This window comes from Colossoma macropomum, unplaced genomic scaffold (genome assembly GCF_904425465.1).
Source record: "Colossoma macropomum unplaced genomic scaffold, Colossoma_macropomum, whole genome shotgun sequence".
NCBI lineage: Eukaryota > Metazoa > Chordata > Actinopteri > Characiformes > Serrasalmidae > Colossoma > Colossoma macropomum.
In genome coordinates, this window is record NW_023496030.1 from 805738 (window position 1) to 859189 (window position 53452).

General features: G+C 37.4%; 4 protein-coding genes across 8 annotated transcripts; 2 read left to right on the forward strand and 2 right to left on the reverse strand.

Moving 5' to 3' along the window:
• Positions 1–224: 224 nt before the first annotated feature.
• Positions 225–14485, reverse strand: tm9sf1 (transmembrane 9 superfamily member 1). Of its 2 annotated transcripts, none has more exons than XM_036564713.1 (9): positions 14393–14485; positions 13241–13443; positions 12638–12769; positions 11732–11854; positions 8945–9303; positions 6810–6964; positions 6113–6298; positions 5143–5416; positions 225–3274 (listed from the first exon to the last, which is right to left on the reverse strand). In XM_036564713.1, the coding sequence occupies exons 2-9, from the start codon at positions 13433–13435 to the stop codon at positions 2881–2883; spliced, it is 1818 nt and encodes a 605-aa protein (XP_036420606.1). In that variant the 5' UTR covers positions 13436–13443; positions 14393–14485; the 3' UTR covers positions 225–2880. The 2 variants fall into 2 exon arrangements, with proteins under 2 accessions (XP_036420606.1, XP_036420605.1); XM_036564712.1 differs by lacking the exon at positions 14393–14485 and adding an exon at positions 14118–14329.
• Positions 14486–14720: 235 nt separating this feature from the next.
• On the forward strand, positions 14721–24655 carry fen1 (flap structure-specific endonuclease 1). The gene is made up of 12 exons (XM_036564714.1): positions 14721–14870; positions 15481–15586; positions 15808–15910; positions 16012–16114; positions 17439–17502; positions 17617–17726; positions 17860–17996; positions 18431–18497; positions 18589–18720; positions 19284–19435; positions 20045–20159; positions 24372–24655. The coding sequence occupies exons 2-12, from the start codon at positions 15505–15507 to the stop codon at positions 24447–24449; spliced, it is 1143 nt and encodes a 380-aa protein (XP_036420607.1). The 5' UTR covers positions 14721–14870; positions 15481–15504; the 3' UTR covers positions 24450–24655.
• Positions 24656–25339: 684 nt separating this feature from the next.
• esco1 (establishment of sister chromatid cohesion N-acetyltransferase 1) lies at positions 25340–35689 on the reverse strand. Of its 4 annotated transcripts, XM_036564708.1 has the most exons (11): positions 35593–35655; positions 35313–35372; positions 32906–34829; positions 32261–32342; positions 32008–32083; positions 31759–31852; positions 31501–31629; positions 30241–30330; positions 29388–29531; positions 28953–29137; positions 25340–27925 (listed from the first exon to the last, which is right to left on the reverse strand). In XM_036564708.1, exons 3-11 carry the CDS (start codon positions 34826–34828, stop codon positions 27778–27780), a joined length of 2871 nt encoding a protein of 956 aa, XP_036420601.1. In that variant the 5' UTR covers position 34829; positions 35313–35372; positions 35593–35655; the 3' UTR covers positions 25340–27777. The 4 variants fall into 4 exon arrangements, with proteins under 4 accessions (XP_036420601.1, XP_036420600.1, XP_036420602.1 ...); XM_036564707.1 differs by lacking the exon at positions 35313–35372 and having other exon boundaries at positions 35644–35689; XM_036564709.1 differs by lacking the exon at positions 35313–35372 and having other exon boundaries at positions 31759–31849; positions 35593–35685.
• Positions 35690–35725: 36 nt separating this feature from the next.
• On the forward strand, positions 35726–49289 carry rbbp8 (retinoblastoma binding protein 8). Its single transcript, XM_036564710.1, has 19 exons — positions 35726–36006; positions 36299–36456; positions 37900–37942; positions 38326–38421; positions 38705–38811; positions 40036–40108; positions 40197–40351; positions 40805–40897; positions 41245–41312; positions 43450–43529; positions 43654–43951; positions 44301–44409; positions 46007–46077; positions 46399–46507; positions 46773–46970; positions 47174–47234; positions 47333–47414; positions 48016–48157; positions 48960–49289. Exons 2-19 carry the CDS (start codon positions 36351–36353, stop codon positions 49055–49057), a joined length of 1989 nt encoding a protein of 662 aa, XP_036420603.1. The 5' UTR covers positions 35726–36006; positions 36299–36350; the 3' UTR covers positions 49058–49289.
• The last annotated feature ends 4163 nt before the right edge of the window (positions 49290–53452 follow it).

Here is a 53452-nt window from a genome sequence, read left to right on the forward strand (position 1 = left end):
ATCAGGCAGAAGCTTGTGAAAATCACCCACATTACTATGCTCGTAATGTAGGGGTAAACAACCATGTGAAAAAGATGCTGCAGCATTCCTTTTAACTTGCTCAGCTTTATGAAGGCTTTTAACTAACCCTCACTTCCACTGTAAAATTGCTTATTAATCTTTTAATTTGTTCTATTATATTCAAGGAAACCCGCCCTGTGTTAGCAATGCCATTAAACGTGATCTTTTTTGTAAGAAAAAGGGTGGCTTTATTGAAAAGATTGTATATGTACAGCAGAAGTAAGATCACAGTAACTGGTGACTATTGTACATATTGCTCCCATGTCCCACATCATATGAGCATGATAAAATCCATCCTGAATCTCACAAGCTTTTATACTGTTCCACTCCACACATTCATAGCAGTGATTTGTACATATATTTGTTATTACCAATAAAAGCCCATGGTACATGAAGGATCGTTCAAAGCTCAGCCTTTTCTATCCATGTGCTCTTTTGTGGCAACTGTTGCTGAGTTAAACAAGCTTTACAGAACTCTAGCAAAAATCCCATTCAACCTAATAAGAAACTAGTGCACAACTCAAAATATGTCAATGAAGAGTGCAGTATTGTAAATGACATTAAATTTGTATGCGTGTGAAAGGTTACACTGGTAGGATTTATTAGGTATTATTTTTGTCACATAATAATGTTAATGTTAGCGCAGTGGCAAATTTCTCATTTCCAATCTGCTTACTTTGGATTAGCTAAACCAGTCCAGCTCAGTAATTACACATTTTAAACTGAAAACCTCACATTATGTAGAGAATTTTAAGTTAGTTAAATTCAATGTTTTGTTGATTTTCTAAATATAAATAAGTTATCACATCCTCTACAGGGAACAAATTTAAACATGACATTTTTCTGCTACTTTCAATACACAATTACTATTTATTTGCTGAACTTAACATACTTCTATACATTTTAATGCACAACTGGTGTTTATTTTTATGTCTTTGTAATGTAGTGGTTCCTAACCTGGTTTTCAGGGCCACCCAGATAGTCCATATTTTTCCTTCATCCCTACGTACAGAGAGTTGTGTTGCAGCAAAAAATGTGGACCATCTGGGGGCCTTGAGGACCATGTTGGGAACCACTCCTGTAGAAGATGTGTAATTGTTTTCACTCATGTAATATGACTAGGGGTGACTGTAGTTTTTCTCATTAGGTTGAATAAGATTTTTGCCAATATTCTGAAAAAAACTTGTCTAACCTGCAAGGGAGTTGCTATGAAAAAATGCATTTTGGGCAGAGCACGAATCAGTTAATTCTGCTTTAACATATACATTATGTATCCAAAAGTTTGTCAGTACCTGCTCATCCAATCTGAAAATGAAGCATATTAAAAGGGACTTTGTTTTCCCCTTTGTTTTATAATAACAGCTTTCACTCGTCTTTATACTAGATGTTGGAACACTGCTGTAAGGATTAGATTGCATGCAACCACAAGTGAGGTCAGATACTGATGTTGGATGAATAGTTCTAGATAACAAACGAAAGTCATCTGGATGTGTCCTCTAACTGACTGGCATGGGATATAGTGACCTTAGGTTCACGTGCGGCTGCGCCAAAGTGTCCCATTCTAAAGCTCAATGCTGTTCTATGAAGATTGTATAAGATGTATGCGCAAACTTAAACATCTGCGTAAGTAATAAATGCAACTTAGAGCAACTAGAAGTGGCCTCTGGATACTTTTGAACATAGGGCTGGTATTGTGGACATAGCAGTTGGTCTATATGTCTCACAACAAAACAGATGATTCAGTATTGGAGGAATGCCAGACTGAATTTGTAGAGTGGAACAGAAGTAGCTTTCCTCAAGTAAACATTATGCCTCTCTTCCCTGCTCATTTGTCATAAATACCCTTTTCCAAATTAAAACTATGTTCCCTCACATATATTCAATGCACCACTTGCTCAACTGACATGTTACACAGTGTCCAAAGCAACCCTTTTTGAAAAATCCCATGTCCCTTTTGTAAATTTATATAGACTCAGGTCCTTCATATGCCATGAGTTATATGGATGAAAGTATTTTCTGCTTCTTGTATGCCATCGGAAATACCAGTCCACGTAGAGACATTTTCTTGGTTTAATTTTAAACAGCAAGTCAATGCTTTTGAATGAACTATGCAATCAACAGTCCGAATGCCACTAACGACAAGTCGGATCTGATTTTAGTAAACTGTTGTGGCAACAGTGCAATGACTGAACATGCAACTGTTTAACTCAACTGTCTTGACTTAACCAGATGTGAACCAGATACATGTCTAGTATTTGCTGAGCATATATTCTAACAGCTATGTACCTTAAAAGGAATACTCCTGCATTTTTACAACCTAATTTCCATTTGCTCCATCTGTAACATATGATCGATTAACATGGACACATGTCAAGTTTTCTTGTACTTAGTAAAAAACAGAAAATCTTGATGACTTAAAACATGCTTAAAACATACAGAGAAATTACTGTCAGTGGCAACAGATCATAAGCTACAGATGCAGCTGATAAGAGATGAAAAGAGGTTGAAAAAGGTATTCCTTTAAGAATGTAAAGTACCCTGGTCTCATTGAGAAAATCTCAAAGGTGTAAAACAGACGGTTTGGATTCCATTTCTCGAATAGCCACTTGTTTCATTCTTTTTCATGACTCATTGATTTTGACGTTGCAAGTAGTTTGGCGATGGAATTTAACATTCCAGCAAATCAAAACTTGTGTAGGCTCCTTGGGCACTGGTGCATGAGGCCAATGTTCTTGTCCAAAAAGGCAGAGAAATAGAGAGACAGAGAGAGAAGGAGAGAAAGAGACAGAGAGAGAAAGAAAGTGTCTTTTATGCTCTCAATCAGTCCATCTTTAAGCTGCGGTAGATGTAACGGATGAAAGCCAGCGAGGCCCAGAATGAAACGGTCCCCAGCATGAGAGAGAAGACGAAGGCTGTGAGTAAGGAATAGCCAAAGAACTCCACACTCTGCACCAGACCGCTCATGCTGGAACGATTGTGGTAGTAGAAGAGAGAGTAGACAAATATAAAGAGGCCAGTGGAGCCTGTGCTCAGGATGCTGCGCCACCACCAGCGGTAATCTTCGCCTGAGAGCAAGAAGTACGTGAGCGCTACGGAGATGCAGGCCCCCACGGAGAGCAGAATGGCAAAGACGCAGAGCAAGATGCCATAAAGAGTGTAGTGCTCTCTTCCCCACACGGTGGCAAAGATGTAGTACAGCTCCACTGAGATGGCACTGTGAAAAAATGAGAGAGAGAGAGAGAGAGAGAGAGAGAGAGAGAGAGAGAGAGAGAGAGAGAGAGAGAGAGATCAATATGAGATAAAAGTGATCCATACAGCTGTGATTTTTAACTCCAATGCTGCACTCATTCAGAGCAGACAGACCTCCTGCTGGAGATCTACTTTGCTGCAGAGTTCAGTTCCAAATTGCATCTAAAATGCTGCCCCCTCCTACTGACACTAATGCATCTGATCCAGCCAATCAAGGACATTAAGTGAATTATCTGTAGTATGTGCAGATTGTGGTTTGAACTACACTCCACCAGAAGGTGGGTCTCCACGATTAAGATGGGTGACAACTGTTTATCACCAAGAAGTAACTACGCTAGCCTAATGTCTCTCTTTTGCATCTGTAGTGTACAGTTTACCACAACAATTTTGAAACATATACCTGTATTAAGAACAGAAAACCTGCTGACTAGAAACTAGAAACTCACTTGCAATAGAAGCCACTGCACAGTTGCTGAATTAAATGTTCATATACAACATAGATTTTTTTTTGAACTCTTCAATAAAATTTGTAATCTGAGTTTTTGCAGGCTCTTGCATGATTGCCACAAAACCTTAGTGAAAGTGAAGGTAACAAGAAACTGCTTTTTTACCGTGTTGCTTCTGTCAAATTCTCTCATGCCTGTTCCAAGGCCTGCATTATTAGAGTAAAACAGTTGTAGTAGCTTCTAATGTGAAATTTGGCTAGATTAAGGAATATTCACTACCAGACAAAAACTTTGGGACAAATTCTGCCTTTGTCATTTTGCAATAATTAACATATGAAAGACTAACCAAATTTATTTTAAGTAGCATTACATCAAATCAACAACAAATTGCGAAAATACTACTTTGGCTATGATGCTGTACTCCACACCTTTTATCCCCTTGTTGTGATATCAGCACTCAAACTTTTCAGCAGCGTAAGTCTTGTAAACGGATTAGATTTATGGAGGAGGAAGAGTTTCTTAAATTTTGTCAACAATAAAAACAGAAATTCCAATTCATGATGATAATAATATTTTAATCTCAACATAATGATGATGGAAAAATATTACATTATATAATGTAAATGATATAACTATTTAATATTTCTGTTTTATTCAAACAATCTAATCACAGACATGTCTAAAGTAGTACCTGTCACTGCCAGAAAGTTTAATGGGGGGAAAGTCTCAATAATTTTGTATTCGCAATTTTCAAGTTTAGGACCAAGCTAGCAGTGCTGTGGTGCTAAGTGGTGCTATGAACATTTTCCCACACTGGATTTAATGCTACTTCTAGCATAGCACTTCTTCTAGCACTTCTGGAAATGTAAAGGTTGTAACAGCTATTCAAAACATCCTTCGCTTTGTTATGGTAGCCTGTTAGCTGACTAGCTCAAACAATAACTTGTCCAAAGACAAATACTAGACACCCAGTTTAATGTAGATGTAGCTACTACCTTAATGTAACTGTTAACTAACTACTGATTTCTAATGTATGGTTAGGCAGAGTAACCAGAGCTGTCTAGCAAGACAAGTACAAGTATCAATACATGCCTTAAAAACGTTTAGTAAAAGTACTTCATTCACACAACAGCACATGAAAAACAAATTAAATTAACTTCACTGACTATGACTTAATAATCCGAATTGCAGAAAATCAGATTTTGTCAGAAACGTGTTTACATGTACTTGAGTAATCAGATAATGGGAAAACTCCACAGGTCTACATGAGTCAGGCAGTAATCGGATTTCTGCTTTGTAACTGGCCAATAAACCCACAGAATAAGATGTGAAGAACAGCAATTTATGAAACTGGATTACTCATTCTCTTACTAGCTTCACTACTCACCTGAAAGGCAGGAATCCTCCGATGGCCATGTGCACAGCTGTGTGTTTGTACCAGGGCTGCTGGGGGATCTGTCGGGGGATGTTGCGTGTGCGGCATGGAGCCTGGAAGCTGCCGGCCCGATTCTTACCCACAATTCCCCCAATGACTGTGAGGGGAAAGCCTACTAACACCCAAGCACATAGCAACAGGAGCACAGTGGAGGCAGGGAGGGCTTGCGTGGAACCACTCCACCAGTGAACAGAGTTTACTACACTCCAGGTCAGAAAGAGAGGAGCTGTGCGTGAGAGGAACACAGAAAGAGAGAGAGAGAGAGAGAGAGAGACAGAGAGAGATGAGATTTTTGCCTTTGAATAACACAAAATTGTAACACCAACGTGTACAGTGCAGATGTCTCAGGCTTTCCTTTTGTATATTGAGGTAGGAGTGCAAAATACTGCTTTTTCTATTGCACCACTGAAAATTCACAAAAACCAACACAGCTACATGTATATTCATGTATTCAGCCTACAGTAGGTCAGCCTACAGCAGTTTAGCCACAGCCATTTACACTGAAGAAGGTCAGCCTGGATTGCTTTTTGAACAAGGCAAAATACAAAGCAGCCACTCAGAATACTGGTCAGATACAAAAATAGCTTTTTTAATTCAAAGGGACAAAGAGAGGTTGAAAATTTGTTTTTGGTTAACAAAATCAAACAAATGTCATAAGTGGACCTCGGCGAAAAAATAAAACAAGAAAAATGTAGGATACGGGCCCTGTTAAGGGGAATAGTCACGCAGATCATTGATCAGATGTGCAAAATTCTGAGACACAGTTTTGGAGATGCTAAAGTGTGTATGTAATTTCCTACGTCTCCCAAAGTTCCTTTACATGTTTCTCTTTTGTTGCCCACTCAACATCACACAGAAAACAAGTCCTGCATGCACAGTCTTTCCCAACCATGTTGATCTAAAGTAAAGCACCACATCTCACCAGAGAAGAGGGAGGACGTGAGGATGATGTTCCAGACCCAGCGTTGCCCATGGATCTGGGTGTAGAAGTTGCAGGAGCAGTATCCTGACACACAACTTGTCAGTGCATAAAGCACAATTGCTGCAGAGTTTATGGCACCATGGCGATGCACGTTAAACATCCCCAGCAATGCCATGACAATGATTCCTGGCAACAAAGAAGGAAGGCCAGGATAACAGGTTAAGAGTGATCAGAGAGAACATTCATGTCAACAGTAAAGATGTAATCTGCAGCTAATCTGTCATCCCCTCTTATTCACTTACATTTGATGAATAATCATGTAAATAGTTTTAAAAAAGTTCAAACTGTAAAAATGGACTTAACATATACAGAGGAACAATGCACTGACTTTCAAAATACCCAAAATACTTGTTTGAAAAAAGATAAACTAGGAAACCCATTAAAAAGACTCCTTATTTATTTTTACATAAATTAAAAAAATCCATTCACTGTGCCTTATGTCCTACTCCAAAAGAGCCCAGTAGAAATATTTTAAAATATGCATTATCATCATGAGATTTGTTTAATTAAGAAGGAACATTTTGATCAATGATTTTTTTAGTCTAGTAATCAAGGTTAACTGAGTAGTCATCACAGCCTTAACATTTGCAAGTGTTCACAATGCAGTTGATGGTTTCTGTAGCACACTGATTCTTACCTGTGGCCAGAGTGAGAAACTGTGCTCCCACTCCCAGAACAGAACATAGCAAGCTCTTGTATGGTGGAAAGCGAAAGACATCAGTATGAATGATCTTCCAGCCATTATCTCCCTGATCCAGATCATCACAGCTGCCATCTTCCTCTACATTATACCTGGAAGAACAGTAAGAATGAGAAACAGAGCTGCAGCCAAGACCACTGAATTACATTCTGCCCTAAAAAAAGAACCAAATCAAGGGTGCCCCAATGGGGTTGTAGGGATATAGATTAACTCTCGTAATTAAGTTGGAACATTTTTTAAAAAGAGAATATTTTGCTTGAGTATATATTTCTTACACCTAGAAATAATAGCTCTTTGGCTTTTATGTCTCTGTGAGGCCTGTGAAATGTTCCTTGAAAAGGACACTGTGACATGAGATAAGGACTTTTTATTTTGAGGTTTATGCTCATCTCCAATCTATCCTACCAGACAATGGTCCAGGAGTTGGAACTGGGTATTTCCATTATTGTATTACTGGGTGAAAGGTGACCATTTAGGAACCTTCAAGGCCTTTGTCCTGACCAAGACCGACTCTTGCTGCTTAGGATGCACATGAAGGACACAACTTTTGTGAATTGAATCTCACCCAATGACACAGTGTTCAGTTTTGTTTCTAAGCCAATCCAAGTCTGCATTATAACAGCTTTGGTTTGTAATGATGAATTAGTAATTGTATTTAGACTGTCTGATTTACATATAATTGCATAATGGTATAACTGCTTTGACCTAGTCTGTGTTAGACGGGGAAGATACCTGCAGGTGCCCTTTACCCCCACCACTTTCTCTTTTTTTTCCTCTCACACTCTCTCTTTTTCCTCTTAAGAGTTTTAGCCTGCTGATTTTCTTTAAGCTTTTGCCTTAGTTAATCCTTTGCGTGTGAGTTTGTGTTTTCGTGTGAACATGCTGAACTGTTGAGATTATTTTTCTGTATTTTTATCCATTCTTTTGATTATGTTTCGTTGTTTATGTTCCTGTAATCCTGAAAAAATATTTTTTCTTTTATAACCTATTTTACTTTTGAAGTTCAATTTGTGGTCTTCTTTTTTTTAGACACACAACACATCATAGATATTATGAATGCGTGTTTATTGAACATTTCTAAATTTTTATTTCAATCATGCTGTGGTAAACTTCTCAATAGCTGCTTTCGTCCATACATATTGACAACAGTATATTATTCCATATCAAAAACCATACCAGCATAAATTGTGTGGTTTGCATGTGTCTGACTTGTAGTTAGCTACATTAGCCTCATAGCTCCAGCACAAAACTAAAGATGCTCTAAACACCAAACATATATTGGCTTATCAACTACATGAAGGGATTTTTCGCTGACCTATAGCTTTAAGGTCAGACGACTTCTGTGTAAACTGATTTTGGTTGATCACTGTAGTTTGAAAAACCGCTCTAGAAACAGCACTTTCGTTCTTGTGACTTTATAAAGATGGCTTTGCTATGCCTCAGGCCATTCTTATATTTCAAAAGAAATATTGTACTTTAGTGTCCCTCCTACACAAAGGAACAGAATTCTAGTTAGATGACTTTAGGCAGTTTAATTCTCCACTGCATGCAGGTTAAAAGGAATAAATTTGTTCTTCAGAGGGCGAGTTTTTCAGAGGGAAATATTTGCAGTAATTTGTTACCAGTGTCTTCTGCCAGCTTGCCATGGATACCAGAAAACCTTAGGGAAAACTAACCAGAACCGTTTTACTGTGCTGCTCCAGTAATTAAAAGCTGGATAAAACTTCATAATAACTTCTGTAAGATATTTTCCTATATCTGTTTGACTCCAAGACCTGTAACTGCTATAGTTTCAAAATCATTCTATGCAGTCTCACATTTCAAACTTTTATTCACAGAGTACCGATGCTTCTCACTGGCTTCTACTATAAGTGTACTTCAAGTCAGCAGGTTTACTGTTTTTTAAATGCAAAAAACAAAACAATGAGATCACTGTCTGCAGTAATCAGTAGACAGAGATCAGGTTGAAGGATACTGGAATATTCCTGTGATCATCTACTGCATCCCTCTCCCCTACTCTATCTTTATCAATTCTTCTCTCCTCTAGTTCTCCATCATTTATGCATCCTTACCTAGCAAAATCGTTCTTTAGCACCCTCATGAGGATGATGATGACAAAGCCCAGCAGCAGTACCACTAGCACCAACGAGTTGATAATTGACAGCCAGTGGATCTCCAGAGTCTTTGGGAAGAAGGAGTAATCTCGGAGGCGCTCAGCCCTGCGTGCATGAGGCAAAGGGCTTTCAAACCAGTGCACACTGTAAGTGTGAGTCACTGAGAGTCCTTCACTGCTGCCCCCGGTCCCCTGGCCTGCCCCACCACCTCCTTCCTCCAGGGGCACCGGCTTCACATCCTTAACTGACACATTGGCGAAGATGACAGAGTCACCATTATACTCGATGTTGAAGTCCAAGTGAGTCCATAACCCCACCTGAAGAAAAAAAAAGTATTAACAGTAAAATATAATGTTAATGATTTTTTTTACCTTGCTGCATAGTAAGACCAAACAGTCAGCACCTAATGCAGATAATATCGTTTAATATTAAACATATATGGAGTTGAAGATACTATAAGTGTAAGAGAAAACACCAGCAATAAAACACTGACATTTCTAAATGGCTTGAGGATTTTTAAGACCATAGATTGCTATGGATAGCACAAACCTTAGGAAAAATTAAACTATAAACTATAATTGTGTTTAACAAGGTTTAAAAGTGTTTGACCTGTACCTTTACTGTTAAGAGTGTAATGGCTCTACTTTCAAAATTGTATTTCAAATGTTTATTCACAGAATTTAGCAGCTTCATTATTTTCCGAGTAATCAGGGTTTTCTATCCTTCAAGTGCAGGAAAATTGGTTGAAATCACTTTTTGTGGCAACAGGCAGTACAATACATGTGTGGCAGATGGGGATTAGGCTGAAAAATGCTGGGTGAAAAACTCCTTTAAATCATGTAAAAACTCCATTCCTCTACTCAATCTATATGTATTTTATCTACATTACATCTGCCTGAATAATTTTTGCCATTTCTCAGGATTCTATTGGTTTTAATATGCTAATCTCTTCAAACACTTCTAAACTGACAGGAACTACCTGCTCACTTTTATAAAATCAACTGAATACAAAACATCAAGGCTAAAATAATAAAAGTGCTGCAAAATCATCAAACCTGACTTAAGCATGAGGATCACATTTTAAAAATAGTATTATTGTAAAGTGAACCGCGCAAACTAAATAAGTAGGAGCAAATACACAGCCATACAGAACCAACAGCACAACGACTGGCAGTGCAATCAGGGCTATCACACTGGGGCTTGGGCAACACTTTATAATAACTAAGCTTAAAAAAACATTAACTGACTATAAATAGCTATAAAGAAATCGATAGTTCATCAGAATTCAAAAATGTATTAATGTTTATAGAAATGCTGTGCATGCTGTTCATTTACAAAAAAAACCCTTTATTCTGAAAATGAGTATGACAAATAATGAGTTATAAAACATCAGCTTGTGTATACAAATCATTGCAGCAAAATACTAAAATGTCTAACATTCTAATAGGGACATCAAGCTTTATATTTTGTTGTGTAGCACTGTAATGCTCCACGCTACACAATTCATGGAAGGATCTAAATTGTTCCAGATTCCCAAATCACACTGTCCTGCAAAATACACGTGAGAAGTGACTGTCATGTAAAAACAAGCATGTAAAAATGTGCTGTTGTAGTTTCTGCGCTTGTTTGGCAGTGTTAATCCACATCTTTTCTTTGAGCATCAAGCTGTGATACCCTGTGCAATTTCAGCCCTGATGTGTCTGTCTCACCCAAAGCTTTTAAATATGCAATAAATTCCAAAGATCAGATATCACCAAATAAGTTCAGAAACTACAACACATTGCTCAGACTTAATTCTGGCAAAATCATATGACCGGCACTTCTTGCTTTTATTTTAGAAACAAAGTAATTATGAGTGGTTTCCAAAATTGTCTTTAACTAAAGAACAGACGTTTTACACACACCCGTTAACACAATAATTACCTAATTACTTAGCCATAATATATATTTATTATCATATACACATACTGGACATTACATACATACATTGTCATTATTAGAAAGATATACATTTCAGTAATTTGCTGCAGTGATTTGTATACATGAACTGATGTTGTTTAACTAATGAAAAGGTTTGTTGTAAATGAACCGAAAAACAGCTTGTATATCATTTTTAAATTTTGATGAACTAATGATTTGTTCACAGCTATTAATGGTCAGTTAATGGTTTACTGAACTTATTTATACATTTTTACTGGGGCTTGTCACACAGCACGCCGACTATTAATGTCATTATTGGACCCGTTATATCACTACTTACACAATTTCACACTCATGATTCAAGTGAGAATACTTCAGTTGAGACAGTGTCAGCAACAGCAAGTAAACAAATTAAAATGTATGAAAAATATGAAAAAAAAAGTCTTTTTTCCTCTTTGAAGGTATTACTTTTTTGCACTAAAGCCCATAAGATTCTTGTTATACCTCTGACTAGGTTCTACCCAGCATTATAATATTCATATTATTTAAGACTTTGCAAATTTTTCATGTATTTTAACTTGAGAATTTGATGACTGAGAACTGACAATCATATTCAGGGTTAACTGACAGTCAGTAAAGCACAGTTCAACTGTCTAGTTAAATTGTACAATGACTTTTATGATTTCACACATTTTCCAGGTATACAAAGTAAAATTTTATCGTCTGATATGATCCGTTATTAGATCGTTATCATAGATCATTTTTATATGTCAGTCAGGTCCAAAATGAGAACAAGAGCAAAACGAGGGGAGGGGATAGGCAGACCTTGTGACTGTGAGGCAGGAAACCACTCTCCTCCATGTATCCCACAAATCCCCAGATAGGAATATCATCCAGGACAAATTCAAAGTAATACAGCTCCTCAATAGCTTCTCTCAGCTGATCAACCTAATAAAACAGTAACATTAGACATCAATGCATTTAATATTTAATAACAACACATTATGGTTGGAAAACTCAGTTCAGCAAGTTAGTCTAATTACATGTAAAAGTTTCTATTGTTAAATAACATCTTAAATTAATGCAAATGGTCGCTGTGAGAACAAAATCTAAGGATTAAAAAGTCCATAACTTAGATTTATGTTAAGATTTCACTGTAAGTAGTTTTGGATCATTTCTATTGGACCATTATTCATGAAATGTTTACAACAATAAAAAGGGGAACAGGCATTTCCAAATGGTACACACACACACAAACACACACACACACACAGTTTTTAAACCGCTTATCCTTCTGGGTCACGGGGGGAGTGCTGGAGCCTATCCCAGCAGTCATCGGACAGAAGGCATGATACACCCTGGACAGGTCGCCAGTCCATCGCAGGGCAGACAGACAGACATATACATTCACACACAAGTCTCCAGATACGGTGAGTTAGGCTTTCAACATGTAGTGTGTCCAGTTGGCCTGACTGCATGTCTTTGGACTGTGAGAATAAATTCAGACAGACATGGGGAGAATATGCAAACTCCACAAAGAAAGGACCCTGGCTGCTCAAACCCAGGCACTTCCTGCTGCAAGGCAACAGCGCTACCCACTGCGCCACTGATAAAAATGAATAAAACAAAAATGAAAAAAAAATAACAAATAGATAAATAATAAAGGGGATTTGTGAGGTTTTGATAGGACAATAATAAAATGCAAACAGGAATGTTGGAGTTGAACATTACCTCTTTCTCAGAGAGGGTGAGATGGCACAATATCTGTCTTTCTGTGTTCTCCCTGAAGTGGATCTTGTACAAAGACTCTGCCATCCTGTCCCCATCTAAAACCTCTCCAAGACTTAAGGCTTTATGACGCACCTGTAATAACATCGACTTACGTTAAGATCACAGAACATCTGACTATTTTGACTGCAAGCAACTTAAAAAAATAATTTATCATAATTTACCCTCTCTATAATGCTGTTGTAACTAATTGGTAATCTGTATGATTTTAACGCATAATTTAAATTATCCTGCCGCTCTCTCTTATACAGTAGGAAAAAAAACCAGATTGACAAAATCTTTGATATGCAGGTTTTGACCCATTGGGATCTTATATTTTTTAAGAAGCCTTTTTAAAGTTTTTCGTGTTTATCATTGTTGAATACAATATTTGACAATCTCTGAAAGGCTATGGGTGGTTTGCTACTGTTCTTTTAATTATTCGGTCTTTTAAAAAAATTCTGATCTCTCAATTAATCATTAACTTAATGGGTAGAGGACTAATGTAATCAACTGTGACAGCCCAAAAGTGAAACAACCAAATTTAGAAGCAAGAGGCTAACTCACCTCTTTAGGTCTGCAGACAGGCAGCGTATAATAGTGATATGTTTCCTGGGGGTTGTGATAAGGACCCACTTTGTTAACGTAAAGAATGACAGGATCGCCCTGCTTGTAACTGATGGCCCATCCAATCTGTGGCAAAAGGCACAGAAGCAACACACAAGACCCCATGGCCCACCCACGGGCCAGTCTTAGTGTCATGACAATCCCTGTCAAAGACAATATCAGATAGAGAGAACGACGCTTTATTATCATATATTGGTGGTTACTGCTTACGTTGTTGCACCCTAAATAGAACTCTCCCTTTAACATTTTACAGCCCTCCATACTCATAACCATACCGAAAGTTTCAATACAGTAGGACACAAAGCACATACATGATGAATGATACAAGTTAACAAATCTAAAAATTCCCAAATAAATTCCCATGAGCAGGCTATAAGATCCATAGATTAGCACTAATGTAAGCACTGACAGAATGACATCAAAGCAAAATCAGAATCAGTCATAACTCAGAAGTTGGCAGCGGTTTTACAGCAGTGAAGGCAAGCGGGTAAACGTGCTGAAGCTTTAACTAGTCAGCGATTATTAGATGACCATGTGTAATTATGATCGAATAAGTTACTTAGAATGAATGCTGAAATGATAACAGCAGCTTTGCTGTACCCGGTGTCCTTATCGGCGATGAACATATAAGCTAGCTTCTACCTTAGCACTTCGGGCCACAGTTTCATGTAGCCACCAGGCTAAAACTATGGATTACTGAATTTACGAACAAACCACAGCTACATCTCGGTATCATATAGTGTATATCCGTAATATGGGAACATCCAACCTAGCTACATAGCTTCAAATGCTTCCGCATGATCAAAACGCAGCAAACCTGTTTCGGATGCTATCTTAAATTGCTTCGACTCCTTCCTCGGGCTCAGCTTTCTCCCTTTATCAGCTGGTCAAGACCGAGTGCATATGTGCAATATCATTATCTGCTCGTGTTTCCAAACAGCGGACCATAAACTGTCCTCCAAAATACAGATTTTATTCAGTGTTGTAAAACATACAATCCAGCTACCGAATCCACGTCACCTTAAAATAAAAAATATCGCCGTTTCGGCTTTTCCGGGATGGGCGGGGCGAAGAAACACACAGAACACCTACACCTGTTAAGACCCTTTCCCTCTTCCCTGAGGACATCCGCAGCTTTGCATTAAATGCACAGGTTAAAAAATACACTGGCCACTCTCAGCTAAAATGTATGAAATGTAGCTGTCCTTTTTAATCTCTTTCCAGCCCGACGAATTGCATCACAGGGGGAGCGTTTTCTGATTTGTGGGTCTGCGACAAGCTCTGATCTACAAATCATAGTGTTCCGGAAATTTTGCGTCATTGTTATGTATAGATCGTATATTGTGCACAGCGGCCGTTCGCGCTCACGTTTTCTGTTTTCATTCCTGTTAGAGAGCGAAGTAATCGATTTCGAGCAGTCGATCCGTAGTTTCCAAAGAAGTTTGGCGTTAGGCTCGATTCGTAAGGTCTCTAAAGTTAGTTTTCGCAGCGCGCGAAAGGCGCTCGTTTTCCCCGCCAACTTGAGTGAGGAAAGTGCGGTTCGTAGTGTGTGTAACGGATAATAATTTTGGTAGGTGATATCTTTTATAAGCGTTCAGCTAAATATAAACCACGTGTGCTCACTTTTAATGAACTTAGACTAAGTAGTATAAATTTGCTTGCTATGCTATAGACGGCTATTTAAGCAAATTTAAGCGTTAGGTTAACTATGGCCTATAGTGTAGTTACGTAACTAGCTGGTGTTTCAAACATATTATTAGCCATGTTTTTAATGTCAATTTAGTACAGAATCAGCTTAATATCACTCTTACCTCCTGATGAGGTGATTGATTTAGGATATCAAAACATTCTAATTGTTTTTTAAATGCTGGTAACGTTTTCTGATAGAGATTTCAATGCTGGGGACGTTAGCATTTTCTGACACGGTGATTTAGGCTATCAAAATATCCTAACTGCAGTTTTATTCAGAATACTAACGTTATCTGTAAATATGCGCTAGAGTAGGACATTTCAGCAAGGTAGCACAAGTCGTTAGCACACAGGCCTAGGCTAACTAGCTTGAATGAATGTAAACAATAAAGATACGTGAACGGTCTTTCTTAGTCTTTTGGTTATGTAGGTTAGCTATGCAAGTGAATGTATTCTGTCGCTTTAGTAATATCTGGTCTTTTCTACGTCAGCTCTCTATCTTACAACGCATCGCTATGGGAATTCACGGGCTTGCTAAGTTAATAGCTGATCAGGCGCCGTCTGCAATCAAGGAGCAAGACATTAAGAATTATTTCGGTGAGCTTTCATACCACATTCTGTTCTTTCGGTATTGTAAATTCTTGTACACAAGCTAATCATCATGTATTGCATCATTTTTAGCTGTGAGATTTGTTTCTACGCTTAAGCTAACTTGGTTTATACGTTTAAGATACCTTGTGTGATATTGCCCTTATGTTACTAGTAATCAGTGCTGTTTTTGTTCATGTCTGTCTCCGGCCTGTTGCCATCACATTTAGGACGCAAGATTGCCGTTGACGCATCTATGTGTATTTACCAGTTCCTGATTGCTGTCAGACAAGACGGCAATGTTTTACAGAATGAAGATGGAGAGACAACAAGGTATTGTTTTTTCAGCTTTAGGCTACAGTTGAGCTTTTTGGTAGGTATTGCGATATTTAAAAGAATTTTTAATACGAATGCATGTGTTTCTGCCTCCTCAGCCACCTCATGGGCATGTTCTATAGGACCATACGAATGTTGGACAGTGGCATAAAACCTGTATATGTGTTTGATGGGAAGCCCCCTCAGCTGAAGTCTGGAGAGGTAAGAAAAAGGATCTAGTTAAGGCAAATTAGTTATATTCCTTACTTGAGGTCCATGAACTAACCACATTTATCACATTTCCTTTTGTTTTTGAAAGGTCTTACCTAGGCCTTGTCTCTTGTATTTTAAAGTAGTTTGATTGTTAAAGAGCTTATAAATGAAAACGACTGATTATCACAGGTTCTAACAGGAACACAGAAGAAAATTATGCACCCAGAGTGGTTTCTTCCCAACATAGTTTAATCTTTTCTCTACTTCAGCACATTTTGATTAGCTTAGGTAATTAGCTTATGAGTAAGACCAGGGACAACACAAAACTGCAGTGGATAGCCAGGACTGAAATTGAACATACTGTTGTAGAATGATGTGCACTATATGACCGAAAGTATGTGGACACCTGGACATCACCTCTGCGTGTACTTGTTGAACATCTCATTACAAAACCATAGACATTAATATGGAGTTGCCCCAACCCCCTTTGCTGCTCTAACAATTTTCACTATTCTGGGAAGGCTTTCCAAAATCATGTGAGCATCCATGTCTGGCGCGATTCACTTCTATTCAGCCATGCAGAGCATTAGTGAGGTTGGCCACTGGTGTAGGGCATGGCAGTCAAGTTCTTTCACACTAAATTAAAAAAGTAAAACTATTTCTTTATATACTTTGCACAGGGAGTCTTCCATGCTGAAATAGGAATTGCTTTCTCCAAACTATTGCAGACTACTGAAGTTGGAAGCACACATTTCTCTTGAATGTCACTGTATACTGTAGAATCAAGATTTTCCTCCATTGGAACTAAGGTGCCCAAACAATGCCCAAACCATTTTTCCTGCTACACTAAACTTTTCAGTTGGCACTATGCATCCAGGCAGGTAGCCTTGGCATCTGGGAAATCACTCCTGAGAATGTGTTTCCACTGCTCCGGGGTCCAGTAGCGGTGTATGTTACACCACTCCACTGTTTACGGAGATGCATGGCTGTATTACTTGATGTTATGCACCTGCTAGCAGGAGGTGTGGCTGAAATTGACATACACACAAATATGGGATAGGAGGGTATCCACATTCATTTGGCTGTGTACTGTGTTTCTGATGTTTTCCTATGTGGGAGTTTTATGTCACATGATAGCATCCTAAAGCCCTTAGGTAAATCCTGAGGTATAATTGAAAGAACGGTTTTGTTTATATAGAATAGAGGCTAATGTGTAGTCAGTTGCTGGTGCAGGTAGTATGAAATGAGGCATGGTACTTTTTCTAATCTGCATACTACCTTGGCAGCTGTTTGAGCCAATGCTTTTTCGATTGTTTGATTTTTCTCTTTACAGTTAGAGAAGAGAGGTGAGAGGAGAGCGGAAGCCGAAAAGCTGCTTGCTCAGGCACAGGAAACAGGTATAACAATAGAAACTTTTAACAGAAGGAAACACATCCCTGCTTTTTGAAAATTTAATTCTAAGCAAAGTCTAATATTTAATGGTAACGACACTTTATGCTGTTGTCCTTCAGGTGAACAGGAGAACATTGATAAGTTTAGCAAACGTCTTGTGAAAGTCACCAGGCAACACAACGATGAGTGCAAAAAGCTTCTCAAATTAATGGGAGTGCCCTATATTGAGGTATTATTTTATACGTTACACACGTGTGTGTGTGTGTGTGTGTGTGTATAACAATTGCTGACTTAACTGAAAAAAAAGGTTTTTGACTTCAAAAGGCTGGAAAAAATGCTAACCAAATAAAAATCTTTTCAAGGCTCCATGTGAGGCAGAGGCCAGCTGTGCCGCCCTGGTAAAGGCAGGAAAAGTGTTTGCTACAGCAACTGAAGATATGGATGGCTTAACTTTTGGAACAAGTGTCCTATTGAGACACTTAACGGCTAGCGAGGCAAAGTATGTTGCTTTTTAGAGGCTCTTGATCAATGCAAATAAAAATTTAATGGCCAAAATCAGCCATTTTGTGCATGTTGCTTTAATGTTCACGTAATCTTGATTTAGGTTGGGACCAACCTTATGGTCGTTTGGTTAAAAAGGTATTATAGTCTCATAAAAATGTTGTTATATACATTACATTGTATTAACCTACAGTTAACATTTAACTGTCTAGTACATTTTGAATTAACTTTTATTCAGTCTTGACTAATTGTTCACATTAAATTGAGTTCTGAATATGGTACCTATACAGCTGAATATCATTTTTTGGGGTGGGTTTGTTTCTGTTTTCATACTGTGCTGGTTCTATAACCAGTAATGATGTTAAATATGTTTATAGACTGTATTAATCTATGGACTCAACTTTTGCGCTTCCCCCCCCCCTCTACTTTTAGAAAACTTCCCATCCAGGAGTTTCATTTTAGCCGCATTCTGCAGGAGATGAACCTGACACATCAACAAGTAAGAAATGAGTCCTTTTCAACAACTGCTTAGAATTATGTGATATGCCTCTTTTACACTTCAATTAATACATATATCTTCTCTTCTTCAGTTCATAGACTTGTGTATCCTACTGGGATGTGACTACTGTGGCACCATCAAAGGAATTGGACCCAAGAGAGCTATCGATCTCATCAGACAACATGGCTCTATCGAAGAGATCCTGGAGAACATTGACCAATCTGTGAGTTCTCTCCCTCACTGTACGATATTGTGTATCTGTTGATTTACCAACAAATATGGCTGCACAGTTTCCATGTCTCCTCAAGCACAGTAGCATACATGCAATACATTTTAAACACCATTATAATAATGCTAGTCTCCACATGCACCAATATGGGATTTACAATGGCTTGTTAATAAAAGCGAACTGTTACGTACTTTGTCTTTACTTTTCCACAATGGATTTAATATCACTTTTGGTGATATTCTAGTTCAAATATAGACATGTGAAGCTTGTAAAAGACATTCAAGAAACATTTTTGTCTTTCTATGTTGCAGTAATTTTGTTTATACTTTCATTTGTAATTTCACTTAATTTACTATTTAAAAAGCAATGTATTTATTATTTATACTGTTGTAATGTCAGAACTACTGCCATGCACACGTTGCAAGCCATAAAATGTAAAAATGTATTTTAACCCTAATTTTAATCTTGATTGAAAGCTCCTCCCTGTCACCATCACTGTCAGACATTAGGCTTATTTTATTCAGTCATACAGTGTATATGTGGGTAATTATATACAGAAACACCCTGCCCCAGAGGACTGGCTGTATAAGGAGGCACGAGGGCTGTTCTTGGAGCCTGAAGTGGTGGACTGCTCCATTGTGGAACTCAAGTGGTCTGAGCCTGATGAGGAGGGATTGATCCAGTTTATGTGTGCTGAGAAACAGTTCAAGTAAGCTTGGTTCAAGTTAGGGGTGGGTGATATGGGGGAAAAATTGTATTTCACAATGCAGGATACATATCACAGTATTGTGACGTACAGACAAAATGTCATGTCAAAATTCATGCTATGAATACAATGATTTTATTCAACATTTAACATACTCTGCTGCACTAAATCCAATCAAAGTGGACTAATTATGCTCTGTTCGTAATGAAGCAAGCAGTTGGTCAGTGTTTTAGTACAAACGACAATATCCTCAAATGCGTATTTTGTATCGTGATAACAAAAATGATCACGATAAAATAGTTCAAGTAAGCATGGGCACTTGCTCAGAAATGAGTGACAAACCCAGGCACTCATTTCATTCATATTACTTTGTTTCCTTAAAAAAATACTGTCAGAAAATTTATTGGTAGCATTATGGACTTGGCAGAGTCATGATAACAAAAGAAATTCCTAATAACAGTTGTAGCCATCAGTTCTGTATCCCAGTGTACATTATTGAATTGACATCTTAAGAAAAGACAATAACATCTCTGTATTTTATGTGCTGCTTTGTTGATGCTACACATTCAACGTTGTGTTTTTTTGTTTTGTTTTTTTCCTCCCCACTGTCAGTGAGGAGCGCATCCGTAATGGCTGTAAGAAGATCATGAAAAGTAGACAGGGAAGCACTCAGGGGAGACTGGATACATTCTTTACTGTGACGGGATCTCTCTCTTCGAAACGAAAGGTATGTGGGGAACTTATGAAGCTTACTGGGGGTATTGCACAAAGTAGGACTTCTAGATAACTAAAAGTGAAGATTGTCCAGTAGGAGCATAATTGGAGGTCTGTGTAAATTAAGTGGCAAAGGTAATGTGTTGATATTTGGACACGTTGAAATTTATGGCATTGCAAGACGAACTCTTGAACACTCTCATTTCAGTGCCAAGTTTAAACTCTGTACCGCCTGATAATTTTGTGACTACTAGCATAGAGGGCCAACAAAATGATTATTAGAAATGTGCTGCAATAGCCATAGTTATGATTAGTGATGAAACGGTTATTGGTTTCACTGTAAACCACAGTAAAATTCCAGATGTTTAGTACTACCATTTCAAATTTTTATTATCATTAAAACTGTAGCTCATTATCACACTTCGTGTGGTAGCTGAAGTCAGCTTCTTATTTGACAGCTTCAAAATGTGCATAGTGCTGCTAATTTTATTTGTGGGTTTCAGTATAAAAATTGATGAAATAATTTCAGTTTTTGTATCAGCAGTTTTTGAACATTTTAGCACATTTTAACAATACCACGATAATACTGATAACTGATAAATTTGGTCTCTATAATTGTGATATAAAATTTTCATACCATTTCATCTCTAGTTAACTGAATGAATGAGTGAATGAATGAATGAATGAATGAAACTGTATGTCAGCATGATCTACAAATCTAATTCCAAAAAAATTGGGAAAGTGTGAAATGCTAATAAAAAATTCAAGGCAGTGATAAGTAAATTCTGTTTGAACTGTATTAAATAAACCTGTACAAAATATTTTTTTTTTTACCTTTTGAACTTTTTTAAAAAATATATTCTCATTTCAAATTTGTTGCCTGCAAAACGTTCCAAAAAACTTCTGTTACTTCACCTTTCATTTTAACAACATTTAATAAACGTTTTAGAACTGAAGACACAGACTGGTCCAGTTTTAAAAGCAAGTCTTCAGCCATGCAATTGAACAGGGCCTTTGTTTTAGTATTTTCAGCTAAATAAGACACATTTTCAATGGGAGACAGTAGTTGGACTACAGGCTGGCAAGTCTAGCACCCATACTCTTGGTTACGCAGCCATGCTGTTGTAACACATGCAGAATGTGGCTTGGTTTTGTCATGTTGAGAAAAGCATGGGCTTCCCTGAAAAAGACAGCATCTAGAAGGCAGCATATGTTGCTCCAAAATGTGTTCATTAGTGGTGCTTCCCCAGACCATGACAGACTGGCTTTTGAACTTTACACTAGTTACAATTTGGATGGTCCTTTTTTTGGCCCAGAAAACATGGTAACTGTTATTTCCATAAACAGTCTAAAAGGAGCTCTTCAGACCACACTACATATTTCCACTTTGCATCCATTTCAGACAAGCTCGAGCCCAGTGAACTTCTGTGCATAGTACAGTCTTAACTTGCATTTGTAGGTGAAGCAATGGATGGTGTTGATTGACAACAGTTTGTTTTTCTCTCCAAGCCTGTGTGGTGATATCCATCACAGAAGTGTGGCCTTTTAGTTCAGTGCCATCTGAGGGGTTGAAGGTTACAGGCATTCATTTGTGGATTTGACCTTTTCCTTCACTGAGTTTTCTCTGGATTCTCAGAATTTTGTTTTTCGAATGATATTATGCACTGTAGAGGGTGAAATACCTAAAATCTCTGATATGTCTGACTGATGAATGTTATTTTAATCTGTTGGATTTTTTAGATGATGTGTTTTTTGCAAAGTGGCAAGCCCCAACCAATCCTTGCACAAAAAGGACGACCTTTCCTGGATGCTCCTTATTGTATCCCAGCATAATTGCATCACCAGTTTAAGATTTTTTTAATATGTTGCAGGCACCAATCTCAGAATGAGCATATATTTACAAAAAAAACAAAACAATGAAGTTTATAAGGTAGAACATTACTGTTTTTGTTACAATACAGGTCAAAGTCAATTTATAAATCACTGCTTTCTGTTTTTATTTGCATTTTTTATACGGTCTCAAATTTTTTGGAATTGAATTTGTAGCTGCAGAATCTAATGATTTGTGTGGAAGCCTAGCTGCTTGAGGATCTCTGTTCAGTCGCACTGATGTCTTGGCAGAGTTGAGGCAAGTTTTTGCTTTCCTCGATACCAGATTAGCTTTTGTACTGTGCAGTGGTTCCCATGTTACCAGTCAAAATTACATCTTTCGGCCAGTGAGATTAACCTATATTAAGATTCTGTGAACACCATTAGTGAAAATCCCACCCAAAAAGCACTAGTATTTATAAGCAGCTCATTTTACATTACAATGAACAGATGCCTCTATAATGAGGTAAATCACCTTATTTTTGTTTCATTGGTTTCATGCATCTATAATGTCACCAGTACATATTAGAATTCCAAATAACCAGAAATGCATCTAAGCTCAAAAATTGGCAGGCGCAGGTGTGTGTGTGTGTGTGTGTGTGTGTGTAATAGATAGATAGATACTGTAATGTAAGTCAAGTCAAGTCAGCTTTATTGTTAATACTACAATGTGTACAGGACATACAGAGTATTGAAATTGTGTTACTCTCAGACCCCATGGTGTAGCAATAACATTAAATAGACAGTAAACAGGAAAAGTGTGAATTTAAATAGACACTAAAAAACACCTAAACACTAATCGTAAAAATAAACACTAATTGTAGAAAAGTATAATAATAAAAAATAATACAGATATAGAAGGTCCTGAAATTAACACTAAAGTGACATAAGGCACATACAGATTGAGGTCTGTGGGTATAAATAGTGCAAATATAAACAGTAGTGCAATTAGAATGAGCTTATGGAGCTGTTAAAGTGATGAGTGCATAACAGAAAGTGATGGGTGCGTAACAGTCCCTGAGAATGTCAGAGGTCAGTAAATAATGTTGGCTACAATATAATAATACAACACACCATACAATGCAATGTTTTTTTTTGTAGTTGGGCAGATGATGACATAACTTGATAGTATATCTGGTTTACCAGCAGTAAAGCGGCAGGTCAGGTCATGCCTGTTTGACCGAGCAATCACAGTTAATTTAGTTTTGTGTTAAACCCATGAAGTGACAGATTTAGCCAAACCTGTGTTAAACTGTTACTTAATGTGTGATTTTATAGTCCTCATGAGTTTCTGCTGTTTCAGTTTAAGAAATATAAAAATGAGAAATGACAATTAAAATCTGGCAGTTTACAACTGACAGTCGGTCAGTAAAGCACTGTATAACTAAAACTATTCTGGCCTGTTTAATTTTTTTTTCCCAGAAAGCTCCTTGTCAAATGCTCTCCTCACTTCATTAACCCTTGTGTTATTTTCAAATTTACTCACAGATTTTATCTTTGGGGTCAGTTTTCCCCCTAGAAATATTGAAGTTCTTGTGGGAATTATCTTTCCCCCTCCCTGTGTCATGTAAACTATTATTGGTTCTTGCACTACTACACAGATGGTTGTATTAGGTTCAGTCAGGATGTTTTTTGAAGATTATAAAATTGCATATTATAGTGACCTTAATATCAGATTTCTTACGTATTATACAGCTAAAACAATCTGGAGTCCTGGAGACTCCAAAGAACACTGATGCATGCAAAATGTGTATAGGACATTGACAACATAGTAATTAGTTTATCCTGTTTTTCCAGTTGTCCCACTGAAATTAGGGAAAGGTATTAAATATAATGCAAACTAAATTTTAGTTAAAGTCATTTAGTTAAAGATGTTAAACATTAAATGGCCTCAAACTGACCCCAAAGATAACAGGAGGGTTAAGGAGATGTGGGCCTGTTGACAGCTCCAAATCAACTACTCTTGGTATTGCTTCAAGAAATTCATTTCATGTTTGGGTGTTGCGCTTACCAGTTTCTTAAACATGTGAGTAGTTTGACTGGCTGAGATCAACATTTATAACCAAACCCTCTAATTTATATTCCATTACCCCCAGTCTGATGAATGCATCTGCACAAAATTACAAAATTGCACGTGTCTGAGACACATGGTGTACATTGCCTATTCGAAAAAAGGTGTTATTGTAGCCCCTGCATATTAAGGCTGTATTGGATAGGGACTGTTTGCCACAGTTCCTCCAGAAGTCAAAACATTGTTTCTTTATGATTCTACTACCACATTTCTACAGATTAAAATGGAAAAAAATCATTAAAACACTTTTTTTAATTTTTTTTATTCTTTCTCATGTAAATTTAGGAGCCAGAAGTGAAGGGATCAGCCAAGAAGAAACAGAAGACAAGTTCAACACCAGGCAAATTCAAGAAGGGCAAATGAAAAAAATAGAATGTAAAAGGTTGTTGGGACATAAACAGTAGCTGTAGGACTTGCTCTCATAAATACTCCTTGTGATGCTCCTTGCAGCTTTTTCATATTGAAAAAGTGAGGCTGGGAACAACACAATGCTCCAAACGTATTTTAATAAACTTGAATGTCTTTTTTTTGTTCGTCTCAAATAAAATAAAGAAAAAAAAACAATTTAATCATTTCAGTATTTTATATGCATATTAGAAATAAAAAATATAGAGTATTTGAAACATTAAGAAAGTGTTCCCTTCTTGAAATAGTGACGGGAAAATAAGTGAGGAAAGCTTTGACCTCAACAGCCACTCAGAATAGAAACACACTACCAGTAAACTGAAAATCACTTTGGGAAGTGTTCGTCAGTAATGATCACTCAGTAGAGGGAAGGGGACACATCACATAATATGTACACTTAGTACAGTGTTCCTGAGCTGGAGGGAGAGACAGGTAAGTGAAAATCGTAGTATTACATAAAAATTAATTCATAATGCTATTCCTAACAAATGTCTGGTGGAATGAATCTAACGGTTCCCATTGTTAGCTGGGCTAACTGGTCACTTTAGGAACGCAAGAACAAAGCCTACAACTATAAGATACTACAGTTTAAAGGAAAAATTAGTTTAAATGTGACAGTACCATTACCATCCAAGATTTTAGTCAGATCAGAAATTGTAATGTGAGATCTTGCCTCTTTTGGAAAAACAATCACACCCCTCGTGCCACCTGCTCCACTAAGACTGCCAATAAGAGCAGTGGTCAGTAGCATACAAAACCAACACCCCAAGACCTTTTCACAAAAAAGTAAATGGAGTGACTTTTTATATACTCTGCTGTTGTCTCTCAAAGAGCACAGGAAACTGTGACATTGGAAAAGCCCCCTTTAATGCAATATCATGATTTCCCTGATTTTGGACATTGTGCACTCATCACTGAGTCTTCTGTAGTATTTGATGAGAGAACATACAGCAAAAGCTTTGCAGTAAAACACCTTTATACAATATATAGCCTTAGGGCCCATTATAACATACAAGGTTCCCAGAGCTTTTGGAAGCAAGACAGCTGCTACACTTCTCTACCTTCTCTCTTTATACACCAAACCTACCTTATCTTAGTAGCCATGGAGCTCAGTTTTGGTCTCAGCTGATCCAGACTGATTTATGAATTATGAGTTATATTTATGGTTTGAATGGAGACTTTTTTCTGGCAAGTAATGCAAAATCAGGGATGACCACCCAAGAATTCATTAGGACTCATGAGTTAATAAATTGCACTATGAATGGTTAGTTACTTAAATTAAATGCTGTTCACAAATTGCGTGTAGGAAAAATATTTATTTCTTGACTTTTTAAAAACAAATTTAGCTTGAAGGGAAAAGATCAAACTAACAAACAACAGTGACATTTTTCATACACCCTTCCACTCTTCCCAACGTTTAAACACCTTTGCCAATAATTCTAGAGGGCGCTGTGCGTTTCATTTCTTTGTAAACAAGTGCATGGTAATGTAGTCCCAGTATTGTTTCGTTAGCTTGCAGTATCTCTCATGAGCTCTATTTTTCATCTTCTTTATTTGTGGCCAATATATTTTGTTTCAAGTGTGCTACATCTTTAATTGATCCTAGACATGCAGCTTTTTATTTACTGTTTTGTTCGTGGTAAAAGTGTCGTAGACGCTGATCCCCCACTGGAAAAGCTAACTTGATCTGCTAAGGCACTATTTTTGTAAGTGAAAATTGCGTTCTGTTCTCAGCAATTCTTCTGCATTGTATGGCTGAGTATCCGCAAGACTCAGCCATGCTCTCACTGACTAGAAAATGATGGCATGATTTCTCTCTTATTGTTAACACAGAAATGCTCATTAAATTAATCCACTGGTTCACAAAGCAGTTCTCTCTTCAATCATGCTGAGCCTTCCTATGTTGTTTTCGTGTCAAAAAAGACAACGGAGATGGTCCTGTGATGCTGAAAATATGGCACTGAGCTGCTGAAAGTCCTTTCAAATATTCTTTTCCATCAGCATCTTTGAGAAAGCTTTTCAATAATAAACATGATCAAAATACTTCGGCAAAGACACAGCTTGTTCAGGAGAAAATTAATATAATTAAAATACACTGACATATAAAACCAATCATAATCTACAAATATTAAAAATGAAACGGGGGTGCTGAGACGATGTGACTGGCTTGACTGCTGACAACCAAAAAAGAGCTGTATTTAAGTGTCAGCTTGCACTCTACTTCAATACAAGAGACAACTGTGAAATAGTCAGCATAAAATGATTTCTATTGCTGTCAATGCCATGCATATAAATCTCAGTAAAGTCCAAAGTGAATACACTGCATAAGGAAAACAGGCTCTGAAAACCACTGAAATAATGTTGAAATGATATTAAAGGGAGAACCAAACTTAAGGACCAAATGTACTAAAGCATTTAGCATGTGTAAAAAATGTTATGCTGGTGCAACATACCTAAGCATGTCAATAATTGCTTCAAGGCATTTGTCATTTTTCCAAATAGTCATGTAACATAATACTTAAGTTTCATTTGCAAACACTTTTAACAGATGCTTAAATGCTTGGATAAATCTAGCCCCAAAAGACAAATTATATTTTTCAACCTGAGATTAAAAAGAAGTTTTCTGTTGTAAGGGTGCCTCGAGAGGGAGACATTGCTTGCAGTAGTAAAGTTCATGTATTTTTCCCCCTGTGTTCAAAGAGGACAAGCAAACACTGATTTCATAACTGTGCTCTAGACATGATGGCTTCTGCTAGACATGGAAAGTCCTAAGATAGGCTTCAAACTAAACCTGAGAGAACAGCATACATGTCTTTCACCAAACAAAGCAATAGCTATATGCTACTGTGAAGTGTTATTCAATGCAAATTTCCAAGTCAATTGGTCTTGCTGGGGTTGATGTGATAATTGCATAAATGCATTTTCTGCCTTCTGAAGAGAGGATACAATTCTCAATTATTTAAAACAATAAAATGAACTTACATAGCACATCATACTACTGATCTAGGATTAGTTCCTCCTCTCTCTGTACGACTATATCCATTTGGATATGAAAAGAAAGAACTGATCTTAGATCAACAGTCTTATTTATAAGAAGTTAAAGAGGGGTCCATTTCTCTTAACAGTAAAAGCCTGTAAAATCATCCTAGGGTGCAGCTCTTTTTTCACCTTTTTGGCTCCATTTGACGTTTGGATTTAATACTGGCATGATTGAAACCATTCTTCTTAAACTTGATATATTTCGAGGGGACTCTTAAGGGAGTGTTTTGTCTGTCTGTGGCGGTTGTCAGGTCGAGCGTGTCCCACTGACGAAGTTATATACCAGAAACTGTGAGGTGCCACAGTAATGAGTGGCAAAAAGTTTGCCATCTGGCGTGGGGTCGGAGAAAGCAATCTCATCTTTGCTCAAATGCGACCCATAGATGAAATTATTCCTGAAATGGTAAGGGGGAAAAGGAGTTAGTTGAAGGCCATGCAATACAAAAGAAAGAATGTTCTATTATTTCTCTACTAGCAGCTATTATACTAGGAGTTAAATGACCTCAAAAAAGTCAGTAGGTTCAGGCTAATGACGTGCATTATCCAGTGGCTTATTATCTAGTACATAACAAATTCCATTAAAGAGACACAGCATTGCAGTCATAAATCTACACGAGATTTGTTCATGCAAAATCTGTCAGATTTTACAGATTAAAGTGTCAAAGTTCAGTTCTGTATCCCTCTTTGAAAGTGTGTAATATCCTTCCTGTCAGGAGGCTGGTTGAGCAAGATAGTTAACACTTTTGTGCTATCCAGAGGCCAATTTTGACATTTCACTCTATCTGGACTACTCTGCGTAATGGTACTTAATCTGTGACCTTAATTTATTTTCACAACTAGGATAAAGGGAAAAAAATATTCAGTGCAGTACTAGAATAAAAGAACAAAAATACAATACTTCAGCTTATTTTACGTTAAATTACATTAAATTACATATTCATCAATAATCAAACGATTATGCATGGTGTACTCTGCTGTTAACAACTCAATTATTAATAATTTCTCTATGTATAAACAAATTAAAACAAGAGCTACAACATTAATAGAATCTTTTAATCTCAAACTACAGGCTAATTCCAAGGGTATTTATTATTAGTCCAGACAAATCTGCAGTCAAATGAGTGCAATGCAGCACAAAAAAGACAGTTACTGCTTACTAAACAGTCTATGCAAGTATGTAGCCATTAGCCAGTCCAGCCAAAGAAGGATTGCACCAGTCTCTTATGTCACAAGAGCCTTCCTTGGAAAGTATCTATGTACTGAATTTTGGCACATGACATTAAGTGCCTTTGCAAACACACTTGCAGGGATTAACCAAGTAAGCCCAAACCATGCTAACTCTGAGAGGACAATCCACTAAAACTCCTGCTGTTATGTCATGATTACTTCTATCTGACAAAAGTTGTAATACTTTGAGTTTACCTGAGGCACTCAATCATTCGTGAGGCAATGCCTCTCCGCCTCATCATGCTGAAGACCCAAATGCGACTGATCCCGCAGACAGCTGGCTCTGGAATGGTAGAGCAACACCAGGCCCTCTGCCGCTCAAACATAACCTTCTCACCTTCAGAGCCCTCCGGCACTGGCTCTTCTATCACCCTGTAGCCCTACGCATGTAAATCAATAATAAAGAATTACATTATATTATAAAAGACTAAAATTAACATAAGAAAAAAAAAATCTTCATTTTATGTGTGCTGCTGAAAATGAACGTTATAGCCAACAAAATAAATCAGTAGCTCTTATAGTACTACATAAAATCATTCAAGTATAAAAAGATATTTTTAACCTTTCAAGCAATGCCTCAGAATAAACTAACTAACTAATTAATTAATTAATTTAAAAAATCCAGCTGACCTCCTGAATGTGCTCAGCAATGAGGCACCCAGCCACCTTCTTGTCATTTGAAATGAAGAGGAAGGTCTTGGTCTGCGATGGTACCTTTGTCTGCACATGCTGAAAGCCCAAGTCATTGTCCACTATTTCTCTAATCTCCTCCACCTCAAAGCAAATAGAAACAAAAATTAAACAGGTACAAGGGAAAGAACAACAGAGGACAACAGAACCTAATTTATTGAAGCTGTTACTTAGCACCAGATATTTTACTAGTAACACAATTAGCAAATGAACAAGGACTTTTTAGCGATACACAATAATATTGAAATCATATTGGTATTATCGGCATCAGAATGATGTTTAGATTTGACTGGTATTTAGATTTTAAACCAATATCTGATGATGCATTTATTGCACTCTTGAAGAGCACAAAGGTTAAATAACTAGACCAAAAAATGTAAAATTCATTAATTTTACTGCATTTGTAAATCTATAGAAAGTGTTATTTATCCATAATTCTAATCCAAGTAGTTTTAGTCTCCATTTCTACATTTTAAATATGCATCAGCACTGGCAGATATGTAATTTTTTTTTTTAAAATCCCAAAATTCCATATTGGTGCATCCCTGGACTTTTTCTCCATGAGCCTGCACCGGTGATGTTCATTTTAACATGCAGTATATCACTGCTGTTGTAAACAAAACAAACAAACAAAAAAATAAATAAATAAAAATAATAATAATAATCTATTTCCGAAATGGCAACTTCACTGGAAAAAAAATTCTTAACTTTTAACGTAAAGTTACAGTAATGAGATTTTACTCCAAGTCACTTTTAAGCATCAATTTATTCATCATTTTTGGGTGAGTAGTACCTTTTTCAGTGCGTACTTGGGGTCATCTGGCAGGACAAGTATAATCTTGCCATCTGGGTACTCCCCTAAAATCCTCTCTTTCTTCCATCCCTGTAACAGATTTGAAGTAGGAATGGGTGTTATGGCAAAAATACAATATCATAATAACACATTTTCATGATACAAAATATGCACCACAATATTTAGTGTTCTTTAAGTACTCACAATAAAACAGTCATATTGCCCATAGCAAATTGTGTGCAAAAACAATGGGGAGCTAATATGGCTAATATGGAAGGTAACTCCAACATACAAACACAACCTAAATTAAGGATTAGCTTTCCCAAACTATCAGTGAACAAATAAAATTCTTAACATAATTCTTAACATGTATGTATATAACTTCATGCACAAATGTTACTTTATGTCCAGAAAATGTGTCCTGTTCAAATACTACTTTAAGTAATATTACCATGAACATCATAAACAGTTCACATGGGATGAGAGATGTTTAAATTACAAAGATGAAAGTGTGCATCAAATAAAGTTCCATGCATGATAGGACATGTCCTCAGCAGAATCTAACAATTATTGTAATCAAAACTGCCACACAAAATCAAATGTTTGGCATCACACACTTGGGAAAGGCCAGTTCTTATTGGCTCAATTTGGACTGCGGAGAATACAAGTAACAACTGCCTACATACTTGAAAACCTCAAAGGCTCTTTTTATTATTTATTGTATCCTGAAATACAGAGCAGCATTAGATAAGCGATGTTTTTATCCAGTTAGTTGTATATACACTCATACTGATTTTTTCACACGTGGATGATTTAAGCCTGCAGGCTGCTGAATAACTAAAACACACCCAGTTTACAATACAACTGTCAGCAGCTACCATTTTTTGTTGGCATGCCACCAGGCTTGGAAACTCTGGGCTCACTGAAAAATCTGACTTTCCCCACTAGTAACTATGACACTGTGGTGGTGTTAAAGCGTGCTTATCTTGTAATCAGATATTTCAGACACGACCTGAAGGCAGCATAACCTATAATTATTTCTACACTTCGTTTTGTAATATTTAAAATCCGCTGTAATCTTTATAAAGGAATGTGTCGTCAGTAACAAGTTGCTGACAGGGCAGATTCAGATGGGACTAAAATAACAGAGATCCTCTAGTAGGTACCTACTTACTGCACCTCCCCATGGAAAACTAATGTCTCCCAATAAAAACTTTAGAGAACAGCTGTAATTTCCAGCAAGTTAAACAAAAATCATACCACATATTTGACAGCACTGATGAACTGGTTGTGGAAGAGCAGGTGCTGGGCCTCATCTTCTGTGGAAGGCGAGTACAGCATCCCACACACATTACAAGTCACTGCTCCAAACGCACTCTGACTTTTGTCCTGCATTGTGAAAGGTACATGTACACACACACACACACACACACACACACACACATGTATATATAATGCTCACAAAAACTAATTTATACTTCTGTTTGTCTTGGGAGTACGTTGTGAAATTATACTCACAGTGCTGGTTTGCTCTCCTTCTGTACTTGCTGTCTTAACATTGTTCTTACACTCTTTCTGAAGCTCTGCGTCTGACCCCGTGCCACAGCTACTGCTTAAATTAAAATACAAACGCATTGCATAAAAACACAGCTCTGACACACAGCTACAATATTTTTATTGTACACACACACACACAAATATATATATATATATATATATATATATATATATATATATATATATATATATATATATAAAATCCATTACCTGTTTGCATGTTGTGAATTTTCTATTGATGTCTTATGAGTATGTTCTTGCAGGGTGGAGGATTTCAGCATGCTGGCTGGAGATATTATTCAAGAGTGAACATTATTAACAAAAAATATATATATCTATATATAACTGGTCTTAACAATTTTTGTCTCAAAAATCTGTTGAGCACACAACTGGGACAGAAAGATCAAAGTCTTTTAAGAAGGCTCAAACTTCAACAATTTCAACCCCAGACACTGAAACTTACCTGCAGGGGCTGGGACGCCTGCATGTTTTGACAAAGGTTTAGAGATATCTTCAGCTATCGCTAAGGGACGTGTAGTTCTACCCTGTGAGGTAATGATAAACAAAATTCACTGGTGACATGTCATGTGGAACAAATGTGCTAAATTGTTCATGTTTTTTTTCCAGATTTCTGCTTTTGCTACTTAAGTTAAACGCTATTAGGTTAATATGGCTACCAATTTAATTTGTACTTGTTCAGTACACAACTTCAAGAATAACATTTGTGACAGACAGTCTACTTCACAATGTTTTTGTTACGGTTGCGTGATATGGACAAAATACTAGCATCATGATTATACTGCTACATGTTACAAGTGATAAATATGTTGCAAGGCATATCATCCTAAGTAAACTCATCTGGAACTGTGATTAGTTAAGATATTCACAGCATACAGTGTAAAAAAAAAATAAATAAAAAAAAGCACTCTGATCAAACAGCTCATTATGCATACTGGAGCCTTCTGCAATGTCAGTATAGCAAAGGCCAATACTGTGAGAATGATTAACAATCTATTGTGCAGCCCTACAACAGATGAATGACAAAAATATGGAAGCAGTGAATACATGGTCCAACACATGAGATGGGTACTTCTGTTGATGTGTTTACCTCCTGTTTGGTAGCAGCTGGCTTGCTAGTCTCTTCCTCTGGTTCATCCAGTTCAAAGTCATCTGGTGAGTACTTTGGTTTGGGGTTGTACGACTTATACTCTACAGCAGGCTTAGGCTTTGAACTGGTAATACCGTTGGGCATGGGCGGTGCCATAGCAGGAAGAACCCTCCTGCGTTCACTTGACCCCACCTTGGAAACACTCTCTGGGGTACACGGCAGAGGAGTAGGAGAGCTAACATCACTGGTTGGTACAGAATCAGGTAACAAAGGCTGTGTGGAGTCTTCTGCACTGTCTTGACTGGCCTGGTCGGACTTGAGCTTCTTAACGCGGGTCCATGTCAGCTTGTCTCGCTGTAGCTCCACCTGCCGCAGTCTCTGGAAACGGGACAGCTTCTTTTTCTCTTGGGTTTTGAGGGGAACAGACACTTGACTGAGGAAGAACCGTTTCTTGGGTGGGTTCTCTCGTACCTTGTTTTCAGAGGTACTGTCTGTTGGGGTTTCAAGGGGTGGCAGGTCACTGGAAACAGTGGGAACTGACGCATCCTCCACTTCGCTTTTGGTCTGGCTGTTGTCATCAGACTGAGCCCCTTCTTCTTTCATCTCTTCTGCTGCTGCTGCGTCAGATGCAATGTCATCTGCAATTTCCTCACACAGAGCCAAGAGGTTGAGCTGCTTGGGGGGCGGTCTCTTAGCAGCAGCTGCCCTCTCCTCAGCCAGTGCTGCCAGGCGGGCCTTGGTTCTGGCCTGAGGATTCATCGCTTGCTTTTTTGGAGGTTCAGCGCTGGCCCGTGCAGGGGAACCTTGTGTGGATTCTTTTGTGCCGTCCTGCGGCAATGAAGGGGTAGAAGTGTTCTCCTTGCACACCACAGCTTTGCTGGTTTCTTTTAGTGCAATCGACTCCTGCAGGTCCTGGGGTGGTTGGTGGTTACTGTCTGAGGCACCAAGGTCACTGACTACTTCCTCCACCGTTTCAATCTCAACCACACAGTGTTCAATTTCAATATCATCCAGCTTCAGACAGGTCTCTGAAGTCAGAGAGCAGTCTGGAGTACAAGAGATTTCTGTATTCTGAACAGCTTCCTGCAGAGAACACGTATTCACCACCTCTACCTCATCCATATCAGAGATATTTTTACCATTAAAGCTAGTCTCTTGAATAACTTTAAAAAGTGCTTGTAGAGGTGGTGGAGACTTTCTCATCACACTTACCTTGGCATCTAAAGTTACAGTGATTTTCTCAATGGGGTCAGGGGACAGTTCTTTTTGTTCATCAAGTGATATTTTGCTTGCCGTTTTAGTCTCAGAGGCTTGACTCTCTTGCATCACTGAATGACACAAGGCAGGACCTTGGTCATTCAGACCAGTGATTCCTGCAACTCTGTTTCTGTCTGGCATTGTTATCTCTTCACTTTGTAAATCAGAAGGTCGACCATAACTGTGCTCTATTAGCACAGGGTACTGGGCTGCGGAGAGTGTACTAACTTTTTCTGAAGGAGGAGATGGACATTTACCTCTCTTCACTCTTCTAGAGTATTTCTTACTTCCTTTTTTCAGGACAGGCAAATTTGGACACAATTTGTCTCCAGGTATCTCAGAAACTTTAGCAGCAGATTTGGAGCTCACTTCTTTTGGTGCAGCAGATGTATTTGATACTTTCTGCTTTTGCCTACCAGTCAGTTTCTTTGGGGCTGTTTTCAGTCTAGAGGACCGACGAGGTTCCTTCTCTTCCCTCAGCTTCAACAGGGACTTTTTCTTTTTAGACTGAACCAAACCTTTCCTCTGTGGCACTCCTGCCCTTAAAGACCTCTGTGTCATCTGAGTCATTTGACTAGATTTATCAGATGCTGCCGGACTCTGATCCACCCTTTTCTTCTTAACTTGAGGTTCAGTAGATTGCATTTTTCTTTTGGAAAATGGCATTCTAAATAAGAAAAATACAGAAATACATTAATAAACGAGCATATGTTTGATTTTTACATTTTCTTGCCATCACTGGTTAACTGACATTGGTATAGCAAGAGAAAGAAAGCACACATGCACAACAAACCAATAATAACAATATATATTTTTTGCATTCTGTGTAATAATATAAAATCACACAAAATGTCAAGACCAACATCTTGTAAACAGTTACATTTTAGCAGGCTATAACTAGGTCAAAGAGGATTGTGGTGGCAATTTTTACTTTTTTGATAAGCACAAACAATAGTTACATAACGAGACAGACATAACAAGAGGAAATCAGCGTGGGGACTAACTTTTAACTAACTGAAGAAAATACTAAGCTAAAACAGGCAGGCAAACTGTACATAATCCAAAAAAGACTTGGCTAGTAGCTAACCTTTCCATCAGAATAAAAAGCAAACATGAAGAGGACTGTTTTTCAAGGTGAAAGGAAGCTTACTTCGATTGCACAAAGCCAGTTTCTCGTTAGTTTATAAAGTGTTTTGCTCCACAAGGTCTCCTGCCCAAAGCAAAAGCAAGTTTTATACGTTTATGGGTCTGAAGCGTCCAACGTCGATGGAGATGAGAAAATGTAGTTAGCCAAGTGGCTAACACGCAAATAGCTATTCGAAGGAGAGAGCTTAATTCGAAAATCCCTGCGTGTAATTCAGTGAATTTCTGAAAGATGAATTACACGAATCTCAAACAAACCAGAACAACACGTGTCGCCTAAAACTTACTTATGTGTCTTGGTTCTCAAAAACAGCTGTTCTGCGCTGTGTTAAGTTTACCTTCTCTTCCGGAGCTTCTGTTTTCTTCGTCATCTTCGGCGTGTTTCAGGTTGTGTGAATAATCGCCACCTACTGGTTTGACACACCATCATGGAGCTGTTACACCACAGAAAAACTTGAACCTCTTCTAAAATCGCCATAGGCATGTGTACTGTGATAGAATTGTTACAATTTGTTGTTCAGTTTATTTTATTTAGTTTTTTTTGTTCTGTTTTCCACCTTCTCCTCCCGCATGATGATTTTTCTCTGTCCGGCCAGTGGGTGGCGCTTGTTCTGTTTGGTGGGACTTGCAAGCATCGGGTCTGGCGCGCAATTCGGATTTGTAAGGCTGAGGACTTGAATGTGGTTGCTGGTGATATTTTGGTAAGAATTTAAACTTTCACCCTTGCTTTCAGCGACATAATGTATGTGTAACTTAACGCAAACTAGAATGGGAAACAATGGATAAACCGCGTTGGCCCGTAAGTTTTCTAATGTAAAGTTAACGCTGGCTTGACTAGCTTCAAATTGACTTCTGTTTTTTAGTCCGTAAGGATTTGATATAGGGCCATAATTATGAAATCTTTCAGACATGTACGGCAACTGGTTTTAGTAATTTTCTGTCAGCCTTTTTGACACAGATTAAAATTACTGTCATCTCTGTGTTAACAAACAGGTTTCTCCTTTGTTGACTGACCGGCGTGTGATGAGGTAGCTTGGCTGAACAAATGAAAATGAACTGCTCTCAGTTTAGTGGCACACCCGCCGACAACGAAAAGCTCTTCCAGGATCTACTGGACCGTCTCAGAGAGTGCCATGACAATGTAGTGCAAGGTAACTGAGTGTCTGGAGAGCGTGTATACCCGTACACCTTTTCTTAAAGGGGAATTCCACTGAAAAATTCTGTATAATTCAGTGGTTCAGGTAAACAAAGTCATTTGGATTGGTTTGATGTGAAATTGTTCATTTGCAGAGAAACTTACAGACAAAGATTTTATTATAGTGGTGTTGATGGGGACCCATAGTCTCGATGTCTACAATGCAGACATAGTCATTTTATTTACAATCCAAAACACTGGTGGACCTACACATGTCTTCTGATTTTATTGTTTTTTTGTAACATTGATGATGGTAAAATAATGGCAGTCTGAGAAAATTTTTTCTTCTGGGACTATTTTGCTTTAGAACAACCTTCTTGTATTCCTCCACCGTGAATTCATTAAAATTGATTAAAACACGTGTTAGACAAAACTTTATCGCAAAACTACTGTAAAACAATGCCTCAGACATTAGGCAGTGTATTCAAAACCATTTCATGTAATACTTTCTGGGTCGGAGCTTTCAGAGGCAATAAACTCCTCAGACATCTGGTTCCTATCATTGCTACTGTTAGCAGTTCTGACTGTAAGCTTTTCTAGAACAGAGCATTTCAAATCAAACCATTCTGGTTGATTCTGTCAACATGTTAATCATTTAATAATGCAGATCTTTTGAAAAATGAATAGAGTTTCCCTTTAGGATTAATAATACTAGCACAAATCTGTTATCATAGTGTGTGTTGTTTATGGCGCTGGTGGTCTCCTGTTGATTGTGTTATACGTAAATGTTACCTAACAGATAGTCTGGGTGTGTTACATATAGACAGGTGACAAATTAACCACCACAAGCCACCAGACCAGCTTCAGTACACTTTGGCATGAAATTTCCAAGTTTCTGAAACTATACAGGAGGGACAGAACATCATTTTTCCAAAAGAAATGTATTCAATTAGTGTTTTGATGATTGTCTCGGAGAGTGCTGTCTAACACAGTGATCAAAAATATTTCATATGCGTTCAGTAAGGCTAAAATCTGGTGACTTCAAAAAGCACAGGGGTGTCCAATCTTATCTGCAAATGGCTGGTGTGGTTGCAGGTTTTCACTCCAAACAAGCTGAAGCACACCTGATTCTACTTGTTTAATCAGTTGCTCTTAGTCTTTAAACATTTCATCAGGTGACCTCCTGCTTTGTTGGAGTGAAAACCTGCAGCCACATTGACCCTCTGCGGATAAGATTGGACACCCCTGGCAAAGCATGAGTTACATGATTTTCATACTCCTTAAACCATTCAGTGATCACTCACACCCTGTGGATAGGGCCATTGTTACCCTGGGAGAGAAATTTCTCATCATAGTATTGAGGTGATCAGTCAGAATAACTTTATACCGATTTGCAGGAGGTTTTGTGGAAGCAGTATCATGAAACTGTCTGGCATTTGACTGACTGTAAATGTTGTAGGACTTCAGTCAAAGGTGAACAAACTGAAGAAGGAGCGCTGTCTGTAAGTGTTATTTTTCTCAAAACCTCATGAATTCATTTTACTGCACCAGAGTAAAGTATTTGTTTTTTGAAGGATTTGTTCAGCTGCTTTACAATATATTTATGTAGATTATTGTTTGGAGACTTTTTAGATGTGAATCATCTCATTGTTGTAATTTTGAGAAAGAAGAGCATGACGTGCATAGTTCTCCTGTTTGAACAAAAATATCAGTCAATATTGGTGTGCTCAGTGCCTTATTTTATTTATTTATTTATTTATTTTATTTGTCAGGTTATGCACTTGCCATGCCACCATGAAAACAGTTTTTTCTTAGTTGGCTTAAAAGTTATGGTTTCCATAATTTTAACACTGTGAGTTTTAGCACTGTTTGCTTTCTTCTTTAGTGATGCACAAAAACTGGAACAGTTCTATAACAAGAACCAGCAGTTACGTGAGCAACAGAAAACCCTGCAAGAATCAGTCAGAGCCCTACAGGACAGGTACTTTTCAGCTGTTAAAAACAAAACATGTCGCCTAAATATTTCCATGTAAATTCCATTTAGTATATACTTTTCTATACTTTAAATCAGTCCACACATTTAAATATTATAATCTTAACATTTTGTTTTCAATATAATTTAACATTGTCTTGCATTTTGAAGTCCTGATGAATATGTTGATTACTGTAAGTTCAGTCAGTCATTATGATGGGAGCTGGAGGAAACCCTGAAAGGTGAATTGTAAGAGTACTCATGGACCTTTTAATGAATGTCTTTTTGCTAGATTGCAGTCTGGACCTTGTGATCACTGCAGAGAGAGTGAAAAACGGATGAAAACGACACAAATAGAGTCTGAACATCAGAATAATCTCTCACTTCTCAAAGAGCTCAGTAAGTTTACAACACCACTGACTGATTTTCTTTATATTACTAGGTTGGCTGCTGCCTAAACAATAGGGCGGGTTTAATTTGTAGTTTGCGTTGTACAAAGAGAGTACAAAGAGGCACTGTATATCTGTAGCTTGAGGTAGTTTGATTTGCTTGTTAGTTTGTCAAAATATATGCTAATTTTAGATCAGAGCTTACAGATATGTGTTTTATGTAGCGTTCATGATGTAGGTGAGTATGAGCTTAAAGATATATTCCACCGTTTGTGACATAATCTCTGTTTGCTCCATCTGTAGCATTGAGGTTGGTTGCCACAGACAATAATTTCAGTACATATCCTTCTTAGAAATAAAACAACTCAGTGGTCAAAGCACACTATTTGATTTATTTCTTTTATTAGTACTACAAATAACCTGGAAAATATGTACAACGTGATTTAAAAAAAAAATGTTTTTGCCATGGCATCAGCAGTTTAGCTCTGCCCATTCATGCTGTAGATTTACCCTGGACTACTTTCTGATTGGGGCACAAAACTGGAAAACAGGTTGCAGCCAATTACAAGAGAGGTTGTCTTAAAGGTACATGTCAGTCTTAAAGTCATAGTCACAAAAACAACCCGTTTAACTCTAGGGAATAAGGACAGGCTGGAAAATGGTTGTGTTAAAAATGAATTAAGTGGATCTCAGAGGAAAAATGTGGGCTATGGGCCCTCTAAAATAAATGTGATTTGGAAATCATAACCCATTTTTCTTTCATACAATAACATATTTCAGAGTGAAAAACTGTATCGGGAAGTGTCTCTGAGCTAGCTGGGTTTTTTTGCTTAGTGATACACTGGGGTTGTGGGAGTGGGAGGTGAAATCTTAATTAGTTCATAGCAACATAATCAAAATCAATCATTTAGTGGTGGGCAAACATTACATTTTGATCAGAGATTATGGAGAAAAATACATTTTTTTCTTTTACTAAATATGAACTAATAAGGTTAAAAAAAGGTCAGTTTTGATTAAGGTTACTTTGAATGAATATACTGAAGCTATTGGTTCAGGTGCCTGAACTAGTGTTAAATGATTAGATGATTTTATAGACCTTCCAAATTTTCATAGAGTAAGCTGATTCCAAGGCCAGACAAGATGAAATGTTTTATATAATATCTATAAAAATGTTTTTTTTTTAATGTCTTAGTTGTTCAGTTGTGTGTTATCATTTGTTCTTTTTTATGTCCAGAGGCTGAGAGAAACATTCTTAAAGAAGAGAACAGAAAGCTTAGTCTGGAGTTGGAGCGAATACGGACACATGGGTGAGTGAAAAGGACAAGAAGCAAAGACGTCATCTTGTTCACAAACACGTATTTTCAACTGTGTGTGTGTGTGTGTGTGTGTATTTAGTTTACCGCAGACATCATTCTCAGAGCCTGAGGAAGGCATGATCCCAGACTCTCCACTGCAGTCTATGTCTTTTCCTGTGGCCAGCAAGTTGAAGCGCAAGAAAGAGCAAAGCCATGTCCGCTATGCAGAGCAACCACTTTCACAGCCACTCCCTGGTGAGTTCTACAGAAAGTACAGACACTTGTCTTGCACACTGTTCTGTTTTTGTTTTCTTCTAAAGATGTTTATCTGCAAACTAAAAGAATGCCATAAAATTGCATAAGCTTGATTGAATTAAAGCTAATTTCAGAACAAGTCACTTGAACAGTTGAGACAGAAAAAAATCAAGAAAAGAAATTGGATGTCAGAAGGTTATCTTTCCTCTTCTTTCTCCTCTTGTTAATTTCTAAATTGTTATTTTAGGTGGTTTGTCAAATAAACAGAGAACTGTCTGTTTTTGAAACTACATGCTTGTCCTTATTCAGACTGACTCATCATGGCAGCACATTACCTTGAAAGGTTTTTGCAGTGACTGTAAGTGGTCTAAAAGTGTGAAACCTGTGTTGACATCTGTCATTGTTTGAAATAACTAGTTTTATGCCGTTACTCTCTCTCATTGTGTGTTGTAGACATCCGGAAACGAGAATCTATGCTGTCAAACTGCAGAGGCGGAGATGTGCTTGTCCCAGAGACATGTGATCTGGATGTGATGTGTGTTACAAGTAAGTAACAGAAGAAACAATAGCCTAATCATACTGTAATTCAGCAAAGTCAAGCACCTCCTCACCTCCCTTTCCTTGTTATAAGTAGAAAGGAGCTGAAAGGAAGGGGGTAATAGGCTTAATTGTTCACATTTAAGTACACAAATGAAGGAAATCAACTGAGATTCTGAGAATGGTGCAATGTTATTCATAAGGTCTTTGATTGAAAAGCACTTCAAGAACAGAATTTGGCCCAATATGCTGCTTTTGATCAAAAAGCAGTCCAAGAATAGAATTTGGCATACTATGTTGTTTTTGATCAAAGTCATGTCCCTTCCTTTCACAGCCTCAATGTCTTATCTTTTTAGAGAACAATACCAAGATCAATGGCAGAACCGTAGTTGCAGAAACATGTCGTCTAGACCTGTATTATGAGGTAGGTCAGACATTCTTTTCATTATTCCTGTTAAACCTCAGGAATTATTTTTGTAGTGTTAAGGGAATTTTAAATATCAATATTTATTCTTTATTAATATTCACAGGTTTACATATTAATGGTCTTACATATTGCAATTCAATACAGCTTGCAAAAATGAAAAAATGCATTAGTGAATCAGTAATGTAACATGGTTAAAGACTGGCACGCATTATTTTGACTAAAATCATTTGCTTTTGTTATATCACATGAATACCTCGAGCATCAAAACACTCATCTACAATTGTGATTTGTCAGATTCTCACAGTACACGGTAAAAACACTATAATTGGTTAGAGGGCTCATTTGCTTATCACAGGCTTCTGCAGTATCATTATTGCAAAGACCAATATCTCAACAATGATTGAGAGTATGTTGTGCAGTATTGTTTTGTACACTAGATAGTGGTTGGCTGGAGTAACATGTTCAGTCTAAGCAGAATTTTCAAAATTTTTAAGATTTCTTTGGCTACAGCTTACAGTGCAACTTGCCCGTTTTTCCCCATTCACAATCTAGGCAGAATTTAGAATGTATTCTCTGCTGGCCCTAACCTTTGGAACATATTGCTTCAGGCAGAGTAAGATTTGAGTCATTATTCTGTCACACATTTTGAGAATGCTTTCTCTTGGCTGGTGTCAGTGCCATGTCCATGAATAATTATCAGTGGTTTAACATCTGCTGTGTGAATGAACAATGTAGACTCAGTGATTGCACACTTAATACATACAGTTTTTCATGTACAATATTATGTTTGTATGTTAGTTATTTACAAATATTAATAACACTAAGATTTTTAAATTTATGTCTGTATGTTGTCTTTGAACTAGACTCAAATAATGTCTTTACTTGAATCTCAACTGCTGAAATGATCAAAATCCAATTCTTCTGGCTGTATATCTATAAGATATAAGCTAGCTTAATGGCCGTAAAGCACAAAAAGTGCTCTGCAAATTTGCACACAGTCTGAGTGTCTTTTCCTCCTCGTGCGGCCTCATCTTTAATTATTTCTCAGTGCTCTGTTAAGTAAATATTAGATGAATCAGTAGTGTATTTGCACCTAGGCATTCTCTCAAATTAAGAGACAGCAAGTTCAGCTAGGACAACTTTGCTAGTTACGTGTAGAAGTTTTGGTTTTTTTTAACATATTAATAAAATGCTCATTTTTTTCAACTGTTGCACTATACTTTGGGCGAGTGTCCATATACCGTCAAAGTATATATAGGAAACCCTGCGACTGTAGTGCTAAATGAGACGAGTAATGTTTGTTTTCCTGTAGTGCTGATTGTACACATTCTTTCGAAAAGTACTTTCTGAAGGATTTCTTAAGTCCATTAGTGTTTAGAAGAGGGGTGTCCAATCTTATCCGTACAGGGCCGGTGTGGCTGCAGGTTTTCATTGCAACAAAGCAGGAGCACACATGATCAGATGTTTAAAGACACAGAGTGACTGATTAAACAAGTGAAATCAGATGTGCTCTTCTTGTCTGAAACAAAAACCTGCATTCACACCAGCCCTTTGGTGGATAAGATTGGACATCCTGGTTTAGAACATATAGGCTTCAATGGGGCATAGGTCTACATCTACTAATGGCAAGCATGAAACTGCTTAGTAATGTAGCTCACTTTTGTAAAATATCTTTGGATACCTTCAGTGTTTAGAAGGCATTGAATGCAGCATGCGGTTACATTATGTATGTGTGTCAAAAAGAAAACAAATAGTCCACAGTTTTGAAGCGTTCAGATTTAAAAAAAAATTGTGATATTATTTAATATTTATTGTTAGGAAATAAACTTCTGCTTGAGGTCGAGGAAAGTTGCAAGTAGTAACATAAACACATCACTACACAATATTCAATAGGACACAGGACTTTTACATAGTCCTGGGCATAAGATTACATTTGTTCTTTAAGACATCTTTATATGAATACATCTGTTCTATAAAAAATTGTCATTGCATTAGGAGTATAGTGGATGTGAAATCAATTGTTCAGTTTCATTCTAATAGGACATAATGTATGTGCTGTATCTTACCTTAAATGTATGCATTTTGTGCATTTTGAGGGGCTAGTTCTTTACCTTCAAGCTTATCTTCTTTTCAGGACTCTGAGAATGATACAGGCTCTCAGACCTTGATGCACAGTACAGCTAGGCAAGCAAAGAGGGAAGAGGATTCCGCTATGTAAGAATACTTTTTGAAATTCCTCCAAGTTATCAGTCTATTAAAAACCATACAAATCCATTAAATTAAAATGTGATAAGAATGGTTACAGCACATATTCTTGTTTCTTTTTCTTCTGTGCCAGATTATCAACAACTGCAGGTAACACAAGTATCATTGTCTCTAAAGACCATGATTCTCCATCTGTTTTGAGTGGTGCTGCGCATGATTCTCGGGAGCAGAAACAGATAGCTTCAGGTGGCAGTCCCTGCCGCAAGCCCCTTGCACATCTGTCCTCGTCATACAACAGCAATATATTTAGCCATACAGAAGGGGGGAAACGAAAGCACATATCTGTCTCTCCTCTATCTGACGGTTGTGTAGGAGCTAAAGAACAGCTTATCCGGCAGAACCATGACTGGCCGAAGTCTTCAAAGAAACAGGTAAGACCCAGTGTCCTAGGGCAGTTCTCAAACCAGTCCTTAGGGCTCCCAATAGATGGTCCACTTTTTTTGCTCTATCACAATACATAGGGTTATAGCAAAAAGGTGTATCGTCTATGGGGGCCCAGAGAGCACTGGTTTGATAACCACTGTTCTAGAGTTTGTGTAGTGAAGTAGGATTAGTGTGTGTTTTTTGTTGTTGTTGTTGTTGTGGTTGTTGTTTTCCCTTTTTATAACCAGCATAGTGGCTCATACTACATTTCTCAGCATCTCTGTGTTTGGAGTTTCTCATATGTTCTTATGAAAGAAATTGTTTTGTTTTTTTTTGTTTTTTTTTGTTTTTTTAAAGGAATCACATGAAAGCAAATGTTGGGAGCCAGAAGAAGCTAAGCCTGATCATCTTTCTCCATGTACTCCATGCAAGAGTCCCTTGCAGTGCCAGAATTTTAGCCCTTATGGTATGTTTGTACTGATGTTACAGTTTGTCATACTATGCTAAAAACAGTGGTCCAGAGTCACAATACAACAGCATTGAGGAAGCAAACAAAAGATAAAAACACAACAACATTAGGGGGGGACCTTACAATATTAGAAGAACACATTAATGTTAAGCCTACTAGCTTAGCTATCATGTCTTAACAGTTACACACACCACACCACAATGCAATGCAGTGGTTCCAGCCAACTGACTGTAATACTGCTGTGTCTTCCTTAACGGGAGGTTGCTGTGTTCTGCCTTAAAGCAGCACTGTGTAGTATTTTTGTTAAAACTGATAGAAGTAGCATTACTGGGTATGGATGAAAAAAAACACTAAAATATGGTGTGCGTCTGCTGCTCCAAGTCAGCCTGTAAAGCCTGAAATAATCATTTAAAAGTCAGAGGTACCAGAACGGATTTGATGGAAGTTTTTTTTTCGGACCATGTCATATGTTTTTACGTGTTAACGTCTTCCGCACAGGCTCAAAAAAAAAGGTCTGACTCGATGTTTAGGTCTCAAATGTAAGCTCTACATTATACTGATGAAGATAGGATGACAATAGTAGATAATTCACTCACATCCTTGGAAGACACAACCTTCACCAAGTTTTGAGTTCTCTTCAAATAGTCTTTCAACGCACTCGCAAAAAAGTCAGATTCATCCGCTCGTAGGGGTCCGAAGCACAATGAATGTTAGAAAATTTTCTTTTGCACATTGCATACAATTATATATTTCCACCAGACAGGTGTCCAAATCCTATGTAGTGTTGCTTTATTGATGTTGTGTTCTTAGCTTTTGTTTGCTTCCTAAATGCTGTTGAATTTGGACTCTCTGGGCCACTGTACACAAGTCAGGATAAATATTATTAGTTTATCAATGAATTTACAGACTTGCTGACTAGGGCTGCACAATATTGGCTTTTGCAATACTGATATTGCTGCCCTCAAACCAATTACAAATAGTTTGTACAACCACAAGCGTTCCATGATCAGGCATATACAAAATACAACAAATGCAAATCATTTTGGTCAAATTAATGCAGGTCTTTTTTTTTTTCCTGTTTCACAAGAATGGTTCACATGTTAGTTTATTTGGATTGATTTTGTGTTTTTTATTGGAATAAATTGTACTAATGTAAGGCCTAATGTAAGAGGACCAGGCCTGCAGCTTCTTTCATCCTGAGATTCTCTGGCTGCCCAGTTTTGCAAAATTTACTTGTTTTGGTAGCACTGGTCAGAATTAAGTAATTTTCTCACTGTACAAAACAGTACAAGGCAAAATACATAGTAAGTAATAAAATCCAACTCTGAACAGGAACAATGTTATCCATTTTAGCAACTTGAAAACCCAGCTGGTATTTTATCTTAAGGTGGCCCTTTAACTAGCTATCAACTAGACGGCTTTATGTTTTGAAAAGTTCTCTTCCTAATTTTAGTTCTGTGTGTCAGTTTTCTTGATCAAGATTAGGCTTACTCTTTGAGTGTGTTGCATCACAATGGAGAATCATTATTATAAGGCATTTATTCTGAGTTTAGGCTCAGTTTGTCTCCTTTTTTCATTTACTTATTGTTTTTAGATCAGAGCTGGAGTTTAGACCCAGGAGCTGCTCTGTCACAGTACAGTACAGGAATCTCCCCTCATCCAGAGGTAATGTAATACAACCCTTACATTGTATTTTCCTTTTCCATCAGTATTGGAAGTTTGATCTCCCTTCAGAATTTGTACAAAGTATGCAAAGAATTCTGACAATACAACTGAGCTTCTTAATGTGAATCAATATCACGCCAAGTAGCATGGTTCTTAATTTCTACTTTGTTTTGCTGTGTCCAAATGGAAATGTGGTAAAATACTATAAAAAATACTATGAAAAAGTCTGTGTCTACATATATGCTACTTGGCGTGATACTGATTTGAGAACCATGCTACTACATATATATATTATTCCCTTTCTACCTTTGTTTCCCTCAGCCCAGAGTACAGACAGAGACTGTGGACATGGACTGCACATATGTTAGCCATAGTATGCTGGCACGTAGCCGAAAGCAGATTGGGATGGATCCGACAGACAGTGTCACAGGTACTCGCAGTTTAATCACTATTTAACTAATGCGTTCGCTCAAAAATGATGAACATTAATGTTGTGGTTTAAGGATTGATGTCAGTTGATCATCGAGCACGTTATATTTCACCTTGAACACTTTAAAAAAAAAGTTCAAAAGTTGTAAGTTCAAAACATTTTTTAAAAGCAGTTGTTTGTAGATTATGGTCCTCCTGTACATTCACCAAAAATAAAAGTTTGTAAAGAAATTTGATTATCTGAGGCTATTTCTTTGTTCTCACAGGAATAGGGCAGAAGGCTAACGACAGCCTGGCAAACATTTTCGATACTACAGGCCATGGAGAGTATGAGTCCTGCCCTCAGGATGAGATGTCTGCCTTGGAGCATGACCATGTTCATGAGAATGAGGAAGAAGAGGAAAAGCAAGGTGATGAATGTGAGAAGGAGGAAGAAGAGATGGAAGAAGAAGGGATTATGGAAGGTAAAGACTTTTGCTTCATTTTGTTTTTTAAAAGAAGGTGTATGGAGAAGCATTTGCATATGTACTTGCATCTATAACTATGGAATATACTGTGGAAGACTATGGAATAACTACCAATGACTAAAGAATTTTGGAGATGAAAATTTGCTGTCTGCTTGTCAGCATTTTCAAGGGGATTTTCTATTGCATATTGTTCTTCACAGGAGATTTTCAGGCACCCTTCCCAAGAGCAGGAGATAAGCCTGCTGGAGATGCTGCTGACAAGTAAGACCTGCTTTAAGGTACACTGTTACTAAGCTGAATACAACACCATTGTTTTATTGTGTTCCAATCTTCCATTCTGTTTTGTGTGCCATAAACAGGTCTTTTGCTTGTGTGGAAGTTGTACGCAAAAAACATGAGAGGAGGAAACTTCAAGGCCACACATGCAAAGAGTGTGAGATTGTAAGTGTGTTCTTACTGTCCCCTTAAACACTTAGTATGTCATCAGTTATTTTGTATGTTTATTCATTCATCATTTTCATATATCTCACATATTTCCCACAAATATACACCTTTAATTAGTAGTGAAAGTTTAATGTATGGCTTAATTTTTCAATCCACTGAATTTCTAAAACAAGTTCATTATTTAAATTTGTTTTGTTTGCTTAATTACTAAATTATAATGAAGTAATTACATAATCAATAACGTAGAGAGTCGAGCAGTAAATTACATATAAATTCGTTCACATGTATCAACAGCTTTAACTTTTTCAGTTTGTTTCAAGACGTTATAAAAACGGGACCGAAATAAAGGGAATGTTTTTCTTTCCATATTACAATACTGTATGCTCAACAATTATTCAATAAAAAAATATAAACTTTTCTCTTTTACTTACAAGCATTTAGATTTTTGATGTATATTCAAAGTTTAAACTACTGCTGTGGTTTTCAGTGGGCTATGAGTCAAATAATTGACATAACATTACAAATGCTTTCATTATTGCCAGCAATAACTGCAACCTCCAATGACTAGCCACTATCTGTGGCTTCATATTGGTTTCAGTACTATGCAGACTTGCCTGAGGCAGAGAGACGGAAGAAACTGTCATCCTGCTCACGGCATCGTTTCCGATACCTTCCCCCCTCCACGCCAGAAAATTTCTGGGAGGTGGGCTTTCCTTCCACACAGACCTGCGTGGAGAGAGGTACACACATTTTACTTCATCTTTAGTAAAGCTCTGTAATTTGGCCTATGTCATCATTGTTTAAGACTCCTTGGCACATCACAGTTTCATCCATCCAGGATAGGCAAGGCTAAAGTTAGCTTTTTATTCACTAGCTTCTTATTTGAGTTTTCCTGAGGCACCGGAATGTAACACACCATTTAAGGTGGGACAGAAAATTAGAATGAAAAGCTGGCGAATAGGAAACTAACTTCAGCTTCAACCAAACCAATTTTGAGGGCTGTGTGTGTGTTTGTGTGTGTGTGTGTGTGTGTGTGTGTGTGTGTGTGTGTGTGTGTGTGTGTGTGTGTGTGGTTTTGTATTTTTTATTATTTTTTTTTATTATGTTCATAGTTCAATTTTTTAGGAATGTCATGGATAAAAAAATCAAATAGAACTATAGAAACCATAAATAGAACTATAGTAACCATTCTCAGAATCAAGCTTTTTATAGCATGAAATTATCTGTATATAATTCACTGCATATATCGTCTTGCAAGGCCTTTACTGAAAGAAATTAATAGTAATATGCAGTAAACTGCTATTCATTCATTCATGCGATTATTTATTAAATAAATAAATAAATGCACCTCTATTCATTAGCTTGTTGAATCAGTTTTTTATTGGCTACCAGCCGCTAGTGAGAATTAGTATTTAGCAAGGAAATGCCATGGCCAGCTACACGTATAACAGTAATAATAATAATAATGGTTATTTTCTTATTTGTGTATTAACATTATTGATATGACTAAGTTTGAGTATTCACCACCTTATGCTTTACCAGGATATATTAAAGAAGATGACCAACCAGATCAACGCTTGAGGAGAAGTAGACCTTACCTCGCTACATTCTCACCAAAGGCTAAAACATCACAGAAGTGACACTGTAATAAGACCATACAATAGCTTTAAGTTCACACCATCACCAAATCTGTATAATACACATAACACTACCGTCCAAGTCCAAGAAACATTGCTTTAATACTGCACAAATGTAACGTTTATATCGTCAAGTTGATGTATTTTTTGCTTGCTTTTGAATGTGGTATTGATTGTGAATATAAATACTTTGTTGCAAAATTATTGAAATCATAATAAACTAAATTTTGACTCAGTGTTTTTTTTTTTTTTTTTTTGGATGGTTTAAATTCAGCATGCATTCATAAAAATAGATTCCTGAATGGTTCTTGGCTTGCATGTATGGTTCTAGAAAAAGAAATTTTTGGTTGTTTATAGAACCAAAAGTGGTTCTTCTGTGGCATTACTCCAGAACCTGTTTTGGCACACTTTTTTTTTTTAATACTTGTTCAACACAACTCAATTTGGTGGTAAATGTACAGGCAAAATAGTTTTGTCTTTTTTCTGACACTGACAGTTTCACAGTAAGCTCATGTTAATAAAGCTGCCACCTGACTTTCTTTGCTCCACTTGAAGTGCTCTTCAGCCCAAGTGCCTCATTGTGGAGCCAGCTGGTATTTGCAACAACACTGACACATGTTGAGCTCATTCAGCATGGAACTCAGACGCAGGCATGTGGCTCTCTGTTTTCTTAATAACATCTCTCTTGATGGCCAGCCAGTAATGAGGGATAGTCAAAGTCAAGGTAAATCTACATATGGTGCCACTGTTTCCTTTACGAGTCCTGATTCAGCACCTGGAACGGCACCAGAAAACCCAACACAGTACAGCACATCTACAGATGCAGAAGAGGAGTCTGGATATTTTGCTTCTAACTCTTCATGTTTGCCTAAAGCAATGACGCTGAAACCCTCGTCTGTAGTCCAGTGCCCTGGTGCCTTAAAGCAAACATCTCATAGCATGTGCATGGAGATTGAGACAAAAAGGGATTTTGCTGTGGAAATGCACAGGTCTGTCTTCTGAGTTTCTGTTCTGTATGTTTGTAGCTCCTTAGAATTTTTTGCTCTGATTTGTTGATTTTGTGAACTAGATTTGTTTGTAAAATCTACAATGCTAAAAGTATTTGCCCCTTCCTGCTTTTCTCTATTACTGCATATTTGTTACAGTGAATGCTTTACAAAATGTAGTATTAGACAAAGAGAACCTTTTTAAACACAAAACACAATTTGTAAACTATTTCATTTGTTCAAGGAGCAAATGTGAATCACCCTTGTGGAAAAAAGTAACTGCCCTTGCAAAATGAATAACTTGATGCATGGCCTTGAGCAGCAATAAATGCAACCAACTATTTAATTATTAAATTCACTGTGGCAAAAATGCAATAACAGAGGAAATCAGAAAGGGGGCAGATACTTTTTCACTGTATTGTATTGTAGGATTGCATTAGCCCCTTGAAAGTCCTGTTGTCATTACAAATGTACAGGTCAAATGTATTAAACATTTGACCTATACATCACGCCACTAGAGATTTGTGGATGGGGGATGCTAGGCCTTTTACTAATGAGGTCTGAGGGGTCTATGCTTCCTAAATATCTGTTCACTATAAGCTTTGAAAGTAGCAATAGAATTTGTTCTGTAGTTGCACTAATATGTTTAATAGTCCAGGTGAGAGGGTCATTGTAACATTTGACAGGAAAATTGTATATGTAATATACAAAGGTATATTCCGTGAATGTCGGGACACGATGACACAGATTAATATTGTGAATGTCAAGCCACGATGGCACAGAGGCTAAAGCCCCTCTAAAACTGGCCTAGCAACGTCCCTGATATTGAATATGGTCATTGTTTTAAAAATGCCAAAAGGGGATCTTTGGAACAATGCCGGAGAACCAAAAGTCCTGGAGTGTCCATTGCTTAATAGACTTTAGTGTTTTCACTGGTGTGTCCTACTCAGTTCAGAGCTGATTCATTGGATCTTGTGTGTTGGTGGCAGTGGGTACTTCAGGTTGGGGTTTGGGAACCTGTGCCATAGAAGACCCACTTTTGGTTTGCTATAAGGTCTTTGAAAAGATGGTTATTGAAAGAAATTTTAAAAAAGGTTCTTCACCCTTGTCAACCTTATGTGTAAAAGAGGAAAATTCAGAGAATCACCATCATGAAAATGTTATGTACCAGCTGTAATTTTTAAGAACGTAGCACAAATGCACTGATCAAATAATGAAGGATGATCATACAAGCTCAAATTTTCATATGCCTGTATTCTAAACAGTAGCAAAAACATTTTTTAATCTTCTCTCACCGCATTAACATTTTGTCGTTCAGGTGTTCAACAGGCTCTCCTCAACCAAAGAGTTGTAAGAAGGTACATTTTATCAAGAACATGAGACAACATGACACGCGTAATGGCAGGTAGGTAGCAGTAGCTTCTCAAATGAAGCTACTGCTTTTTGGGGGAACACAATTTAAACACACTTACATGTGACATAAAGTTAACCTGAAATCAAACCTGATCTTTTTACATTGTTCATGTCCCAGGTCTCATTAAGCATGATTCATAACATATAAAAAAATTAAAAAAACAACATTTCCTGTTTTCTGCACAATGTTCTATCAACATGAAATAACTTTTGCTTTCCTCAAACATTACTTCTGATTTTTGGTCATATTATCATATACCAGTGGCTGGTCAAAGTAATATAAACCAATAATATGTTTCACTATTGCCCTCCCACCACCCTCCACCTACACTGTAAACCTAATAAGCATAAGTTAGCTGACCTCAGTTGCCTTAGGGTTGTAGTACTTAGAGGTTTAGGATAAGATATACATACAGTATTGTGCAAAAGCTCTTGACCACTCTTCATTTATTTAATTTCCAGTCAAAATGGCCATTAAGTACAAGTTATTCATTTTTCAGGAAGAAAGACAATAAAATACAGCTAATGAATTTCAGCACTGGGGCTTACAGTGTATCAACAAATGCTCATATACCCTTCCTGAAACTGTGTTTCACGCAAAAAATATTTCACGGTATGGAAGGATGTTATTCTGATTTTTGATTCACGCTGGCTTTAAGACTCACTGATATTTACAATTTTATTACAAAACCTGGAACAGAATGATTAGTCAATGACAATCATCTGTACGTTCTTTAGTTGTTAGTTCCAAAGACAACTGAAATCTTTGCAGTATTGCTAAAGAAGAAATAGCCAAAGAAGGACTGTATAATTTTACAGATATTCCCAAGTTGTCTGCTGTGTTAGGGCATCCCAGGACAGATTACACATTTTATTGATTTTTAGAAGTGAAAAGAAGAAAACCAAACCTCTGCAGCGTCTGTAAACGTTACTTAATATTTGGTCAATTTAAAAAATAGAAAAAAGAAAGTAGTTGTTTTGGCATGTGCAAAAGTTTGGATGCAGTACTTCGTAATACATTTGGCAGACCTCATAGCTTGCAAGCACTTTTTATTGGCAGCTGGGAGTCTTTCTGTTTTTGTTTTAGGAATTTTTACCCACTCTTCCTTGCAGAATTTTTCTCGTTCTGTGACATTCCAGGGCTGCCTTAAAGTAGTTTATAGAGGATTTTGAAGTATGTTTTGGATTGTAGTTCTGTTGTAATAGCCCCTTTTTTAGTTTCCTGGCTGTTTCCAGTATTTACTGATATTTAGCAAAATCCATCATTTTTTCATCAAATGTTCATGCTTTTTTCCCATACATACTTTCAGTGATTGCGGTCAAATAGTTCCCTTTTACTGTACAGAGTCCACAGTACTTTTCCAAAATGCCTCTGGCCTATCTAGGTGTTGTTTTCCATATTTCAGATGTTGATTTTTGTGATGGGGTTGCAGGTAAGGTTTCCTTCGATGACTCTTCCATGCAGAACATGTTTGTGCAAGCAATGCTGCTCAGTACAGAGTACATTATCACTCCTGTGTCTATATACTACAACAGCATAACAGAATTCCTGAAACTCAGTTAGGCCTTTGGTTCTGGTGTGCCACCCCAAGATTTTCAGTGGCCCCATCTGGCCACCCCTATGAAAAATTTCAGGGGTGCCACAGCTTTTATGTCTTGCCTTGATTTCCATAGTACCTCTTAACTGCCATTTTTAATATTTCGTACATAGGAAATTTTTTATCCTTGGTCACAGGTGCTCAAACATTTTGATACAACTGTGTATTACTGGAATACAGTGTTTCTTTTCAGCAAGTTTTACTTTGCTATTTGATTTGTTTAGGATAGTCTTAATAAGTGTGAGAAGGGCCATCTATGGTGTGTTTTCCGTGGTACCATATCAAGAATTAAGCCAGTTGGGGTATGTATTACTCTTCATAATAAAATTCACATCTTATGCAGTTCACACTGTAAATGAGCCGTTTTTAGTTTTCTGATATGCATGTTTCACAGGCTATGC

What these genes read in the sequence shown, in the direction of transcription:
- fen1 (XM_036564714.1), top strand. Translation starts at nt 15,505, where the DNA reads ATGGGAATTCACGGGCTTGCTAAGTTAATAGCTGATCAGGCGCCGTCT. An exon ending in CTCAGCTGAAGTCTGGAGAG is followed by an intron (nt 16,115 to 17,438) that starts GTAAGAAAAAGG and finishes TTCTCTTTACAG; the next exon opens with TTAGAGAAGAGAGGTGAGAG. An exon ending in TTAACGGCTAGCGAGGCAAA is followed by an intron (nt 17,997 to 18,430) that starts GTATGTTGCTTT and finishes CTCTACTTTTAG; the next exon opens with AAAACTTCCCATCCAGGAGT.
- tm9sf1 (XM_036564713.1), bottom strand. Translation starts at nt 13,435, where the DNA reads ATGACACTAAGACTGGCCCGTGGGTGGGCCATGGGGTCTTGTGTGTTG. An exon ending in CTGTCTGCAGACCTAAAGAG is followed by an intron (nt 12,770 to 13,240) that starts GTGAGTTAGCCT and finishes ATGTTATTACAG; the next exon opens with GTGCGTCATAAAGCCTTAAG. An exon ending in CACGTCCTCCCTCTTCTCTG is followed by an intron (nt 5,417 to 6,112) that starts GTGAGATGTGGT and finishes TCTCACGCACAG; the next exon opens with CTCCTCTCTTTCTGACCTGG.
- esco1 (XM_036564707.1), bottom strand. Translation starts at nt 34,828, where the DNA reads ATGCCATTTTCCAAAAGAAAAATGCAATCTACTGAACCTCAAGTTAAG. An exon ending in AGGCGTCCCAGCCCCTGCAG is followed by an intron (nt 32,084 to 32,260) that starts GTAAGTTTCAGT and finishes TAATATCTCCAG; the next exon opens with CCAGCATGCTGAAATCCTCC. An exon ending in AATTCACAACATGCAAACAG is followed by an intron (nt 31,853 to 32,007) that starts GTAATGGATTTT and finishes TTTTAATTTAAG; the next exon opens with CAGTAGCTGTGGCACGGGGT.
- rbbp8 (XM_036564710.1), top strand. Translation starts at nt 36,351, where the DNA reads ATGAAAATGAACTGCTCTCAGTTTAGTGGCACACCCGCCGACAACGAA. An exon ending in CCATGACAATGTAGTGCAAG is followed by an intron (nt 36,457 to 37,899) that starts GTAACTGAGTGT and finishes TAAATGTTGTAG; the next exon opens with GACTTCAGTCAAAGGTGAAC. An exon ending in ACTTTCACAGCCACTCCCTG is followed by an intron (nt 40,352 to 40,804) that starts GTGAGTTCTACA and finishes TGTGTGTTGTAG; the next exon opens with ACATCCGGAAACGAGAATCT.